At 43.6% G+C, this 72089-nt stretch overlaps 2 protein-coding genes across 2 annotated transcripts; both read right to left on the bottom strand.

Moving 5' to 3' along the window:
• Positions 1 to 37654: 37654 nt before the first annotated feature.
• Positions 37655 to 41239, bottom strand: LOC125508130 (probable prefoldin subunit 3). Its single transcript, XM_048672730.1, has 6 exons — positions 41012 to 41239; positions 39275 to 39332; positions 38879 to 38950; positions 38247 to 38366; positions 38071 to 38172; positions 37655 to 37995 (listed from the first exon to the last, which is right to left on the bottom strand). Exons 1-6 carry the CDS (start codon positions 41170 to 41172, stop codon positions 37921 to 37923), a joined length of 588 nt encoding a protein of 195 aa, XP_048528687.1. The 5' UTR covers positions 41173 to 41239; the 3' UTR covers positions 37655 to 37920.
• A 19837-nt stretch (positions 41240 to 61076) lies between these two features.
• On the bottom strand, positions 61077 to 64618 carry LOC125508129. Its single transcript, XM_048672729.1, has 3 exons — positions 64411 to 64618; positions 62729 to 63160; positions 61077 to 61715 (listed from the first exon to the last, which is right to left on the bottom strand). The coding sequence occupies exons 1-3, from the start codon at positions 64527 to 64529 to the stop codon at positions 61343 to 61345; spliced, it is 924 nt and encodes a 307-aa protein (XP_048528686.1). The 5' UTR covers positions 64530 to 64618; the 3' UTR covers positions 61077 to 61342.
• Positions 64619 to 72089: the final 7471 nt, after the last annotated feature.

Below are 72089 nucleotides of genomic sequence, written 5' to 3'. Positions count from 1 at the left end.
TCCCCTTGAGCTAAGGACACCCAGTCCTCGCCCAATCACTCTGGTAAGTATTCAAGGTAGACTTCCAAACCTTCACAGACTTCATTCACTGGCAATCCACAATGACTCTTGGATGCTCAGAACGCGACGCCTAACCGGCTGGAGGATTCACAGTCCTCAAGTGTAATAAGTCTTCAGATCACACAGACAGGAAGACTTAAGTGATGCCTAACACTCTTTGGCTCTGGGTGTTTAGGGCTTTGTCCTTGCAAGGAATTCACTCTCAAAGGCTTCGAGGTGGGTTGCTCTCAAACGACAAAAGCCGTACACTAACTCTGAGCAGCCAACCGTTTATGGTTGTAGGGGGTGGGCTATTTATAGCCACTAGGCAACCCGACCTAATTTGTCCAAAATGACCCTGGGTCACTAAGGAACTGACATGTGTTCCAACGGTCAGATTTCAAACACACACGGCAACTTTACTTGGGCTACAAGCAAATCTGACTTATCCAACTCTGGATAAGATTTGCTCTCATTGTCTTCGCTCGAAGACATAGGATTTTGGTTAAGCATCACTTCATCATTTTGACTGGTTCACTTGGACCCCACTTAACAGTACGGTGGTTCCTATGACTCAACAAAGAAGAAAAAGAACGACGAAACAACTAAGTCTTCGTGCTCCATAGTCTTCACGCGATGTCTTCTCTTGTCATAGTCTTCAATGTGAATGTCTTCACATACCACCTTTGACTTCAATGTCTTCATACATTTTTAGGGGTCATCTCTGGTAGGAAAACCGAATCAATGAGGGACTTCTACCTGTGTTATCCTGCAATTCTCACAAACACATTAGTCCCTCAACCAGGTTTGTCGTCAATACTCCAAAACCAACTAGGGGTGGCACTAGATGCACTTACAATCTCCCCCTTTTTGGTGATTCATGACAAACTGGTTGAAGTTTTCAACAGGGAATAAAATATGTGAAATTTTAACAGATAGTGTATTGTCTTCATAAGTGGCAAAGGCTCCCCCTGAAGATGTGCATATAAGTAATTTGCTTTTGGAATGCAAATGCACATGGCGGGTTGTACTTGTGGAGATCCTCTTGAACTTATGATGACAATTCATCATGCATGATTTGATATAACGAAGATAATGACATGCATAATGAAAAATGGATGTCTGCAAAATGACATAAGTGCGGAAGTTATCATCGCACATGTGGAATTTATCATTGCATCACAGAATAGCAAATAAGTAGCAGACGACCATTGAGTTTAAGTGTTACAACTCAAAGAACCAAATGTATCGAAAAGCGAGAGTTGTAAGCACTTGGCAAAAGGTAAAGCAACCACCCATATGGACCCGCTTGAAGACTATCAACTCATATGCTTCTCCCCCTTTTGTTAGTGAGGACCAAAAAGGTTTGAAGACATAGAGCGCCTACTCGTTCCCACGAGGTGCAGGCGAGGCAGCAGGGTCGTCGTTGAGGTCCGGTGGTGCAGAAGAACTTGGTGCAGTGTCGACACGCGCTGAAGCTGGAGGAGGTGAAGTTGCATCATCTTGGTCATCGATGACTCTGGCATTCACTGTCGCAGCTGAGGACGAATAGTCAGAGTCTTCAAGTGAGGGAGTCCGACGCAAGTGAGCATTCCTTGGAGGAGTTGAGTCAAACTTGAATCTTTCGGTGAAGCCATCGTCCTGCAGATCAGCTTCAGCACTAAGCAAAGTCAAACTCTTCCAAGACCTCCGACGGGTTTCATGAGTAACAAAGGCATTCTTGGTGGCAAGATTGCGAATGCGATTGACATCCACCAAGAGGCTTTGCATCTGACGCTTAAGCCAGTTGTGATGCTTGTCATGTTTCTACTGTAGTGCGATGAGAAGCTCTCGGTCATTGAGAACACGAGATCGCCTCCGAGGCCTTTGGGCAATGGTGCTTTCAGTGGCGTCAGTTTGAGCGCGAGGGGCACGTGTGTAGCCAGCCAAGGGATAAACACGAGAGACTGCCTAAACTCCTTCAATGGGCTGGGTGAAGCTTTGACGATCAGCATTGTGGAGATAAATGGGATCCTTAGCAGGCTCTGGGTAAATAGCTTCAACAGACAGATCAACCTCTGGCAAGAATACAAGATGATTGCGCACAGATGGCTGATAGTTGAAGGCAGAGTGAAGCTTGATAAGACGCATGACCCATGGAGCATAGAACTTCAACCCAAAAATGTCAGAGCCAGATGCAGCCAATTGTCTGATGAAAAAGTCTTGAGCATTGAAGTTGATGCCATTGAAGATGTAGAAAACCAAAGTCTTCGTTGCTCCTTCAAGCTTCGTTGCAGATGAATGTCCTTTGACAGGCCATAGAGTTTTTCTGATGATATGATAAATGGTGCGAGGCAGATACTCTAGGTCTTCAACAAAGAATTCAGATGGGTAGTCAGCGTCATGAGGCAAAGGCTTCATCATGCTCAACATTTGACTCATGTTGGGTTCTGGCTTCTGAAAAATGCTCTCCAAAGCATTCTAGTGTTGTTGACAACCTAGTTCATAGTATTCACCAGGAGTGGGCAGGCCTGTGAGCTCAATGATATCAAGAGCTTTGGCTTCATGATGGACATTGCCTGTTATCCACTCAAGGACCCAAGTCTTTGGATCCCTGTTGTAGCCTCGAATGTGAAGAGTTGCATAGAACTGTAGCAGAAGCTCTTCATTCCAGTGTTCCTTGTCTGTGAAAAATTGCAGGAGTCCAGCGTCTCTGAAGCAATCCAACGCTTCTTTAAGACAGGGCAGACCAGCTATAGCTTCAGTGTCAAGACGCATATGGGGAAATATGCACCCTTGATTGTATAAGACGCGGGAATAGTAGCTGCGCTGCTGATAGCTCCAGAACCGATCCGATGAAATGCGAGGTTTGGTGTAAGGGTTCTTGGCGCTGTTGAAGAAGGTGTTATGTGCCACGAAGCCATTCACATTGAAGACCCCAGGTGAAGTTGAAGTGCCTGGGAATCTTGGAAGTCTTGGCTTGGGCTTCTGGACTTGAGGTCTGTGCTTGACATGACAGTCAAATTGTGGACCCGCAGCAGGTGGAGGAACTAGAATGGGCCATCGGACCATAATGGGCTGACCACGATCAAATGCCAGCTCAATTGTATGAGGTCTTGGAGGGGGTACAGGAGCATTGGCATTGTCGGTGACATGGGCTTCAGGAGCCACATTGGCTTCAGGTGCTTCAGTATTGGCTTCGGGCGCTGCAGTGGCTTCAGGTGCATGCACTTCTGGCACTGCAGTAGCTTCAGGCGCCACATTAGCTTCAGTCGCCATATTAGCTTCAGCCATGACAATGTCATTGGCTTCAGTGTTGATGTTGGCGGCCGCCTCCGGATTGTTAACCTCCACTTCAGGAGCTGGAGAGTCGGACACGTTTTCCTTGAGAACAACATCTTGGTGGGACGGGGGTGTAGCAACTCTTTCTACTTCAACTCTTGGTTCTTCTTCTTCATCGGCTGATGCAGCCGGAATATTTTCAGCCGTTTTGGCTTCAGACTCAGAAACGTGCATAGTGGAAGTGACTTGGGGCCTTGGTCCTTTGCGAAGCCTGCGTAATGCTGGCGACGCTTGTGGAGATGGAGTTGGCTGGGCCTCAAAGTCATTGTCATCTTGCACTGGTGAGGTGACTTGTGGTTGGGGAGAACTTGGGGTGTCTTGTTGTTGTGGGTGATCAGCCCACGATGCATCCTGAGCAGTTGGCGTCAGAGGACGACCAATGCTGATGAGTTCGTTGTGCGTGAGCACGGGCGATGATACCAAATTGTGCTCGATCTGAGGAAGGACTTCATCATCTTCAACATTGTCGTGAGGACCAATGTCTTCAGCTGCGGTGGGGTCAACAGCTGGATTGTCTTCAGCTTCAGGAGCCTCTGTGGAAGCAGGCTCATGAACTATCACTTGGCGCTCTCTATGTTCAGACGCAGGATGAGCCACTGAGATTGGCTCAACATCAAGGGGCTTTGTGGGAGCAGCCCGGTCTCTCTTCTTGGTTTTCCGTTTCTTGGTTGGGGGAGCATCATCAGTGGTGGCTTTGGTCTTGCGTTTTCTGGATTTTGGCTTCAGCTGCCCTTGTTTTCTTGAGTTCGGAAGCCACTGTGGGGACCTTAGGCTTCGAGCCTGTCATACTGGCTGGGAAGACAATGCGAGGTTCTTCCTGCCTTGATGCTTCGGGTTCTGCCACAGCTGGCTTCTTCTTCTTGGCCGCCATTCGGGGGTCAATGCCTGGTCGCCCCAAAGCCTTGCGCTTTTCAGCTTCATTGTATCCCTGAACACATTTAGCAGCAAGATCCTTCATGCGCTCACGAGAACCTTTAGCTTCTTCGCGTTTTGTGCGGAATGCTTCCTTGAGCTCATGCATCATGACCTGGAAGTTCTGAATGTCTTCAACATTGAGCTTGGCCATATACTTCTTGAACTAAGCCTTTTCATAATCTATCTTATGCTTCAGCTCAACAATTTTCTGAGCTAGAGCCAGCTCAGCAGCAATGGCTCCGTGGAAGGTGACGCTGAGGCCAATGGGAAGCTGAAGATCATCAAAGTTGACATTTGGGTTGTCAAACCACTCATCAATGAACTTGTTTAAGATTTCCACATCAAAGAGAGGAAGGTCATTGAAGATTTCCGCCTCTTGCTTGCTCTTGATCAACTGCTCAAGAGCATCATCGCCAAGATCGTCGTCGCTGGACAGATCAATGGCATCATTCTCGTTGCGTAGAACAGCAGCAGGGGTCAGTACTTGACTAGTGGGTTGCATGGGCTTCTTCACTTTGGCGGGCTTGGAGATGCGTGAGAGATCTTCAGACTGCACACTGGCTTCAGGAGGTGCAGTGGCCAGAGGCTTCGCCCGTGAAACCTTTGGTGTAGGGGAAGGCTTCAAAGCTTTAGGTTTCTTCAGCTTCGGTGGTGCAGGTGCTTCGTCAGAATCAGCGTCGTCTGCAGGTTCATCCACGGCTGTCCCTTGAACCATAATATGAGTGATGAGACCTTCTAGGTTGTAGAAGGGCCCAACAAGATTGGGTTCAGCTTCGCATGTGCCATCGGCATGAGGAGCAGAGGGACCTGGATTGCAGTCTAATCCCCGTGACTTCTTGTTTTCTTTGGCCGAGTTCTTGGCAAACTAGAAGTTGCGCTTGAACAGATTGTCGTCACGACACCATAGCAATTAAGATGGGTCTGCATCTGCAGGCTGTGGTCCATGGACCATGCAAGGATAGAAGCCTTGTTCAATGGATTCAGCTCTGGGCCTGGGTTGAAGGTTTTTGTACAAGATGTCTCCCAGGGTCGCTTGATGGCATTCTTCTCAGCATATTCCTGGGTCACGAACCTGTACTTGAACCATTGCTCGGCCCAGTATGTTCGAATCCATTGGATCCGTGTCTTGCGCTGACCATAGCTTTCTTCGGGGTCAGTTTTGTACAGTTCATAAAGATCTTCGGGCAGGTCCGTTGATGTACCCCCACGGCGCTGTCTGCCGCCCTTCCTTGCAGATTTCTCTTTTGCCATGAAGTTCAGACTGAAAGGCTTCAACACTGTCAAAGTCTTCCGTCTACTGGTCAGACAAGAACTGGCTTCAGGAGAATTTATATGATGCTATAAGAACTCTGCAAATGAATGCATACTATGAGAACCAAGGGATTCTCCCACGGACATGTACCTGTGACAGCATTAAAGGTGCGAGGGAAGGGGAAGAGGTCATATGCATTCTCAGAAGATTTTGAAGATAAATCAGTTTAGAAGACATTGACCTCATAGTGCGAAGACATTCACTCATAGGTAGAGAGTTGGTTCCAGATTTGTACGAATCCACGAATAAGTACAAGTGAGGAATCTAACTACTTTGTGAAGCATAAGTGAACATACTAGGCATGTTATGAGATGCAGTATGAGATAGATCCAACTTGTGTGAACAGAAACCACTTGTGGTTGAAAAGGATGAATCTAACGGATCAAAAAGACTGTAAAAAGGAGGTTTTATTTACCACACGAGGAACTGCTAGACGGAGTGGGAGAGGAGGCCGAGCAGTTCAATCTTCCGTGCCCTGACTTGGCGACGGAGGACACCTGCGGTGACAGCGGAGAAGACGATGTTCGCGGCCGGCATGAGGACGGTGTCGGTGAGGTCGCGGCAGCTAAGCGCTTCGTCGCCGGCGTCGTCGAGGGCTAGCAGTGGCGCTAGGGTTTGTGCGAGAGTGGAAGAAGAGATAATGACTAAGGTAAGGCATGTGTTTATAGGGACAGGGATAGCATAGTGTTATTACACAGGTGCCCCTAGCGATTCACATCTGAAGGACACGTGGCGATCATGCAACACATGAGAGGTTGTTCCACGTTCCCACGCACGCCTGGATTGTCGGGTGGTCGTTCCCACTTCTCCGGGTTTCAGGTAAAAGGATTGAGCATTGAAAGCGGATTACTGTTTGTCTCTGTGTCTTCTGCTGACAAGGACGCAGAGAAGACATTTTGACAGTTTCAATAGAATGCATATGATTTGGATAGATAGACTTAAGATAGAAGCATAGAAGGGTTAGGGTCCGATCACATTCACTTAGTTCAAAAGATTCAACAAGAAGACATAGCTATAAGTGAATGTTCTAGAGGACAGAAACCAAATCAGTACATTGAAGATAAACATGAAGCCATGTTAACAGACAAACGAAATGCGAAGACTTTGCAATGTAACATCAACAGAAAGTATTCCAAACAGGAGTTTGGTGGTGGCGTTACCCACCGTATAGGAAATATTAGACCCAGACACGGCGCACAATTATCTTGGCGCTCCGAAGTCAAATTCCACGTTAATGTATTCACACTCAGAATGTATGTCTTCATTGATTGAAGACATACTTTACTTCGTGTGTTGCACATCTAAGTCATCAATATGCATAAGTGTTAGGATGTGTGCCTGATCACAGGACATTTGAGGATTCCAAGATATTTAGCTCACACCATAACTTGCAAAACCTTTTCTCATCCAAGGGCTTTGTGAAGATATCTGCCAGTTGCTCTTCAGTGTTGACGTGTATGATATCAATATCTTCCTTCGTGACATGATATCTGAGAAAGTGATGACGAATTTCAATGTGCTTTGTCTTCGAGTGCTGAACTGGGTTGTTAGCAATCTTGATGGCACTTTCGTTGTCGCAGTAGAGTGGAACGTGCTTCAGATGAATGCCATAGTATTTGAGTGTTTGCTTCATCCATAGAAGCTGAGCGCAGCAAGATCCAGCAGCAATGTATTCAGATTCAGCAGTGGAGAGAGATACACAGTTCTGCTTCTTTGAAGACCAACATACAAGTGATCATCCCAGAAAGTGACATGTGCCTGATTAGACTTGCGATCCACCTTGTCACCAGCATAATCAGCATCCGAGAATCCAACTAGATCAAACTCTGAGCCCTTTGGATACCATAATCCTAGTGTTGGGGTGTGAGCCAAATATCGAAGAATTCGCTTCACAGCTAAGTGATGTGATTCCTTTGGTGCCACTTGGAATCGGGCACACATGCAAATACTAAGCATGATATCTGGCCTAGATGCACATAAATAAAGCAAAGAACCAATCATGGAGCGGTATACCTTTTGATCGAACTCTTTACCATTGTCGTCGGGACCCAAATGGTGTTTAGCTGGCATTGGCGTCGTGTAACCTTTGCAGTCTTGCATTCCAAACTTCTTCAGGCAATCTTTGAGGTATTTCTCTTGAGATATGAAGATGTTGTTGCATTGTTGTTGTATTTGAAGACCAAGGAAGAACTTCAACTCTCCCATCATGGACATCTGATATTGCTCTTGCATCGTGTATCCAAACTCATCACTGTATTTCTGATTAGTGCAGCCGAAGATAATGTCATCCACATATATTTGGCACACAAACAGTTCACCATCATATGTCTTCGTGAAGAGTGTGGGATCCAGGGAACCAGGTTTGAAGCCTTTGCTCTTCAGGAAGTCTTTGAGTGTGTCATACAAAGCACGAGGGGCTTATTTAAGGCCATACAGTGCCTTGTTGAGCTTGTAAACCATGTCAGGATGTTTTGGATCTTCAAAGCCAGACAGTTGTGCAACATACACTTCTTCTTCAATCTTGCCATTGAGAAAAGCGCTCTTCACATCCATTTGATATAGAAGAATGTTATGATGATTTGCATAGGCCAGCAGTATGCGTATAGCTTCAAGCCTAGCCACAGGAGCAAATGTTTCATCGAAGTCAATTCCTTCAACTTGAGTGTATCCTTGAGCAACGAGACGAGCTTTGTTTCTGATAACTTGACCATGCTCATCTTGCTTGTTGCGATATATCCATTTAGTGCCTGTGATATTGTGCTTACGAGGATCAGGATGCTTGACCAGTTCCCATACATTATTCAGCTCAAATTGTTGAAGCTCTTCTTGCATAGCTTGAATCCATGCAGGTTCCATGAAGGCTTCATCAACTTTCTTGGGTTAAGATATTGAGACGAATGCGAAGTGCCCACAGAAATTTGCTAGTTGTGTTGCCCTTGAACGAGTGAGTGGACCAGGTGCATTGATGCTATCAATTATTTTCTCAATTTGTACTTCATTTGCAACACGTGGATGAGCAGGACGAAGATTTTGCTCTTGCTGATCATTGTCATCGTTGAAAGGATTGTCTTTAGGCTGAGAATTGTCTTCAGGTTGATCAGGTGCAAAGATGATGAGTTCCTCTTCAAGCTGAGCTTCAGACGGTATGATTTCTCCAGTTCCCATAAGCTTGATGGATTCACTAGATCGAACTTCATCTAGCACATTTGGCAGGTGCTCTCTTTGCGAGCCGTTAGTCTCATCGAACCGCACATCCATAGTCTCAACCACTTTATAGTGAAAGAGGTTGAAGACTCTGTAGGAGTGCGAGTCCTTTCCGTATCCAAGCATAAAACCTTCATGTGCTTTCGGTGCAAATTTTGAGGTGTGATGTGGATCCTTGATCCAGCACCTGGCACCAAATACTCTGAAGTAACTGACATTTGGCTTCTTACCAGTGAGGACCTCATAGGATGTTTTCTTCAGAAGCTTGTGAAGATAAACACGGTTGATGATATGGCATGCAGTATCAATGGCTTCGGGACAGAACTTTCTTGGAGTCTTGTAGTCATCAAGCATCGTCCGGGCCATCTCAATAAGTGTTCTGTTCTTGCGTTCCACGACGCCATTCTGCTGCGGCGTGTACAGAGCTGAGAACTCATGAGTGATGCCCAAAGTATCAAGATAAGTGTCAAGGCCGGTGTTCTTGAATTCTGTGCCATTATCACTTCTGATGTGCTTGATCTTGACGCCATAGTTGTTCATGGCTCGATTGGCAAAGCGTCTGAAGACATCCTGCACTTCAGTCTTGTAGAGGATTATATGCACCCATGTATATCTTGAATAATCATCAACAATGACGAAGCCATAGAGACAAGCAGTAGTAGTAAGAGTTGAGTAGTGAGTGGGACCAAAGAGGTCCATGTGTAGCAGTTCGAAGGGTTGAGTCATTGTCATGATTGTCTTCGAGGGATCCTTGGCCCTCGTCATCTTTCCAGCTTCACAGGCACCGCATAGGTGATCCTTCTTGAACTTGACGCCCTCAATGCCTATGACATGCTTCTTCTTTGCAAGAGTGTGCAAGTTCCTCATGCCAGCATGCCCTAGCCTCCGATGCCAGAGCCAGCATTCTGAAGCTTTTGCTAGAAGACATACGGCAAGTTGTGGTCCTGCTGAGAAATCTACCACGTACAAATCATCTTTCCGATACCCTTCAAAGACTAGAGACTTGTCAGATTCCATTAGAACAAGGCAACGATATCTTCCAGATATCACAATCATGTTTAAATCACAAAGCATTGAGACAGACATTAAGTTGAAACCAAGGGATTCAACAAGCATCACTTTATCCATGTGTTGATCCCTTGAGATTGCAACTCTACCTAGACCCAATACCTTGCTTTTACCAGTATCAGCAAATGTGATGTGACTCTTGTCAGATGGACGTAAAGTTGAGTCCATGAGAAGACTTCGCTTGCCAGTCATGTGATTAGTACACCCACTATCAATAATCCATTCTGAAGCAGCTGGTGTCATACCCTACAGTGCAGTTAGGGGGATAGGCTTCACGAAGAGAATTGTGAAGCATAAACATTTGACGAGCAAGTGGATTATGAAAGCTTAGATCGAGGTTAGGACTGATAGGGCAAGTAGCAATCAACTCAGGAACAAAATACATAATAAGACCATTTAGGCATTTGATCTTGCGCCCTACAAGATGTTTAAGGTCCCCAGCAATAGCTTCAAATGAATTTGATTTTCGGCTGGAGACCCTTCCCTGCAAAAAAGAGAGTTAAGCTTTCTTAGCCACCCACATCTTCAAGGGTGGCTTCGAAGCAATGAGTCTAAGTGCAGCATTTGAGAACTTTGGCTTTGGAGCCCTAGCAAATAGTCTTGCAGGAGGACAATAGTACTCATAAGAATAAGCAGAGTAGTTCTTGGTCGTATGAACATGGCGGTTTGATGAAATGCGCTCATATTCATAGGCCTGAGTATGGTTTCCCTGCAAAACATTTGTGTTAGTGCGACTCAGGTGAGTCCTTTGTCTGTATGAAGCCTTTGGACCATATGAAGCATGTGGTCTGGGGTTTGTCTTCTTCACTTGTGGTGTCATGACGACATTCACAGGAAGATTCTCCAAACACTTTTTCGGCACCCAGACTTTCTTCATAGGTGGCCCATTCCTGCAGTTAGTACCAATATACCTGGCAAACACTTCACCATTCTGATTCTTAAACAGTTTATAGTTTGCATCTTAGCACAAGTGAAGCCAGATAGGGTGGATGGATCCACTGAAGGTTCCTTTGCAGCAACCCATGTGGTTTTGGGGTACTTCTCAGGTTTCCAGTAAGAGCCATTAGCATTCATTTTCCTTTCGAACCCAACACCCTCTTTCCTAGGGTTTCGGTTCAGGATCAACCTTTTGAGGACATCACATAGTGTCTGATGCCCTTTGAGACTTTTGTACATCCTTGTTTCAAGCAATGTCTTCAACCTAGCATTTTCATCAGCAATAGCAGTGGTATCCTCAGCAGAGGGGTTAGTTACCACATCAACAGTTGAAGATATTGCAATAGTAGCAGCAGTAGAACATCCAGCAACAGAAGTAGCGTTGTCACGCTCAATGCATTTAAGACATGGTGGTTCAAATCCTTCCTGAGCGGAACTGATCTGTTTGGCGCGAAGTGACTCGTTTTCCTTTTGAAGATCTTCATGAGCCGCTCTCAATTTCTCAAGATCTTGCTTCCTTTGAAGATAATCATAGGAAAGCTTTTCATGAGTTGTTGAGAGCGTTTCATGATGACTTTCAAGTTCCTCATACTTAACATGAAGATTCTCTATGTCTTCAATTAAGGACTGAGATCAAGTCATTTCAGCGTCTAACAGGTCATCGCTTTTGTCTAACAGTTTTTGAATATGTTCCATAGCTTTCTGTTGTTCAGTTGAAATTTTAGCAAGTGTTTTGTAGCTGGGTTTGGAACCACAGTCAGAGTCATCTTCACTGGATGTTTGATAGTGAGTAGTGCGTGAGTTTACCTTGGCACCGCGTGCCATGAAGTAATAGGTGGGAGCGGAGTTGTCCTTGTCATTTGCATCGGCGTCGGTGATGAAGTCATTATCTTCAGTGTTGAAGATGGACTTGGCAACGTATGTTGTAGCCAGACTTGCAACGCCAGAATCGGACTCCTCCTCAGACTCCACCTCCGCCTCCTCAGAAGCGGACTCCTCCTCTGAATTCATTTCCTTGCCAACAAACGCACGAGCCTTGCCAGATGAGCTCTTCTTGTGTGATGAAGACTTTGAGGAAGACTTGGAAGAAGATTTGAGTATTTCTTCTTCTTCTTGTCGTCAGAATCATATTCCTTTCTCTTCTTCTTCTTGTTGTTCTCATTGTCCCACTGCGGACACTCAGAGATGTAGTGACCAGGTTTCTTGCACTTGTGACATGTTCTCTTCTTGTAGTCATGAGCAGAAGCTTCATCATTCCTTGAGCTAGATCGTGAGGACTTTCTGAAGCCTTTCTTCTTGGTGAATTTCTGAAACTTCTTCACAAGCATAGCAAGCTCCTTTCCAATGTCTTCAGGATTATCCGAACTGCAATCAGATTCTTCTTCAAATGAGGAAATAGCTTTTGCCTTCAAAGCAAGAGTTCGCCCATAGTTGGGACCGTAGATGTCTCTTTTCTCAGAAAGCTGAAACTCATGTGTGTTGAGCCTTTCAAGTATGTCAGACGGATTGAGTGTCTTGAAGTCAGGGCGTTCTTGAATCATCAGGGCTAGGGTGTCAAACAAGCTGTCAAGTGATCTCAGGAGTGTTTTGACGACTTCATGCTTGGTGTTCTCAATAGCACCGAGGGCTTGAAGCTCATTTGTGATGTCAGTGAGTTGATCAAACATGAGCTGAACATTCTCATTGTCGTTTCTCTTGAAGCGGTTGAAGAGGTTGTGAAGGACACTGATTCTTTGATCTCTCTGGGTTGAGACACCTTCGTTGACCTTGGAGAGCCAATCCCAGACTAGCTTAGATGTTTCCAGAGCACTCACATGGCCATACTGCCCTTTGGTCAGATGACCACAAATGATGTTCTTGGCAGTGGAGTCTAGTTGAACGAACTTCTTGACATCAGCAGCGGTGACACCTTCACCAGCCTTGGGGACGCCATTCTTGACGACATACCAGAGGTCGACATCAATGGCTTCAAGATGCATGCGCATCTTATTCTTCCAGTAGGGATATTCAGTTCCATCGAAGATTGGGCATGCGGCGGAGACTTTGCTTATCCCTGCAGTCGACATAGCTAAAACTCGAGGTCGTTAAACCAAATCACACAGAACAAGGGAGTACCTTGCTCTGATACCAATTAAAAGTGCTAGTGATTGACTAGAGGGGGGTGAATAGGCGATTTTTACGAAAGTCTTCAAAACATGGAAGTTTCAAAGACAAACGATAGAGATAAAACTATTACCATGCAGCGGAAGGTAGACTACACTAAGCAAGCCATAGTCAAGTATTCAGAGAAATGAAAGCACAAAGACTGATAGCAGCTAGGCAGTATAGATCAGGATGGAAGATAGTATGAAGCTAATCAGAACAGCAGTCACATAGTGAAGACAAATAAATAATGCAAACAGGCAATGACTTCACAAGGACCAATCTGAAAGTAAAGAGATGGGAAGGATGGAACCAGTGGCTTGTTGAAGACAATGATTTGTTGGACCAGTTCCAGTTGCTGTGACAACTGTATGTCTGGTTAGGGAGGCTGAGATTCAACTCAGAAGACCACGTCTTCACCTTATTCCCCTTGAGCTAAGGACACCCAGTCCTCGCCCAATCACTCTGGTAAGTCTTCAAGGTAGACTTCCAAACCTTCACAGACTTCATTCACTGGCAATCCACAATGATTCTTGTATGCTCACAACACGACGCCTAACCGGCTGGAGGATTCACAGTCCTCAAGTGTAATAAGTCTTCATATCACACAGACAGGAAGACTTACGTGATGCCTAACACTCTTTGGCTCTGGGTGTTTAGGGCTTTGTCCTCGCAAGGAATTCTCTCTCAAAGGCTTCGAGGTGGGTTGCTCCCAAACGACAAAAGCCGTACACTAACTCTGAGCAGCCAACCGTTTATGGTTGTAGGGGGTGGGCTATTTATAGCCACTAGGCAACCCGACCTGATTTATCCGAAATGACCCTGGGTCACTAAGGAACTGACACGTGTTCCAACGGTCAGATTTCAAACACACACGGCAACTTTACTTGGGCTACAAGCAAAGCTGACTTATCCAGCTCTAGATAAGATTTGCTCTCATTGTCTTCGCGCGAAGACATAGGATTTTGGTTAAGCATCACTTCAGTCATTCTGACTGGTTCACTTGGACCCCACTTAACAGTACGGTGGTTCCTATGACTCAACAAAGAAGAAAAAGAACGACGAAACAACTAAGTCTTCGCGCTCCATAGTCTCCATGCGATGTCTTCTCTTGTCATAGTCTTCAATGTGAATGTCTTCATATACCACCTTTGACTTCAATGTCTTCATACATTTTTAGGGGTAAAACCGAATCAATGAGGGACTTCTACCTGTGTTATCCTGCAATTCTCACAAACACATTAGTCCCTCAACCAGGTTTGTCGTCAATACTCCAAAACCAACTAGGGGCGGCACTAGATGCACTTACAGGATCTCTGCAGCTCTGATGGCTCTGCTAAAACACTCGGGATCAGAAATGTGAACCCTGTTTACAGTCGGGCGATCTCTGTCTTGCCCTTCCATCTGTGCTCAATTCCTATCTACTAGACCTTGCACCAAAATTGACCTTGCGTCAAACCCTAGCTCTCTTGGGTTGATCGGCCTTCTCCGCTCTTTGTTGTACTAGCACATATCATCATAATGCCGGGGCACATATGATTCGCCCCTCGAGAGGGTGTAGGCACTCGACGGCGGTCATCGCGGTCGAGCCGACGATCTTGTTGCTCATGATTCCGACCCAAATACATCCCTTGACGATGCCCGCGTCCCTCACGCCGCGGAGGCGATCTTGGGTTGTGGGCCGACTAGACGGTATCAGCCACCACAGATCTTCTATGGATCCTATTGCGCGACTGGGAAACTGCTATGTTCTGCTCTCCTGCTGCTCGGAGCAGCGCTCTGATCTACATTAAACCTCTTCCAGCTTCCAACTGGGACCGCTAAATGGATTCTGCTATACGGGCCGCAACAGTAAGATTCTGAATCGGAGTGCGGTATACATGTGGTTCTGGTGGAAATAATTGCCGTTGTCATCGACTAGACTCGGGGATTTGCCGCTGAGCACGCTCGTTGAGTGAACGCTGAAGATTCTCCAGTCGAGTGCGCTCAGCCAAAGTGGCTAAACGCACTGCCTCCAAGGCCCGAGCCTCAGAGGTCTCTCCAACAACAGGCGTGTGTAGGGCCTCCATATTGCGGTGGTGAAGTTCCTCTCTCTGCTGAGAAGAGAGAGTTTCGGGATGATACTCTTCATGAATACATGACGGCTCGCCGCCGCCCTCATTGCCGCCGTTGTGACGCATGCCAGGCGGGCTACGGGGCGTGTCGACCATCAAGACTTCTGCCGCGGGGTCGCTGTTGTCGCACTCGGACAAGGTCTCGACAGAGCTAGTCGAACAGGCTGTAGAGAGATTCGTTGGGCTCAATTGTCACGACTTGAGAGGTGGTCGACTGACATGCCACCGCCTGCTTCACCCACCGCTGAATCCGCGACCGACCGGATCGCTTGCAATGGCGTACAGTGGGCAGCAAAGGTACCGCGGGAGCCGACCGATACTGAGTCAACGGCTGCCGCAGTAGGACTCCGCGAATGCACGCACGAAAGTGCGTCACTCCACGGATGGGGAGCGCCTCGAGGTCGAGAGGAGCTTCCTGGAGCCAAGCGGAGTCGTCGGCGATGAAGACGAGCGCGCCGAGATGGATCTCACGGCCCTCAGCCAAACCTCCGCCGGAAACCATGATGAAAAGAGTTAGAGAAAATTGCAACCTCACCGGAAAGTCGCTAAGACACCTGCCCCACGGTGGGCGCCAACTGTCATGGTTCTAAGTCTGACAGTAAAGTAGGGGGTAAGAATGTAGAGGCAAGATCCTAGCTACGGTGAGATTGTGCACGCAAGATGTACGACTTCAGGCCCTTCGCGGAGGAAGTAACAGCCCTACGTCTCGGTGCCCGGAGGCTCGGTCGATTGGAATATGCGTGAAGTTACAGGGGGTGCGAACCCTTGTGCCAGAGGAGGGGGTGGCTTATATAGAGTGCGCCAGACCCCTTGTCGGTGTCAAAACCGGCGGATCTCGGGTAGGGGGTCTCGAACTGTGCGTCTAAGGCGGATGGTAACAGGAGGCAGGGGACACGATGTTTACCCAGGTTCGGGCCCTCTTGATGGAGGTAATACCCTACGTCATGCTTGATTGATATCGATGATATGAGTATTACAAGAGTTGATCTACCACGAGATCATAGAGGCTAAACCCTAGAAGCTAGCCTATGGTATGATTGTAGTTGTCCTATGGACTAAGCCCTCCGGTTTATATAGACACCGGAGGGGGCTAGGGTTACATAGAGTCGGTTACAAGGGAGGAGATCTACATATCCGTATTGCCAAACTTGCCTTCCACGCCAAGGAGAGTCCCATCCAGACACTGGACGAAGTCTTCAATCTTGTATCTTCATAGTCCAACAGTCCGGCCAAAAGATATAGTCTGGCTATCCAGAAACCCCCTAATCCAGGATTCCCTCACCCCTCCAGCCCTCAATTACACAGGGTTTAAGGTACATAAAGATGGGTGTTACCGATAACGCCAACAATAAAGATACATGAATGACTATTAAGTCTATAAGGTAACGCTGGGCCGTTGCCATACAGAGTGACCTTAGATCTTCTATCTGTCGAGTGATTCTTGTTACGGTTGAGTGAGTACTCCTTGGTCAAGTGAACTTGAATCTTCCGAGTGGAATGTTTATGGTCGAGTGAATGATGGTATCCCTTGAATGCTTCTGACTTTAGGTCAATGTCCTTGGGGAGGGTGTCTAGGTCAGGCCTATGACCCTATCCTAGGTACATGTCGTTGTCACTCGGTGATCAATATCAATGACAAGGTCGACTCTTCGTTAGGAATGCTAGGGGACTACGATAAGGTGCATGTTGTCTCCTCTCCTATTTGATCTTTTGCGGGGCCTCTCCTATTTGATATCGTGTCCGATGAATTGGTTAAAATGTTTGATTGTACCAAAGGGGTCACTAAAGATTGACAAAGTCGCTGCAGGCGCCTTGATAACCCACAAGTATAGGGGATCACAACAGTTTTTGAGGGTAGAGTATTCAACCCAAATTTATTGATTCGACACAAGGGGAGCCAAAGAATATTCTTGAGTATTAGCAGCTGAGTTTTCAATTCAACCACACCTGAAAGACTTAATATCTGCAGCAAAATATTTAGTAGCAAAGTAGTATGGAAGTAATAAAAATGATGGGCAAAGTAATAGTAGCAGTTTTGTAGCAATCGTAAGAGTGGCAACGGAAAAGTAACTTAGCAAAGATCAATATGTGAAAAGCTCGTAGGCAATGGATCAATGATGGATAATTATGTCAGATGGCATTCATCATGCAACGGTTATAACATACAGTGACACAGAACTAGCTCCAGTTCATCAATATAATGTAGGCATGTATTCCGAATATAGTCATATGTGCTTATGGAAAAGAACTTGCATGACATTTTTTGTCCTACCCTTCCGTGGCAGTGGGGTCCTATTGGAAACTAAGGGATATTAAGGCCTCCTTTTAATAGAGTATTGGACCAAAGCATTAGCACTTAGTGAATACATGAACTCCTGAAACTACGGTCATCATCGGAAGTGGTCCCGACTATTGTCACTCCGGGGTTGCCGGATCATAACACGTAGTAGGTGACTATAACTTGCAATATCGGATCAAGAACACAAATATATTCATGAAAACATAATAGGTTCAGATCTGAAATCATGGCACTCGGGCCCTAGTGACAAGCATTAAGCATAGCAAAGTCATAGCAACATCAATCTTAGAACATAGTGGATACTAGGGATCAAACCCTAACAAAACTAAATCGATTACATGGTAAATCTCATCCAACCCATCACGGTCCAGCAAGCCTACGATGGGATTACTCACACACTATAGTGAGCATCATGAAATTGGTGATGGAGGATGGTTGATGATGACGATGGTGATGAATTCCCCTCTCCGGAGCCCAAAACGGACTCCGGATCTGTCCTCCCGAGGAAGAACAGGGCTTGGCAGCGGCTCCGTATCATAAAACGCGATGAATCCTTCTCTTCGATTTTTTCTTCCCGAAAGAGAATATATGGAGTTGGAGTTGAGGTCGATGGAGGTCCAGGGGGCCCAAAAGATAGGACACCTTTGCCTCTATCAAGTGGTATCAGATTTCCAGGTTGCTCGGTGAGATTTTATAGTTTTTCGTAGTTTAGATCGAGTTTGTTTTTCATACCTCCAATCCACGAAAAAGCCACAAAAAATTAGGGTTAGTTCATCATATCCGAACCAATCTAAGCCTTTTGCATATATTTTTTAGGGTTTTGGCTTTGTTGAATTTGCGGTTGCATCATCATGTCTAGTTGCTGGTCTTAGCATCTAGTCTTTTAGAGTTTCGAGTTATAGTCATAAGTTGTCACGCCGCCGCCACACCATCATCATCTCCCCTGCCATCTAACACCACCACTTATCCGCCACCGATCCGTATCCATATACCATCACCAATCCGTAACCATATACCACCACCAATCTGTATCCATATACCACCACAGCTACCATATACCACCACCGCTGCCATATCTTACCATCATATATCCACCACCAATCCGAGTTCTTTTCATATTAGGTTTGTTTTCGAGATACATCTATTTTCCGATTCGTGTTTCCTTGCCTGAGTAGGTTTCAAAAAAAAGTCTAGAGACCCTCGGGCAGTTTTTAGGCCAAAATTTTGGCAATCAAAAATATTTTTCCCTATCATGTTTTTAGGCTTTTCTGAGTCTTTTGAGACACTTGCCATCATAGTGATTTTTTGTCGCACTTTTTCGTCGTCGCTGCCCTGATTTTCGAAAAAAAATTGTCAAAAAAAATCCGTGCCTATCCTGTTAGTTTGACTTGGGAAGAGTTTGGAGACACTCACCATTATAGTGATTTTTCGCAAAAAAAAGAGGAGCGCAGAAAAAGAGCAAAAAAATTCAGAGTGTGCTTTTCCCATGTTTATGTGTCGTGCCGTGATTTTGTTCGTGTTAGGACCAGCACAGCACCTTCGTTGAGCGTTTATTCAACTTTGCATCTCTCAATTGATTATTGCTGACCCTTTTTGCTACCATATTATAAGTCTTCCTAGCTCCACATACATCTACGTCATGCGTTTGACTCTCCCTGGTAATCGCTCTATCCAAGCTTTGAGAATTTTGACTATAACGGTTGCTGATCACCGCCTGCTGTTGGGTAAGAACTGGTAAGAATTTGAGATTTGCTTGACGGATTTGTGACACCCACCACCACCACTTGTTAGTAGTCTGTAGGATCATACTCTTGTGTGTTTCTATTGCTGCTAACCATGGCAGGATCACAAGCCGATGAGATTGACTGGGAGAACTTGACGAACAAGGAGCTTCATGATAAGTTTCAGGAAATGATGAGTGGACAGATGGAAGATGTGCTAAACAGATTTGAAGAGGCCATGGAGAAGATAGATGGCATTGAGCAGGCATTCGAAACAAAGCTCGATAACAAGTTTAATGAATTACTCGCGCGTCTTCCACAACCACCGCCCGCTGCACATATCGCACCTCTACAACAACAACAACAACAATAACAACAACAACAACAACAACAACAATACAACAACAACAACATCGCCTTCCAAATCAAGTGGGATGAGCACTACGCGTTCCCCTTGAGCCTGGTTAAAATTCTGGTGCCACTGTACCTACTATTGATGCTTCTGTAGCTCCTGGTGCTACTGTAGAGGTGGAGGTCCATTATGAGGATAAGGTTGATCAAAATCAGAACTATGTGCAACCACCAACACCACCACCATCACCAGGTCGCCCTCATGCATATCATCGCAAGGGTAGGGCTGCACCACCACCTGAGGTCCAAGATCATGACCATCTTCCTAAACTAAAATTCAATATTCCACCATTTAAGGGTAGATATGTTCCTGATATATATCTTACTTGGGAGTTAGAAATTGAAAAACGTTTTACATGTTTACAATATCCTGAGGAGAGACGTGTTCCTGCTGCTATTTGTGCTTTCACTAGTTTTGCGTGTGTTTGGTGGTCTGAACATTGTAGATTATATCCTATTCCAGCTACTTGGGCTGCTTTGGAAACTGCTATGCGTACTCGTTGGGTTCCACCATATTATTAATGTGAATTAATTCAAAAATTGCAGCGTTTAAGACAAGAAATTTTTTTGTAGAAGAATATTATCAGGAATTACAAACTGTCATGATTAGATGTGGTATTGTTGAGGATAATGAACCTATGCTTGCATGTTTTATGGGTGGATTAAATAAAGAGATTCAGACCATTCTAGAGTATAAGGAATACAATAATATCACTCGTTTATTCTATCTTGCTTGCAAAGCTGAACGTGAAGTGCAGGATCGACATGCATTGACACAAACTAACTTTTCTGCAAGTCGACCTTCATCATGGACACCACGTGCATCCTCTATTTCCACACGTTCTGCTGCACCGGCACCACCGTCAGCTGCCACCTCCAACCGTGATACAAGAAAGTAGGCACAACCACCACTATCTGCCAAGAGCACACCTACACGGCCTACACAGAGCTCTTCTTCATCCATGGCATCAACAGGGCAAACACATGATATTATTTGTCATCATTACAAGGATGGAGGTCATTATGCGAGAGAATGCCCATCTAAGCATGTGATGATTGTTACTGAGGATGGTGGGTATGAGTCCGCTAATGACTATGATGAGGAGACTTTGGCTCTTATTACAAGTGAAGAACACGGTGGAGATAATTCTGATCATGAGACGCAATACATGGCTGCTGAAGATGCTGACATGTATGAATGTTTAGTTTCTCAGCGTGTTTTGAGTGTGCAGGTTACACAAGCTAAGAGAAATCAGAGGCATAATTTGTTCCATACAAAGGGAGTTGTGAAGGAACGTTCTGTTCGCGTCATCATAGATGGAGGGAGCTGTAACAACTTGGCTAGCAGGGAGATGGTGGAGAAGATATCTCTCACCACAAGACCACATCCACATCCTTACTACATCCAATGGTTCAACAACAGCGGCAAGGTTAAGGTAACACGTACTGTTCGTGTGCATTTTAGTATCTCTACATATGTTGATTATGTTGATTGTGATGTGGTACCCATGCAAGTGTGTTCCTTATTACTTGGTAGACCATGGCAATTTGATAAAAAATTGTACACCATGGTATAAACAATCAGTATACTCTTGTTCATAAGGATAAACGTATTACTTTGCTTCCTATGTCTCCTGAGTCCATTTTGAAAGATCATATTAATAGAGCTAATAGAGCAAAACCGGAGAAAAGTAAGAGTGAAAATCATATTGTGGCAAAAGAATTTGAGCAACAAATGAGGCCTAATAATAAACCATCTAATGTTGCTTCTGAAATTAAATTGAAAAGTGCATGTTTACTTGCCACCAAATCTGATATTGATGAGTTAGATTTTAGCAAATCTGTTTGCTATGCTTTTCTGTGCAAAGAGGCATTATTTTCATTCGAGCACGTGCCTTCCTCTTTGCCACCTGCTATTACTAACATTTTGTAGGAGTTCGCTGACGTCTTTCCACAAGACGTGCCACCAAGATTACCACCTATTCGAGAGATTGAGCATCAGATTGACTTAATTCCCAGTGCATCGCTACCCAATCGTGCACCATACCGTACCAATCCAGAGGAGACGCAGGAGATTACGCGTCAAGTCCAGGAGCTACTCGACAAAGGTTATATATGCTAATCCCTTAGTCCTTGTGTTGTTCCTATTATTCTAGAGCCGAAAAAGGACGATACATCACATATGTCTGTTGATTGTAGAGGCATTAATAATATTACTATTCGTTATCGTCATCCTATTCCTAGACTAGATGATATGCATGATGAATTAAGTGGCTCTACAATATTCTCCAAAGTTGATTTGTGTAGTGGATACCATCAAATTCGTATGAAATTGGGGGATGAATGGAAAACAACATTTAAAACTAAGTTTGGTTTATATGAGTGGTTAGTCATGCCTTTTGGGTTAACTAATGCACCTAGTACTTTCATGAGATTAATGAACGAAGTTTTACGTGCTTTCATTGGACGATTTGTGGTAGTCTATTTTGATGATATACTGATTTATAGCAGATCTTTGGAGGAACATTTGGAACATTTACGTGTTGTTTTTATTGCTTTATGTGATGCACGTTTGTTTGGTGACCTTGGTGAAAGAACATGCGGTGCCCCCATGTTTGGTTTTGGTAATTGATGACAATCTCTATGGACTAATGGTTGCCTTGAGTTATATTTGAAGGTTTTGTCCATAGGCTTTTCTTGGAGTACATGTGTTGGTTTCAAGGAGAGTTTGTGTCGACCAAGGTGCTATTCAAGGAATTACCTAAAGATTGGTCTTGTGAGAGGTTGATCAAGATTAAGTCAAAGAGTGAATCAAGTTGATCAACCCACAAAGCGTAGAAGATGTACCGAGAGGGATCAAGTGATCCCATGTTATGGTAAGCATTGTCAATTACGCTTTGTGTACTAACCCATGGTCTTCGTGAGGGTTCTTTGTGGGGTTAGGTTGCAGTGTGCAAGTTCAAGTGGAGCATCACGAAGAGATCAAATGCTTGAAGCTTGCCGTCCTTTGTGGTGACAATGGACTTGTGAAGATGTGCGGAAGAGTGGCTCACCCATAGTGGAGTATGGGGGAGCAATCAACTAGTCTTCATCGAGTCAACACAATCAAGAAAGGTTGCAGTGTGCAAGTTCAAGTGGAGCATCACGAAGAGATCAAATGCTTGAAGCTTGTCGTCCTTTGTGGTGACAATGGACTTGTGAAGATCTGCGGAAGAGTGGCTCACCCATAGTGGAGTATGGGGGAGCAATCAACTAGTCTTCATCGAGTCAACACAATCAAGAAAGGTGGTCCAACTTGAGGGAGTCAAGATCGTCATCATCTAGCTCAAGTGGACCATGTGCAAGGCAAAGGTTTGCCCTTGATAGGTTTTCTATTTTACCGGTCTCATGATGGTAGTTTGGAGACCGGGTTATAGGATCGATTGCCATACTATCAAGGGGGGCTCTCGATGAGTAGCTTGATCGTATCGTTCGTTGAGAGCTCAAACCATTGCATCCTTGCATCATCTTTCTTGGTTCTTGTTTGGTTCTCTTTGTGAGTCTTAGAGCTTATGGTCATCTTGATGACAAGCTCGAGTTCATCAAAAACGGAGTTCACATGCATCTTCTATGATGTTTTCGATGTTGGAGGTTATGCTCGTTCTTCTCTGTTGGAGGTCTCACTCCTCCATTTGTTAGGCATACCTCCCTTGCCTCTTCTTACTATAACCAGCCGCTGTTTTGATGCTACTCATCGTCTTGTTTCCAACAAGCTTGAGTTTGCTCAATTCGGAGCTCATATGCAGAAGTTATGGCAGTTCTTGTTTTCTTGAGTGTGGTTTTTGTCTGGTCCCAGCGGTAGTACCGCGAGCCCAAGCGGTAGTACCACTTGGAGCTCTCAGCCGTAGTACCACTGCAGTGCCGCTCTTCTACTGCCTCGATTTTGGGTCCTGCTCTTTTCGTGTCGGTTTTAGTAGTAGTTGCACAGCAGTAAGGCACGGTAGTACCGCCTAAGCGGTAGTACTGCTCCGGTCGGGCAGTAGTACCATTTCTGCTTCACTGCCGCCATACTCTGCTCTGCCTGCCTCTCTTGGTCCCATGTTCTACTCCTCCAGCGGTAGTACCACTAGGGTGAGCGGTAGTACCGCTTATATGCGGTACTACCGCCCCAAGGTTCATGTTTTGTTGCTCCTTTTCCCTGTTTCTTCCACCTGAGCGGTAGTACCGCTCGTGGAGTGATAGTACCGCTCGTGTGCGGGCTGAGCACATAACAGTTGGATTTTCCCCCTCCTATAAAAGGGGGTCTTCTTCCCCAATGAACCTTATCCTTCAAGCTCGTGTTCCTCCCCCATTGTTGACCTTCTTCGAGCTTGCTAACTCTCAATCCCTCCATGGTTTCTTGCTAGTTTTTGAGGGAAAAGAGAGAGGAGATCTAGATCCACATTTCCTCCAATCACTTTCTCCTCTATGTGAGGGAAACCCCTTGGATCTAGATCTTGGAGTTCTTGGTGTTCTCCTTCTTGTTCTTCCTCTCATTTTCCTCCCTAGCATTAGTTGCTTTGGTGGGATTTGAGGACTTGGGCACTACGTGTGCCCTTGCCATTGCATTTGGTGCATCGGTTTGAGTTCTCCACGGTGATACGTGGAAGTGAAGTTTGAGAAGCTTATTACTCTTGGGTGTTTGGGCACCCTAGAGCTTGTTCCTCTTGGGTGCCTTGGCGCCCTAGACGGTTGGTGGTGTTCGGAGCTCAATCATTGTGGTGTAAAGCTCCGGGCAAGCGTCGGGGTCTCCAATTAGGTTGTGGAGATCGCCCCGAGCAATTTGACGGGTACCGGTGACCGCCCCCAAGGGTTGTCAAAGTGTACGGGGTCGGTGACCGCCCCCAAGGGTTGCCATTTGTACGGGTTCGGTGACCGCCCTCAAGGGTCCCTTAGTGGAATCACGGCATCTTGCACTGTGCGAGGGCGTGAGGAGATTATGGTGGCCCTAGTGGCTTCTTGGGGAGCATTGTGCCTCCACACCGCTCCAAACGAAGATTAGCATCCGCAAGGGTGTGAACTTCGGGATACATCGTCGTCTCCACGTGCATCGGTTATCTCTTACCCGAGCCCTTTACTTATACACTTTACTTTGTGATAGCCATATTGTTTCTTGTCATATATCTTGCTATCACTTAGTTGTTTATCTTGCTTAGCATAAGTTGTTGGTGCACATAGGTGAGCCTAGTTGTTGTAGGTTTTGTGCTTGTCAAATTAACCGCTAGGTTTATTCCGCATTTGTTCAAGCCTAAACCGTAATTATTTTAAAGCGTCTATTCACCCCCCCCCCCCTCTAGGCGACATCCACGATCTTTCACTTGGGAAGCGCACCTTTTGCACCGACCGAGTATCTTTTCTTGGCTATGTTGTTACTCCACAGGGAATTGAAGTTTATAAAGCCAAGATTGAAGCTATTGAGAGTTGGCCGCAACCCAAAACGGTCACACAAGTGAGGAGTTTTCTTGGAATCGCTGGTTTCCATAGGCTTTTTGTGAGAGATTTCAGCACCATTACTGCACCTCTCAATGAGCTTCCAAAGAAGGATGTGCCTTTTGTTTGGGGTACCGCACAGGAAGAAGCCTTCACGGTATTGGAAGATAAGTTGACACATGCTCCTTTACTCCAACTTCCTGATTTTAATAAGACTTTTGAGCTTGAATGAGATGCTAGTGGAATTGGATTAGGAGGTGTGTTATTACAAGATGGAAAATTTGTTGCATAATTTTCTGAAAAATTGAGTGGGCCTAGTTTGAACTATTCTACTTATGATAAAGAATTATATGCTCTTGTTCGGACCTTAGAAACATGGCAACATTGTTTATGGCCCAAAGAATTTGTTATACATTCGGATCATGAATCTTTGAAACACATTAAAAGTCAAGCAAAATTGAACCGTAGACATGCTAAATGGGTTCAATTCATTAAGACTTTCCCTTATGTCATTATAAACACAAGAATGGTAAAGAAAATGTTATTGTTGATGCATTGTCTCGTTGTTATACTATGCTTTCACAACTTGACTTTAAATTTTTGGTTTGGAGACCATCAAAGATCAATATGTGCATGATGCTGAATTTAAAGATGTATTGCGGAATTGTAAGAAAGGGAGAACATGGAACAAGTTTGTCATTAACGATGGATTTGTGTTTCGTGCTAACAAGCTATGCATTCCAGCTAGCTCTGTTCGTCTTTTGTTGTTGCAGGAGGCGCATGGAGGAGGATTAATGGGACACTTTGGCATGAAGAAGACGGAGGATATACTTGCTACACATTTCTTTTGGCCAAAGATGAGACGGGATGTTGAGCGTTTTGTTGCTCGCTGCACTACATGTCAAAAAGCTAAGTCATGACTCAATTCTCATGGTTTATATATGCCTTTGCCTGTACCTAGTGTTCCTTGGGTGGATATATCTATGGACTTTGTTTTAGGTTTACCTCAAACAAAGGAGGGGAGGGATAGCATATTTGTTGCCATGGATAGGTTCTCGAAAATGGCACACTTTATACCATGTCATAAAAGCGATGATGTTGTTAATGTTGCTGATTTGTTCTTTCGTGAAATTATTCACTTGCATGGTGCGCCAAATACTATTGTTTTAGATTGTGATACTAAATTCCTTAGCCACTTTTGGAGATGTTTATGGGCTAAGTTGGGGACTAAACTGCTTTTTAGTACTATCTGTCACCCCCAAACTGATGGACAAACTGAAGTAGTCAATAGAACATTGTCTACTATGCTTAGGGCTGTTTTGAAGAATAATAAGAAAATGTGGGAAGAATGCTTGCCTCATATTGAATTTTCTTATAATCGTTCATTGCATTCTACTACTAAGATGTGCCCTTTTGAAATTGTGTATGGCTTCCTACCTCGTGCACCTATTGATTTGTTGCCTCTACCATCTTCGGAGAATGTTAATTTTGATGCTAAACAATGTGCTGAATTGATTTAAAAATGCATGAGTTAACTAAGGAAAACATTGAGCGTATGAATGCTAAATATAAACTTGCTGGAGATAAGGGTAGAAAACATGTTGTGTTTGCACCTGGAGATCTTGTTTGGTTACATTTGCGTAAGGATAGATTTCCTGATTTGCGCAAATCAAAGCTAATGCCACGTGTTGATGGTCCTTTTAAGGTGTTATAGAAAATAAATGATAATGCATATAAACTTGAGCTGCCTGCAAATTTTGGGGTTAGTCCCACTTTTAACATTGCAGATTTGAAGCCTTATTTGGTTGAGGAAGATGAGCTTCCGTCGAGGATGACTTCATTTCAAGAAGGGGAGGGTGATGAGGACAACAATACCATTGTTACACCCACAACCCCTGCTACTATACATACTAGACCAATTACTAGAGCTCCTACACACCAATTAAATTACCAGGTACTTTTGTTTCTTGGTAATGATTCTAATGTTCATGAGAATATGATGCTGCCTAAATTGGATATATTTGTTTTGCTTACAAATGAAGGGCCTAGCTTGGAGAAGGATGAACATTGAGAAAGAACAAGCATGGAGATGATGGTGTGTGCAAGGGAAACAAGAACGAAGTTTCAAATGATGATTTCAGGACTTTGAAGCCACCATAATGAGTGCATGAAGTCTTGGACGAAATATACAAGATGCCACTTCACAAATTTAGTCCAGAGGCTATTATAGGTGTTGTGTCACCTTATTATGGGCTAGACCCATGTAATTTCGAAATACATAAGTATAGGCTGTTTTTAGAGTCCGTATGTGTGGGGAAACAAGAGATAGGGTTTGTTTCGGACCCCTCCTCCAAGGGCCACGAAATTCCCCCTCTTCCTCCATATATACAGCCCTTAGGGCGTCGTTTAGACTTTGGCTTTTGTTTAGATTAAAAGTTTGCCACAGCTGCAACTTCGCGTACTTCGTTTGTGTTCAACGACCAGACCAAGGCGTCACAGAACCCCACCTTGATCGATAAAGCTTCCATCTTATATTCGCAATATCCTAATTGCAATCTTAGTTTCTTGCTTGTTCTTCGTTTGCTTGCAGGAAATAGACCTTCGTGGTCAGTTTGATCGTGCTCCAGCGTGGTCAATAACCTCTCGGAGTTGGTTTAGCGATTGCTAAGGCGCGACGTCCTCACACGTTCGTAGTCGGTCGTGAAAGTCTACTCCTCCAAAACGATAATCCCCATCTCATCGAAAGACGGAACACCTTTGCCTCTATCATCATGTCACCGTTCTTATTGCATTACTCCGTTTCTCCATGAACTTAATACACTAGATGCATGCTGGATAACGATCGATGTGTGGAGTAATAGTAGTAGATGCAGGCAGGAGTCGGTCTACTAATCTTGGACGTGATGCCTATATATTGATCATTGCCTTGGATATCGTCATAATTATTTGTTCTTCTATCAATTTCCCAACTGTAATTCATTTACCCACCGTGTGCTATTTCTCGAGAGAAGCCACTAGTGAAATCTACGGCCCTTGGGTCTATCTTTATCATATTTGCTTTCCAATCTATCTTTTGCCATATTTATTTTCAGATCTATATTTCCAAAAATCCAAAAATACCTTGCTACACTTTTTCTTTATTTATTTTCTTTTTCTTTTTATCAAGATCTATTTATCCAATCTATCACAAAACAATTTATCTTTTTACCGAGGAGGGATTGACAACCCCTCTTACGCGTCGGGTTGCAAGTATTTGTTCTTTGTGTGTAGGTACCGTTTACGTAGTCCTGCTTGGCCCTCCTACTGGATTGATATCTTGGTTTCATAACTGAGGGAAATACCTACCATAGCTGTGTTGCACCATCCCTTCCTCTTTGGGAAAATACCGACGCAGTTTCAAGCCGCATCAGTGGGTCAGGACCATATTTAGGTGCGGGCTTGGGAGCCATGGGCTGGCTTTTTGAGGAGGATAATAGGGTTATGGTGGCACCCTTCTATCTTAGGGAGATCACTAAGAGCCTAGAGGAAATGCGGACTGATACGGCTCTAGGATCGAATGGATCCAGTTATATTTTACAGGATTTTAGACTTTGGGGGCCCGACAGGTGTTCCATTTGTTTGACAACTTCATTCGGGTATGATTGACATCAAAATATTGAATTATGGAGTGCTTGCATTGCTACTTAACGTGTGTGGGGCAGACACTATCCTACAATTTTGGTCGATCACATTAATCAATACGAATTTGACTCTGATGGCAAAAGGTTTGCCTCTAGAGTTGCACATGTGGCTCAAAAGGTATTTGACTCTAACCAGAGGGAGTTTATTTGTGGGAGGAATATCCTCGAAGGCATTTGTGGTGATCCATGAAGTTCTTCATGAGATCAGATGCTGGAGGGAGGAAGTGTTTATCCTCATAATTGACTTTGAGAAGGTGTATGATAGGGTCAAATGGGACTTCTTAGAGTAAGTGCTTCACAAGAAGGGATTTGACCCTAGATGGACCAGTTGGATGATGCAATTTGTCCGGGGTGGGAACTCGGTGATCAATATCAATGACAAGATCGACTCTTCATTAGGAATGCTAGGGGAGTATGATAAGGTGTCATGTTATCTCCTCTCCTATTTGATTTTTTGCGGGGCCTCTCCTATTTGATATCGTGTCCGATGAATTGGTTGAAATGTTTGATTGCACCAAAGGGATCACTAAAGATTGACAAAGTCGTTGTGGGCGCCTTGATACCCCACAAGTATAGGGGATCGCAATAGTTTTCGAGGGTAGAGTATTTAACCCAAATTTATTGATTTGACACAAGGGGGGCCAAAGAATATTCTTGAGTATTAGCAGCTGAGTTGTCAATTCAACCACACCTGAAAGAATTAATATCTGCAGCAAAATATTTAGTAGCAAAGTAGTATGGAAGTAACAGTAATAATGGCAAAAGTAACAGTAGCAGTTTTGTAGCAATCGTAACAGTGGCAATGGAAAAGTAACTTAGCAAATATCTATATGTGAAAAGCTCATAGGCAATGGATCAATGATGGATAATTATGTTGGATGGCATTCATCATGCAACGGTTATAACATACAATGATACAGAACTAGCTCCAATTCATCAATATAATGTAGGCATGTATTCCGAATATATTCATACATGCTTATGGAAAAGAACTTGCATGACATCTTTTGTCCTACCCTCCCATGGTAGCGAGGTCCTATTGGAAACTAAGGGATATTAAGACCTCCTTTTAATAGAGTACTGGACCAAAGCATTAGCACTTAGTGAATACATGAACTCCTCAAACTACGGTCATCACTGGGTGTGGTCCTGACTATTGTCACTCCGGGGTTTCCGGATCATAACACGTAGTAGGTGACTATAACTTGCAATATCGAATCAAGAACACAAATCTATTCATGAAAACATAATAGGTTCAGATATGAAATCATGGCACTCGGGCCCTAGTGACAAGCATTAAGCATAGCAAAGTCATAGCAACATCAATCTTAGAACATAGTGGATACTAGGGATCAAACCCTAACAAAACTAACTCGATTGCATGGTAAATATCATCCAACCCATCACGGTCCAGCAAGCCTACGATGGGATTACTCACACACGACGGTGAGCATCATGAAATTGGTGATGGAGGATGGTTAATGATGACGTGGCGACGGATTCCCCTCTCCGGAGCCCAAAACGGACTCCAGATCTGCCCTCCCGAGGAAGAACAGGGCTTGGCGGCGGCTCCATATCATAAAACGCGATGAATCCTTCTCTTTGATTTTTTTCTCCCCAAAAGAGAATATATGGAGTTGGGGTTAAGGTCGGTGGAGGTCCAGGGGGCCCACAAGGTCGGGTGGCGCGCCCCCACCCTTGTGGCCAGGGTGTGGGCCCCCTTCACTTGATTCTTTCGTCAATATTTTTATTAATTCCAAAACTTATCTCTGTGAAGTTTCAGGTCATTCTGAGAACTTTTTATTCTGCACAAAAATAACACCATGGAAATTCTGCTGAAAACAGCATCAGTCCGGGTTAATTTCATTCAAATCATGCAAGTTAGAGTCCAAAACAAGGGAAAAAGAGTTTGGAAAAGTAGATAGACGGAGACGTGTCACGCCTCGCCATCGATAGGAACATTACCTCCCACTGAAATAACAATCTGCATTAATGATACACTAAAGCATCAAACTGGGTTTGATATCCAGTGGACGGGGGTACCACTGCCCTATTAACCATCCAACCACTGATTGGTTCTCTGGTAACTTTAGTTTCCTAATAGAGGAAAAACTTGATGCTTAATTCAAACCCTTACACTTGAGGGGGTGCAACATTTGCTATGTGTGATAGAGGTACAAGTATTTTACTGTGTGAAGTACAAATATGTATAACATCAGAAGTATAACTTGGGTAAAAAGGCAACCAAACAAGATAATGAAATACCCTGGCCACTCCTTAGAGATTCCTGCCTGCTTTGCTTTTCAAACGAGAAAAATAAACCCAACTTCCGCCAACACAAGGACTCCAGTCTTAATGATACTATCTACGAATTGGCGCTACTAGAGATCCCTTCCGTCCGCTGTAGATTGACATGCTCAAATAAATGTCTAAATCCAACTTTCGAGAGATTATACAAGGCCTTCTTTTACCTTTTCCTAGAGCAGCACGTTCCCAAACACTACCCTCTTGTCACTCAGTCAGTTTACCTTTAACCACATCCCACTACTTCTTCCCATCAGCATGCCCGTCGAGTTCTCACTAGTTCCGGTGCAAATTAGCTTGAGTCCAATCTCCGGTCTACCTCTAGGTCATTAAGTGTTGCTTGGCCACCAACTGACGATGTGCTAATGTTCTTAGACCAACCATGACACTCACCCTAGCTCTGAAGGCCTCTTGTGCCACAATGATGGGCCACTACATGATCCCCAGCCCAACAATTCAACTCCTTTGCAAAATCGGTCATCAAGTATATTGACATTAAAGGAGAATTAGAACGATGCCAAAGGCTAGACATAAGCTAAAGTCAGGTCACAATCTTGTCCCTCCATAAGGCCACTAGAAAATGGCAATTGTTTTGGAAATAACGAGGCAAGGGCCATGCATCCATTGAGGGTGAAGAAAACACAAAAAAAAATCCATACCTCTGCTTCTCAATGGCTAAAAAATACCATTATTTCTCTAAACCAACTTGAAATAGAATTCCACACCCACTACCAAGAAGCTTCAATTTATCACCCAAATTATTGGACACACTCCTCAGACTCAGTAGAACTTCGAAATTCAACAAATTTATTCCAATATCAGCCACCAGCTTCAAAACCTAAGTTTACCCTTCCTTGAGATTGAGATCAAAATGACCTTCCTTCAAATGAACCCTCTCGCAAGCCCTAGGCCAGACGACTTCGGTCCAGTCTTTCACGCAAATTCTTTTATATTATCAATCCAACCATCATCGTCTTCTTCCAAAACTTCCAGCTACACTGAGCCCAAAAGGAAAGCCTAAATCACGTGCTCATTGGGCATTTGGGCTTCTTCCTAAAAAGGATTATGTCACCATGTTTGATGCTTCCAAAATTATCCAAGCAAAGGCATCGCCAAACTTCTCATTAATGGGCTAAAACCACTTATACCTCTACTTATCCATAGAAATCAAAGAAGATCTGTCTCAGGTTACAGTAGCGCTGAAAACTTTGTCTATGCGACAGACCTTATCAGTTGGTGTCACTCTCGGAAAGAGCCCAACATGGTTATAAAACTAGACTTCCGCAGGGCCTTTGATTCACTCTCCTAGGATTCCCTACTCTCCATATTAAGATGTCATGGATTCCCCGAAATATTGTTCTTCTGGGTTTTTGACCTACTGCTAATGGGAAAACTGTTGTCCTGCTGAATGGGGTTTCAGGTGACTGGATCAACTGCAAAAAAGTCCTCGGGCAAGGTGACCCCCTTTCACCGTACCTCCTTATCATTCTGGCTAATCTACTACAATAAACGATTCAGCAAAATCAGCACCTAAATGAGTTGCACCAACCAATCTTAACCCACTTCCCATCCACCACCCTTCAGTATGTCGATGATACACTCATAGTCGCACGCGCATCCCTGCTTGTGACGTTACACCTAAACTTCATACTCCACGACTTTTCCCTAGATATGGGGATAAAGTTAAATTTCTCCAAATCACATTTTTTCCCCATATATACCCTCGCCCAACCTTGCAAGTGAAATTAATCACATCTTGCAATGCCAGGTGTCGGCTTTACTGCAAATTTACCTTGGGCTACTAGTCTCACAAATTCACCTATTGCCTACTGACTTTCTATGTACCCACCATAGAAAAATTCCACAAATTCCTCTTTGTATGTGTAAACCAAAAAGTATGGGTATTAAAAACCTTGGCCAACAGAATAATTACCTTCTCATGAATTTATAATAAAATCATTACTACCCGATACCCCCTGGCTAGATTGGATCAATGCACAATACCCAAATGCCCTTATTACACCGCAAAATAGAAACTCGTACATTTAGAATCATTAACCAACAAATGGCTACCGTAGAAATTAAGTTTCTCTCCCCTTTTCACCACTAATGGAACTCATACCTAAGTTTAGCTTGATAGTTGGTTACACTAGCAAACAGTCGGCACTGCTTTCGCAAACTTATATTCCCAAGCTACAAACCAGAGTGGCGACCATACCAAATTGCGGTTTGGAATCTTTTCCGTGAATCTGCCTAACTAATGTTGTTGCATACAATTCACTACGCTCATTTCTTTGTTGCAGGACTTCCAGTCATCTTAGGACCACGACGCTCACTTCCTCAACCGGTGCACGTCCTTCTCCACAAGGCGCACATACAACCTCACCATGTTGGAGGCGGAGAAGCCATTAATAGTACGACTATTTAGTCCTCTTGGGTTCCCATCTGAATCAATTTCTTCGCTTGGCTTCTCTTACGAGACCTACTCAACTCCAAGGCCAATATAGATGAGAAGCACATCTCCAGCAACACCACGTGTGCGAGGTGCAACCATGATTATGAGGATGCCTCACACATCCTCATCCACTTCCCTCTCGCCGACGGCTCTGGCAACAAATTGACATCCTTCCTCCATGCACCATCGCCAACCTTAGGGAACGAAGCATGTCGGCTGGTCTACATGACCACATGTGGCCAACGTGCTGCTCACTGTTCTGTGAAAAATATGGGTATCCAAAAACGCAATAACGTGGATCATTGGTTGGTTTTGACTAAACAGAAGGCCCACTTTGCAAATATGTGACTATCCCATCTTCTAGCTCGATCATCTCCTGTTTTTTCCTATCCAACGGCTCAAGTAGCATGGGTGCACCCATATGTTCTCGGTGACAATGTACCTCATACATCATACCTCTAACAGGGAAAAATACGGAAATTGAAGCACCCTAGAAGCCATCAGCTTGGGAGTTCCCGGACCAATGATGGTCATCTCATCTCTTTGTTTCTTCATCTACAGTCTAGTTGGGGAACTTTCATTGTCTTGATTTTCTTGGTCATCAAGTGTTCACACGACTTGTAATGTCACCATTATGTCCTGAGCATGCGTCGGAATACGCTGCCGGCTGCACCATGGAAGTTTTGCATTGGAAGAGGATCATGACGGGGAAGAGCGCTTGTGAGTTGTGAGTGTAACCCCTCGTGTCGTGTGTGTGTGCGCGCGCGCGTCTACCTCATGTCGTGTGTGTGCGCGTTTATATACAGCACAACATTAGCACAAGATCATGTGGTTGCACTGGGGATTTGTCAGCCAGATGCTCTAGTATGGTGTATGAACATCTGAGTTTATAATATGGTAAAAAGGATTATCACGTGGCTGCATTGGGACTTGTCAGTCCGGTGCTGCCTCTCTAATATGTGTATGTATGAGCATGTGTGTTTGTGTTGTGTTAAAAAAAGTGTAGCCTCTCTATCATGTCTTGTGTGGCCGTATGCATGGCTAATCGAACGCATTTAACGTTGATCGGTTGGGCATATCGATCTAGTTAGAGGTGACCACCTAGATTGCCACGTTAAGGATGACAGGCCGGGAGCATGGCCCCGGGCAGTACGAGTTTAGATCAAACACTTTTCAATAAACACAAGTGGTCATCCATCCTGAACACGTTTGATCAACATGCTTCGCATTCAGTTCCAAAAGAAATGGGACCGTCTATTTCGTTTTTTCTTTGCTTAGGTTTTGTTTCCCTGACGACATCGATGGGGTGGTGGCAGCGATGGAGTGTTCAAGTAAAGTCTCTCCCATCTTTTCCTACCTCGACGATGTTGGATCCGGCGTCAACGAAGGGCTTGTGAGACTTCGTGCCGTCAAGTTTGTTGGCTTTCTTCGGATCTTGGCGGTCGGTGTGTCTATCAAGAAGGGCAATTGGTTTGTTGTTGATGTGGCGACTTTGACATATTCTTCTATGTTGTATTGCGACATGGTCTAATTTTTCAACTCTTTGGACTAGTGGCGATGGATTGCAAACGTGTACTGTGTGGGATGATGCTTCAACGAATGTTTCTTCGACGACTTTTAAATCTCATTTCAAACCGCGAGTGGCTATTGCCGTCTTTAAAGCCGGGTATGGCGAGGAGGTTTGCATGTGTCATTTTTTTTTATTATTGGTTCAATGCAGTTTTCAATCTCTGTTGAACGGCGATCGATCGGAGAAAGAAAAAGGCTAGTATAATTTCAATGTAATTTTATATTTTGTTGATCGTTATGTGCCTAGCTCATTTTTTCATCGTACTGTCTGGTTTTTTTATGTCTTCACGTCTACTCCCTCCGTTTCTAAACATAAGTCTTCATAGAGATTTTAATACAAACTGCATGCAGATGTATATAAACATATTTTAGAGTGTAGGTTCACTTATTTTGCTTCGTATATAGTCCCTTATTGGAATCTCTGAAAAAACTTATATTTAGGAACGGAGGGAGTAAATATCATTCTTCACATTTGAATCAAGGCTTGAAAATCATAGATTCAATTTACGGACGAAAAAAAAAGAACATGGACAACGTAATGTAGCGTTGCTTCGAGAGAAAACAAGGACATAAGCCTTCCAGTAGTTTCAGAGGATAGATCTCTACAGGTTAAATGTTGATTTCCAATGGCAAGTTCATTCTGGAATTAAGTAAGTTCATGTGCGCTACTAATAAATGAGTTAGATGAGATTGTTCTAGGCCTCAACCAAGCTGGCTCAGCATTTCTGTAGCTCATCAAAAGAGACGCCGTAATGTAGGACTCCGTCATTCATGACAACAGTGTTTGATTGATGGATTACATGCACAATCAGGCTCAAACACTATTACTAGAGGAATGTCGGTGTTGAATGCCAAGAGGACAAAGCTTGAATGCTAGCTGTAGCCACATACATCAGATTAGGACGGCCGTGGTATTAACAGCACAGCCAGGAAACAAAATGATGATTAACAAATTAACCAGAAAAAAAGAAGTTTTAAAATCACATCTTAGCTAGCAACAGCTAAGAGCATCTCCAAATGCTGCCCCAAAACATTGGTGTCCTAAAAATGATTTTAGGGGAGAGAAATGGTTTTAGGACATCAGAAAAAAAAATGTTGCTTTCCCCTGGTGCCCCAAAAATTGAAACATGAACTAAGAAGTAAGAATGGCTGTGGAGCCTAACACTTCAAAAACTGCAATATCACTTTTCCTTTAGAACGTTGGTGTCGGGTAGATGTCGGCAAAAGATTAGAAAAGTCGGTAACTCGTGATAGTGATAGATACTTTCCTTTTCTGGTTTCTTGTTGATTTGTCGCTCGCGGCAACTTGAGAAATTTTCAACTGGAAAGTGATATGGAACTCCAGTAGGTTTCAGCATTCAGAAGGAAAGTCGTGGCTAGCAATTCGGTTAACGGAGTTTGGATTCACCGACAGAGAACATGGATTTCTTGTTGTTATTTTTCTTTCCATTTGAAAATCAAAGTAAATTTATGAGGAAGCTGATCCACATATTCGTATGGCCACAAATTCATAGTGAGGATATAGATGCCTGGTTTCAATCACATCTGAAAAGCTAACTAACCTGAGAACAACATGTGGCAAGCTACCAATGTCGGCCAAGTAGGATGGGACCTCTAAGGCAAAGCAGCAGCAACAGATTGACCGAGTTTCGGAGCATGTTAGTCAGGGAGGCGGTTACCTGTAGCTGTAGGGTTAGCATAGGTTGCTGTCATACTCTTCATCAGAATGTCAACAGCAGCACGGTGTGTGTTTCTACTGGGTGCCAGGTGCTGCTCAGAGCATGCAATGACGCTTGAGAAAGTTTCAACTTAAGGTTGAGTTCTTAACAGCACCACTAGGGTGGAGCTTTCCCCCTCGCCTAGAAATTGATCAGGGCGGGCTGCCACAGGCGACCGACCGCCGCCCAGTCAGAAAAATGTGGTTTCATGTCATCTTCTTCTTTCGTGTGATAGGGAGTCCTGAAACTCGTCATCAAGTGTGACCGAAAGGAAGGAGCCTGATCAATGGCCTCTTGATGCAAAAGCAGAATAATAGTACCCCACGAAAGAAAAGAAAAAGGATTTCGCTACAAACGAATGTCAGTTTTGTGACCATAGCAAATTGAATGTTTTTAATGACAAGTTAGATTGTCGCGAGGATGGCAATTTTCTCTAGTAACCGTGACAAATCCATGCCATGTTCAGTTTTACTGACAGGATTTTCTACGTTTGCTAAAGAAAATCCTAAATAATAAGTGTCACACATCAGGTGCGTGGCAATCCGGCCCCAACGTTTTTCGATGGCAATTCCAGTCACCAAGGATGGCAAATTCCAACGACACACAGCAAGTTTCTGTCAAAAATAAACTACTAAAGCACGAAAGTTGCTATCCTCGCATCATTAAACTTGCCATTAAAAACGTTTGGAATTGCCATGTGCTCATACCTGACATGTGACACTTATCAGGGTCCAAGAAAATTGCCATCCTCGCAACAACTTGATTTGCCATAAAAACGTACGATTTGCCATGGTTAAAAAACTGATGTCAGATTCTTTTAACATTTCTTAAGAAAAAACAGAGTAATTGTAACCCTATCGATTAACACCTAGCCGTAACCAGCCTGCAGAAATGCAGTAACTGGTAAACATTGCAACAGGATACTCTGTAAATTGGCACTGGAGCAGCTCATCTTTTAGAGGATTTAAAACCAGTGAACATGCCAGAAAAGAAGGTAATGAACAAAAAAAATGCTTCGCAAATTTTGTTTCATCAAGCGCTAAACAAGTACATGTAGCCCAAAATCAGAAGCGAGTGTCATCTACACCACACAGTCTAGAGTTCCAATACCATAAACTGAATGCGATTGATACATTTCTGTCACGCGGCCAAGGCACCATCACCAGCAAAGAGCACACACACTATGACGACAGACTAAATCGCCAGAGGCAGCAAGAAGTACAAAAATAACCCGATTTCATTGGCTGCGCATACCCTATGATGATCATGTTTCTTTCATAACAGACTGCTTGCTTCTCCGCTGGTGCACGTCCCAGTTAAATATCCGAGCAATTGTAACCTGACAAATAATTGAGTTTAGCAATACTGAGCGTGAGATGATGGTGAGTAGTCAAACTAATCATGGCCATTTTACCTGAGTTATCGTTTGCTGGTCCCGTAAGAAATGAAGATCGCCAACAAGGACTTCTAAACTGGCCCTCGCATTTTCCAAGTTACTTTTCAAGAGCTCATTGGCCTGCAAAACTCCCAGAGATGAAGGGGGAAACTAAAAATCGAAGGACAGCAATATGACAATGCTTAAAACTATACCTCGTCACAGGAGTATTCCAGCATCACATTTGCACCCAACCATAGGCACACTGAGTCAGAGTCCTCGATTTTAGCACGCGAATAGATTCCCTCAGATAATTCAAAATCAGCTATGAGTGCCTGCATTAAATATATGAAAGACACAGATAGTTAACTACTTAACTTTCACTTGAATGATTCCATTCAGAACAAGCGTTCAGCATGGTTACAGTTTCAAGACATTATCAAGTTTGAACTGTTTCATTTTCAAAAGATGAGTTTAACAGATGTTAGCAACTAGCAAATGAATAAAGAAAATGGACTAAAAAAGTATAATATGATCTGTATTCCCCATTTTAGAGATAACTGAAACAAGTAAAAATGAATAATAACCTGTCATATTAAACTAAGGTAATGAAGTGTTAGCAGCAAACTGTTAAGAAACATGCAAAAGGTCAAACTTGACATTTTACAGGTTAAGTGATAAAGTAATGTAACTACAACCTTCAGCAGTAAAATCATGCTTCATGGTATTCAAAGTAAGAAATATACATTAATTTAAATCATTAGGCTGAGCAAAAGGGGAAAATTCAATGCACAGAAATAGAAAAAGTAAACTGAAAAAGGAGCGGAGTTAAGGAAATTATACAAACCTCACCCAAAGCTTTTTTAGCTTTCAATGTCGCAACAATATCCAAGCATTTTTGTATATCAGGAATTTTCGCCTGTAATAAGAAGAGCTGGCTAAGTTTATAAAGTATATGCTAAAACTAGCATGTATCAATGATAACTGCTAATAGAAGTTAGCATGGTGCTAAGTTAGGTAAATGATCAAGAGTTGACTCCATGTAAGCTTTGACATTTTTACAGTACTAATTCTCAATCTTTTATCAGTATTAACTAGAGAACAATTGTGCTGTGGAACACACAAATTATAATTCAAAAGCACAAAAAACATCGTCAAAGAAGTAAATATAAGCAATTAAGCAAACTTCCACTCAAAAGTCATATTTGATCTTAATAAATCTAAGAAGAAAAAGTATGAGCACCTGAAGTTCTCTTTGTTGTGCTAAAAGTTTCATCTCCACCATTTTGTACTGCTGCAGCCTAAAAAAATTAAGAGACGGGTTACATTTCTCTAAAGCAGAACCAAGTATCAAAAAATAACCAGGTAAAAAGTGTAATGTACACATGTAGGGACAAACAACATTTTTGCTGAAACTTGCTGGAGAAATAATATTAAACTGCTCTTATTCAGATAAATATCGAACTGTGATGCACAAAATCAGTTGCAGCTGCCTACCAACTAGAAGTGAACGCTGAAGGCAAGAATGTACATACTTTTCATAGTTTTCAAAAGAAATACTAGAGACCATATAATATAAACCACAAAGGAACAACAAAATCAGTCATTATGGAATGGCAGGTTCAAATATAATGGAGGGAACATCGACTTTATTTGCAGGAACTGTCAACCCAGATGAATGTTGGAATATTCAGTATATGTGTGTGTGGCTTACAACATTTATTTTACTGCTATTTTATCTCCTGGAAAGTGTAGATGTGGAATTGAAAGTATCATATACATGTACGGTGTACATGGAAACTTGGACAGAAATTAGTCCAAGGAAGCCGGTACATCATGCTGGAAGTATAGTACATGTGTACTGGAAATTAAACTTTGTTTATATAGCCCGGGCACCGCATGATAGGAATGACCAGGTTGTCCATAATTTGGCTATATGGATTGTTTAAAAGCCTGCAGATTTGAATTGGAATTTATTCAAATCCGGCGCATGACTCACACATGCGTGATGAGACCTTATTACAGATTAAGTTGAGACTCCTATTTGATTACTAATGATCGTGGTTGGTTGTGCTAATCTGGAGTCTTTGTTTAAACAGATTGATTATCTGGAAACTTATCTGTATATGGTTTAAACTAAACCGGAATAACGTTATATATATATTGGTCTCTAAACTCTGGCCTCAGTACCATTGTGAGCGGCACCATGGATTAGGGTGAGGAACAGAGGGTAGGCCGTAAATTCAACAACGAATTTGGTCGAATATGCAAGATATCATAATAAGCAGTTCATTCGACATGTGAATGAACCGTATCCCATGATTGAGTTGACAATAAGCCTCTCTCGCGTGGCCTGCACAGCTTATGGCAGAGTTTGCCTCTTCCGGGCACAATGAATTAGGAGTTCGACACGGTGTATAGTTTGGACTAATAATCTACGATGCTCATCCACAAGTAGGCAATAGAGACTGAAAACTTGCAGAGATCCAATCCAAGCAGGGGCCACATAAGCACAGCACCAGTCGCAAAACCCTACTCCAACGACCACTGCAATCTGTGAGCTAGTCTGGCAACCAAACAAGTGGTGGAAGCAGCACCGACCCCTACAAGGATCTAACATGTAGAGGAGCTTTGCTGAGATAGATCAAAAGTACTCATACTGGATGTAATAAGATCTTATATTATGGGACGGATGGAGTACATGGTGATGGTAAGGACGCGAATCGTCCCACGTTTGAGACGATTTCCTGATCAAGAGCGAGCCGATGGCCACCCACCCAGCTCCCGAATTTACCAAACAGATGGAGGGCACATCGCGAGAAGCAGCCAAAAGGATCTAGCTTCCCTCCCAGTTGCAGCGGCAGCCGGACCAGGGACCCGGAACACCGCGAGAACGCCAAAGCCGACGTATCCTTCGAGATGAACACGGGGAGAGAAAGGTAGGGTGTAGGGGAGGGGAGCGGGGCGGAGCAGCGATTACCTTTCTTGGAGGAAGGCGAGGGCGGAGTTGACCTCGAGCCCGGCCTGCCGGAGGTAGGTCTCGACATCCTCGACGAAGGACGCCGCCGGGATTCCCCGCCGCTCCGCCACTCCCTGCGGCGTAGATACCGCCACCGCCGACGAGGAGGTGGCCGCCGCCATGAGAGAGAGAGAGAGAGAGAGGAGGAGGAGGAGAAGAATGTGCCCAAGCCAGGCCCAAGTGAGGAGAAGCTGGGCAACTGTTAGGTGGGGTCCACCTCGCTCTCGGCAAAGAAATTTTGGGTTTACGGACCGGCCTGGTTGGTTGCCCCCGGCCCAATTAGGACGACATGAGAATAATTCATTTTTTGCAGGGGCATGAGAATAATTATAATTAGCGGTTCTAAAAAATGAGAATGATTAGAGATCTTCCGTTGTCAGAACACCTAATGGCATCAAAAGACCCGAGCTCTAAGCAATGGATATTCGGCATGATGGATATTCTACCTCATGCGAGCTTCATCAAGCTTGTTGTTACCTATGGCCTATGGGCTATCTCGAAGGCGAGGAAAAAAGTTATTCATAAAGGAATTTTTCAAAGTCCACTCTCGGCGAACCTGTTCGGGGTAGGTACATTTCTGAGCTTGAATGCATCACAAAGGCTATTACTGTTGTCGTCCAACCAACGGTTGAACGTGCTCGTCGCTCTCGAGAGTGGAAGCCTCCATTGGTAGGCCACGTGAAGATCAATATCGATGGTGGAGTGTCCCGCAATGGGAATTCTAGGGAAGCGGGTGTAGCATGTCGTGACCAGGATATGCAATATCCAGGGTCATGTTCGATTGTATTTCCAGAGGTTACAGGCCCAACTTCTCTTGCCTTAGCTTGCCGATAAGCACAAGCTCTTGCAGAAGATCTTTCACTTTCCAAGGTTGTTATAGCATTTTACTGCAAAACTATCATGTATAACATCAGAACTTTGTAGGTCTCTTTGTCTCCATCATTAAGGAGGTAATAGATAAAAAAAGAAAACACTAGTAGCTGGTTCTTTTGTTTTGTGGGCGAAAGTCAAACACAGAGGCTTGTAACCTAGAGTTTTCTCATTCGCTTGATCTGAGTCACCACATGTAGCTTGGCACTCTCATGATCCATTATGTATCCGTACAAACATCTGTTATGATCAATGTAATCTTAGCAACCCCCTAAAAAAGGTAATCATCCAGCACTCCAGTGAAGAACTCTCTCAAAAAATAATTGGGCCAATTAAGAACAAGGTACGTACAAGCAAATGCCATAGCTCTTCATGGAAACCACCTCCAGCCGATCTTGCTAAATTCAACGTTAATGGAGACGTCTCACGTGTTGAGCAGTCAGCTAAATCCAACGTTGAGGGAGGCGTCTCATATGTTGAGTTGTTGTTGGTGTTTGTCATAATCGGGATTGACATATTTTTGGAAGCTTCTTCCATTGTTATTTCGAGAAACTGATCTTGCCACCTTAGAGGTGTTTGGTGATAAACCACAAGTATAGGGGATCGCAACAGTTTTCGAGGGTAGAGTATTCAACCCAAATTTATTGATTCGACACAAGGGGAGCCAAAGAATATTCTCAAGTATTAGCAGCTGAGTTGTCAATTCAACCACACCTGGAACCTTAATATCTGCAGCAAAGCGTTTAGTAGCAAAGTAATATGATAGTGGTGATAACAGTAGCAAAAGGTAACAATAGTAAAAGTAATGTTTTTGGTATTTTGTAGTGATGATAACAATAGCAACGGAAAAGTAAATAAGCGGAGAACAATATATGAAAAGCTCGTAGGCAATGGATCGGTGATAGAGAATTATGTCGGATGCGGTTCATCATGTAACAGTCATAACCTAGGGTGACACAGAACTAGCTCCAGTTCATTAATACAATGTAGGCATGTATTTCGAATATAGTCATACGTGCTTATGGAAAAGAACTTGCATGATATCTTTTGTCCTACCCTCCCATGGCAGCGGGGTCCTTACGAAAACTAAGGGATATTAAGGCCTCCTTTTACTAGAGAACCGGAACAAAGCATTAACACATAGTGAATACATGAACTCCTCAAACTACGGTCATCACCGATAAGTATCCCGATTATTGTCACTTCAGGGTTAACGGATCATAACACATAATAGGTGACTATAGACTTCCAAGATAGGATCAAGAACACTCATATATTGATGAAAACATAATAGGTTCAGATCTGAAATCATGGCACTCGGGCCCTAGTGACAAGCATTAAGCATAGCAAAGTCATAGCAATATCAATCTCAGAACATAGTGGACACCAGGGATCAAACCCTAACAAAACTAACTCGATTACATGATATATCTCATCCAACCCATCACCGTCCAGCAAGCCTACGATGGAATTACTCACGCACGGCGGTGAGCATCATGAAATTGGTGATGGAGGATGGTTGATGATGACGATGGCGACAAATTCCCCTCTCCGGAGCCCCGAACGGACTTCAGGTCAGCCCTCCCGAGAGGTTTTAGGGCTTGGCGGCGGCTCCGTATCGTAAAACGCATTGATTTCTTCTCTCTGATTTTTTTTCTCCCCAAAACTCAATATATGGAGGTGGAGTTGGAGTCGGAGAGACAACAGGGGGCCCACGAGGTAGGGGGCGCGCCCCCCACCCTCGTGGCAAGGTGGTGGGCCCCCTGGCCTTCATCTTTTGCAGGTATTTTTCTTATTTTCTGAACAGTGGCTCTGTGAAGTTTCAGGTCATTCCGAGAACGTTTGCTCCTGCACATAAATAACATCATGGTAATTCTGCTGAAAACAGCGTCAGTCCGGGTTAGTTCCATTCAAATCATGCAAGTTAGAGTCCAAAACAAGGGCAAAAGTATTTGAAAAAGTAGATACGTTGAAGACGTATCAACTCCCCCAAGCTTAAACCTTTGCTTGTCCTCAAGCAATTCAGTTGATAAACTGAAAGTGATAAAGAAAAACTTTTACAAACTCAATCATTATATGATATAATAAGATGGTATCTCGCTAGCCCTTTCTGAGACCGCAAAACATAAATGCAGAGCACCTTTAAATACCAAGGACTGACTAGACATTGTAATTCATGGTAAAAGAGATCCAGTCAAGTCATACTCAATGTAAAAAAACAGTAATGAATGCAAATGACAGCGGTGCTCTCCAACTGGTGCTTTTTAATAAGAGGAGGATGACTCAACATAAAAGTAAATAGATAGGCCCTTCGTAGAGGGAAGCAGGGATTTGTAGAGGTGCCAGAGCTCGGTTTTGAAACAGAGGTGAATAATATTTTGAGCGGTATACTTTCATTGTCAACATAACAACCAAGAGATGGCGATATCTTCCATGCTACACACATTATAGGCGGTTCCCAAACAGAATGGTAAAGTTTATACTCCCTCTTCCACCAATAAGTATCAATCCATGGCTTGCTCGAAACAACGAGTGCCTCCAACTAACAAGAGTCCCAGGGGGAGTTTTGTTTGCAATTATTTTGATTTAGTTTGCATAAAGCATGGGACTGGGAATCCCGGTGACCAGCCATTTATCTAGTGAGTGAGGAGCGGAGTCCACTCCTCTTGAGAATAACCCGCCTAACATGGAAGATACAGACAGCCCTAGTTGATACATGAGCTATTCGAGTATACAAAACATGATATTTATTTGAAGGTTTAGAGTTTGGCACATACAAATTTACTTGGAACGGCAGGTAGATACCGTATATAGGTAGGTATAGTGGACTCATGTGGAATAACTTTGGGGTTTAAGGGATTGGATGCACAAGCAGTATTCCCTCTTAGTACAGGTGAAGGCTAGCAAAAGACTGGGAAGCGGCCAGCTAGAGAGCGGCAACAGTCATGAACATGCGTTAAAATTAATCAACACCAAATGCAAGCATGACTAGGATATAATCCACCATGAACATAAATATCGTGAAGGCTATGTTGATTTTGTTTCAACTACATGCGTGAACATGTGCCAAGTCAAGTCACTTAAATCATTCAAAGGAGGATACCACCCTATCATACCACATCATAACCATTTCAATAGCATGTTGGCACGCAAGGTAAACCATTATAACTCATAGCTAATCAAGCATGGCACAAGAAACTATGATCTCTAATTGTCATTGCAAACATGTTTATTCATAATAGGCTGAATCAGGAACGATGAACTAATCATATTTACAAAAACAAAAGAGGTCGAGTTCATACCAGTTTTTCTCATCTCAGCCAGTCCATCATATAACATCATAACCGCCTTTCACTTGCACGACCGAACGATGTGAATAATAATAATAGTGCACGTGCATTGGACTAAGCTGGAATCTGCAGGCATTCAATAAACGGGAGAAGACAAGGCAATATGGGCTCTTTTTGTCAGATCAACAATAATGCATATAAGAGCCACTTCAACAGTTTAATTGTGGTCTTCTCCTATCGACCCCCAAAGAAAAGAAAAGAAATAAAACTATTTACACGGGAAAGCTCCCAACAAGCAAAAGAAGAACATGAAATATTTTGGGGTTTTCTTTTTAATTACTACTACAAGCATAGAAAGTAAATTAATTAAAAGCTACAACTAATTTTTTTGGTTTTTCTTAAGGTTTGTTAAACACACAAGAAGAAAACATAAAAAGGAAAGTAAACGAGCATGGACGATACAATGAAAAAGTATGAGCACCGACATCTAGCAATGAGTATGTGAACATAAATGTAATGTCGGTGGGAAATACGTACTCCCCCAAGATTAGGCTTTTGGCCTAAGTTGGTCTATGGCCACGGCTGGCCTGGCGGATACCCATAATAATAGTTGGGGTCGTACTGAGATGAAGAAGAGGAAGACTCAGCTTGCCACTGGCTGACAATCATCTCCGGATCCCACTGGTAATTAGACTGTCGTGAAGGATCAATTTGTGGTTCCGGCTCTGGCTCCTCAGCTGGTGCAGGGTTCCGGTAGGCATGAATAGCCTTCAACGGAACAAGGTACGTGCCTACAGGTAAATCAAACAAAGAAGGAGCAGGCAGGGTAATAGTCTCAGGATGATGTTTATTAAAGAACAATTGATATTTAAGCTCTCCTTCCTTATTCTTAACAATAAAATCATGTGTCATCATACTTTTATAATCTAGATAAACACGAGGCAACACTTTTTCTTCCTTCTCAGCATGCCTAATAGGTATGTTAAAGTGTGCAGCTAGGCGTGAGGCATAGATGCCTCCAAAGATGGGGCCCTTGGTACGGTTTAGGCTTAACTGTTTAGCAATAATGCCGCCCATACTAAAAGTGTTATCACTGTATAAACCTTGGAGCAAAATAATAATATCAGGGATACTAAGGTTTCCACAGTTTCCGCGACCAATTAAGCAACGACTAGAAAATAATGCAAAGTAGCGTAAAACAGGAAAATGTATGCTAGTGATTCGTGCATCGGAAACCTTCCTTGTTTCCCCTACAGTGATAGTATCAATAAACCCCTCCACATCATCACGATGTGGTTTTTCTGTCTTTCCCTCAAAAGGGACTAAACAAATCCGACAAAAATCATAAAGTGACATCTCCTTATGCTCATCATATAAATGAAACTCCACCATAGGTGGTGAGTTCCTAGAATAAAAATGAAAGTTTTGCATAAAGGTATTTGTGAGTAAGAGATACTGATCGCATTGGTCGTGGAGGAAAGCGGTGAGGCCTGCATTATGAGCCAATTCATGAAAATCTTCATAAATCCCGGCTGCTCTCAAGAAATCTTCGAAAGGCCATTCACACGCCCGAACCTCCGCGGTGCGAGGCAGATTATACTTAGGCTTTGGTGCCTTTTCCTTCGAGCTTTGGCTCGATGAGCCCCTCAAAAGTCTCCTCATCATTTTCTGAAAAATCCTGAAATTTTTAGTAACTTCAAAATAAAAGTAAATCAAACTCAATAATATTGATAGCAACTACTCCTACAAGTGCCTAGGGCCTATATCATGCATCAAAACTACTTTTGACCATATAAATTTGACATGCAAGCTCAAGAACAGGGTCACCTAAGAAACACAAATTTGCAATGAATAAAGCACTAAAACAAAAACTAATTGGACCAATGGAGGAGTCACATACTAAGGAACAATCTCCCCAAGCAGTTTTGTGAGAGGTGCTTTGAGCAAGGAGATCGAAAATGGCAGCAAAACGAGCTTGGACTCGGGTTTGAGCTGGATATTCGTGTTTTTGGGAGGAAGATGAAGTGTGTGGGTGCAGGAATAAATGGAGGAGGGCCACCGTGGGCCCATGAGGCAGGGGGCGCGTCCTAGAGGGGTGGGCGCGCCCTCCACCCTCGTGGGCAGGTGGTTGACCCCCCTGGTGTGTTCTCTGTTCCATAAATCCTCAAATATTATAGAAAAAATCATATTTAAATTTCAGGGCATTTTGGAGAACTTTTATTTTCGAGGTATTTTTATATTGCACGGATAATCAGATAACAGACAGAAAAAAAATTATTTTTATTTTATTTAATATAAATAACAGAAAGTAAAAGTGGGGTGCAGAAGGTTGTGCCTTCTAGTTTCATCCATCTCATGATCATCAAAAGGAATCCACTAACAAGGTTGATCAAGTCTTGTTAACGAACTCATTCCGAATAACATGGAACCAGAGAAATTTCGAATAACACTATGTTACCTCAACGGGGATATGCACATCCCCAATAGTAAGAATATCATATTTCTTCTTGACAGTAGGAAGAGGAAATTCAAAACCTCCAAATATAATCGATGGAATTTTTCCAATAGAGTTGATACTATGAACCTGAGGTTGTTTCCTCGAAAAGTGTACCGTATGCTCATTGCCATTAATATGAAAAGTGACATTGCCTTTAGTGCAATCAATAACAGCCCCTGCAGTATTCAAAAAGGGTCTTCCAAGAATAATAGACATACTATCGTCCTCGGGAATATCAAGAATAACAAAATCCGTTAAAATAGTAACGTTTGCAACTACAACAGGCACATCCTCACAAATACCGACAGGTATAGCAGTTGATTTATCAGCCATTTGCAAAGATATTTCAGTAGGTGTCAACTTATTCAAATCAAGTCTACGATATAAAGAGAGAGAGGCATAACACTAACACCGGCTCCAAGATCACATAAAGCAGTTTTAACATAGTTTCTTTTAATGTAGCATGGTATAGTGGGTACTCCTGGATCTCCAAGTTTCTTTGGTATTCCACCCTTAAACGTATAATTAGCAAGCATGGTGTAAATTTCAGCTTCCAGCATCTTTCTTTTATTTGTAATAATATCTTTCATGTACTTAGCATAAGGATTGGTTTTAAGCATATCAGTTAATCGCATACGCAAAAAGATGGGTCTAATCATTTCAGCAAAGCGCTCAAAATCCTCATCATCCTTTTTCTTGGATGGTTTGGGGGGAAAAGGCATGGGTTTCTGAATCCAAGGCTCTCTTTCTTTACCATGTTTCCTAGCAACAAAATCTTTCTTATCATAACGTTGATTCTTTGATTGTGGGTTATCAAGATCAACAGCAGGTTCAATTTCTATGTCATTATCATTACTAGGTTGAGCATCATTATGAACATTATCATTAACATTATCACTAGTTTCACGTTCATTACCACATTGAGTTTCAGCATCAGAAATAGAAATATCATTTGGATTCTCAGGTGTTTCAACAATAGGATCACTAGAAGCATGCAAAGTCTTATCATTTTTCTTTTTCTTCTTTTTAGAAGAACTAGGTGCATCTATATTATTTCTCTGAGAATCTTGCTCAATTCTCTTAGGGTGGCCTTCAGGATACAAAGGTTCCTGAGTCATTCTACCAGTTCTAGTAGCCACTCTAACAACATAATCATTATCTTTACTACTCAATTCATTGAGCAAATCATTTTGAGCTTTAAGTACTTGTTCTACTTGAGTGGTAACCATGGAAGCATGTTTACTAATAAGTTTAAGTTCACCTTTAACATTAGCCATATAATCACCCAAGTGTTCAAGCATATTTGAATTGTATTTCAATTGTCTACCAAAATAAGCATTAAAGTCTTCTTGCTTAGCCATAAATTTATCAAACTCGTCTAAGCATGGGCTAGCAAACTTAGTAAATGGGATTACAACTTTATCATATCTATAGAGAGAATTTACCTTTACTACCTGTGTCGGGTCATCAAGACCATGAGTTTCTTCAATAGGTAAAGGATTAAGATTATATGTTTCTTCAACAGGCGGTAAATAGACCATGTACTTCTTCAATAGGAGGTAAATTCTTAACATCTTCAGCTTTAATACCTTTTTCTTTCATAGATTTCTTTGCCTCTTGCATATCTTCAGGATTGAGAAATAGAATACCCCTCTTCTTCGGAGTTGGTTTAGGAATAGGATCAGGAATTGGCTCCGGAGGTGTCCAATTATTTTCATTTGTCAACATATTATTCAATGGAATTTCAGCTTCATCCGGTGTTCTTTCCCTGAAAAGAGAACCAACACAACTATCCAGGTAATCTCTGGAGGTATCGGTTAGTCCATTATAAAAGATATCAAGTATTTCATTTTTATTAAGAGGATGATCAGGCAAAGCATTAAGTAATTGGAGAAGCCTCCCCCAATCTTGTGGGAGACTCTCTTCTTCAATTTGCACAAAATTATATATATCCCTTAAAGCAGCTTGTTTCTTATGAGCAGGGAAATATTTAGCAGAGAAGTAATAAATCATATCCTGGGGACTACGCACACAACCAGGATCAAGAGAATTAAACCATATCTTAGCATCACCCTTTAATGAGAATGGAAATATTTTAAGGATGTAAAAGTAACGAGTTCTCTCATCTTTAGTGAACAGGGTGGCTATGTCATTTAATTTAGTAAGATGTGCCACAACAGTTTCAGATTCATAACCATGAAAAGGATCAGATTCAACCAAAGTAATTATATCAGGATCAACAGAGAATTCATAATCCTTATCAGTAACAAAGATAGGTGAAGTAGCAAAAGCAGGGTCAGGTTTCATTCTAGCATTTAAAGATTGCTTACTCCATCTGGCAAATAATCTTTTGAGTTCAATTCTATTTTGGCACGCTAAAATAGCTAAGGAAGCTTCTTGATCAAAGACATAACCCTTAGGAATAACAAGTGATTCTTCATCATCACTTTCATCAGTATCATCAGATTCAATATTTTCAATCTCTCTAGCCCTAGCAAGTTGTTTATCGAGAAAATCACTAAGTGGCATAGTAGTATCAGGCATAGAGGTAGTTTCATCATAAGTATCATGCATAGCAGAAGTGGCATCATCAATAACATGCGACATATCAAAACGAATAGCAGAAGCAGGTGTAGGTGTAGGTGTCGCAAGCTTACTCAAAACAGAAGGTGAATCAAGTGCAGAGCTAGATGGCAGTTCCTTACCTCCCCTCGTAGTTGAGGGATAGATCTTGGTTTTTGGATCTCTCAAGTTCTTCATAATGATAAGCAGATATATATCCCAAGTGACTCAAAGAATATAGCTATGCTCCCCGGCAACGGCGCCAGAAAATAGTCTTGATAACCCACAATTATAGGGGATCGCAACAGTTTTCGAGGGTAGAGTATTCAACCCAAATTTATTGATTCGACACAAGGGGAGCCAAAGAATATTCTCAAGTATTAGCAGCTAAGTTGTCAATTCAACCACACCTGGAACCTTAATATCTGCAGCAAAGTGTTTAGTAGCAAAGTAATATGATAGTGGTGATAACGGTAGCAAAAGGTAACAATAGTAAAAGTAATGTTTTTGGTAATTTGTAGTGATGATAGCAATAGCAACGGAAAAGTAAATAAGCGAAGAACAATATATGGAAAGCTCGTAGGCAATGGATCAGTGATAGAGAATTATGCCCGATGCGGTTCATCATGTAACAGTCATAACCTAGGGTGACACAGAACTAGCTCCAGTTCATTGATATAATGTAGGCATGTATTCCGAATATAGTCATACGTGCTTATGGAAAAGAACTTGCATGACATCTTTTGTCCTACCCTCTTGTGGCAGCGGGGTCCTTACGGAAACTAAGGGATATTAAGGCCTCCTTTTAATAGAGAACCGGAACAAAGCATTAACACATAGTGAATACATGAACTCCTCAAACTATGGTCATCACCGGTAAGTATCCCGATTATTGTCACTTAACACATAATAGGTGACTATAGACTTGCAAGATAGGATCAAGAACACTCATATATTGATGAAAACATAATAGGTTCAGATCTGAAATCATGGCACTCAGGCCCTAGTGACAAGCATTAAGCATAGCAAAGTCATAGCAACATCAATCTCAGAACATAATGGACACTAGGGATCAAACCCCAACAAAACTAACTCGATTACATGATATATCTCATCCTGCCCATCACCGTCCAGCAAGCCTACGATAGAATTACTCACGCACGGCGGTGAGCATCATGAAATTGGTGATGGAGGATGGTTGATGATGACGATGGCGACAGATTCCCCTCTCCGGAGCCCCGAACGGACTCCAGATCAGCCCTCCGGAGAGGTTTTAGAGCTTGGCGGCGGCTCCGTATCGTAAAACACGATGATTTCTTCTCTCTAATTTTTTTCTCCCCGAAACTCAATATATGGAGGTGGAGTTGGAGTTGGAGAGGCAACAGGGAGCCCACGAGGTAGGGCGCGCGCCCCCCACCCTCGTGGCAAGGTGGTGGGCCCCCTGGCCTTCATCTTTTGCAGGTATTTTTCTTATTTTCTGAAAAGTGGCTCCGTGAAGTTTCAGGTCATTCCGAGAACGTTTGCTCCTGCACATAAATAACACCATGGTAATTCCGCTGAAAACAGCGTCAGTCCGGGTTAGTTCCATTCAAATCATGCAAGTTAGAGTCCAAAACAAGGGCAAAAGTGTTTGGAAAAGTAGATACGTTGGAGACGTATCATTTGGCGTGCCATGAGGCCCTGACACTTGTTGAAGATCTCTCGTCGGAAAGGCTTCATGTTGCATTTGACCGCAAGCATATCGTGGACAACATCCGATCCGGGCATGGAGGCTGATATAGCTAGATCATTGAGAAAATTACAAAAAAAGAAGTCATATTTTGGCAGCTACAACTTTGTGTGTCTGCAGACACGTCTGTTGTCAGCTCCCATCCACCCTTGTATGGTATTCTAATTCTTATCGTGTCAACCACAACTTGATGATGAGTTGTGTCTCTGACTGGAAGAAGGAAATAATGGATGTATCACGATACTTCCTCTCATTTCCTACCCTAACCCTAGGCGGCTAGGGCAAACTTTCCCCTCCTGACTTTATGGGCGAGCCCGTGGATTCGCATCCCCTCTGCCTGCCGCTTCAGCGGCCAGTGGTGTGGATGAGAATCCCGGTGCCTTCGCTCCAGTTAGTCGTTTAGGTTAGGGTTTTTTAGTCCTCGCGGGTGCGGCACTTGGACATATGGCGGCGCTTCTTCTTCGAGTTTGTCTTCCGGTCTTTGATCCTCCTCGAGTTCGTTTGTTAGGACATAGTTGACGGAGCTCCGACGTAGGGTTCCTGTCGTCTCCTTGGGAAGGTGAGATTAGAGTTTCTCGTCACGTGGCGAGATTTGGTGTCAGATGCTTCAGATCTATGCAAAGGTTCAACATCGATGACTATGGCTCCCGGGCGCCGGTCCTTAGGGGCATCGTGCACGAAGACTTCTCGGATGTCATCGAGAAGGCCAAGCCGGCTCTGGTAGGGGAGCAGTGACAGCGGTGTGTTGTGGCACGTTTTGGCAACAGTAGTGGCCGTTCTGCGGTACGGAATCCCGATGTAATTTTTAATTATGTTTGAGATGCTTTGTACTTTCGATGAATTTTATAATAGATTTGATCCTTTCTGTGAAAAAACCGTGACTTGATGAAATGCTCAGGTGGACGATCACCCCCCTAGACTTTTCAAAAAGAAACTTTATGGACTTTTTCTAAAATAAGAGAGGATTTTCATCCGGATGACAATTTCATTCACAAAAGGAACTCGTTTAGTTCTCACAATTGAACCCACGGCTAGATAATTTTTGTGCAATCCTAAATTTTGATGTTTGGAACTTGAGACATTTGTAGTCAAAATTGTGTGAGAACTAGCACAATATCCATGCGTTACTGGAAAGTCATAAAAGAGACAAGGAGCTACCACTAACTTTGAGACTGTCAAAATATGATGGTGTCTCAAGACTATTGAATGGTCTACAATTAAAAAGAGAGCAAAAATATAACGAGAGATCATGTTGCAGTCTCTGAAGAGTCTCGAGCGACCATGGTATGTCCTTTGCAAGATTTCTATTGAGAAATAACATTTTGGATTTTGAAACGTAGGAGAATGGGAATAAGTAAGTTGAATGCACAAGATCATGGGTTAGGTAGTAGGACAACATCTATCGCTGTGTTGAAATTGCAATTTGCTTGCCCTCTTGTGCTATGTATAACTCATGTTTTTACAAGAGTATTATTCGCACATTAGGGGAGCAGTATATTTGTTTATTTGAAATGGGTCTCACATCTTATAAAAGTAACATTTTTTTATTTATGTCTTCACATGTGGGTAGAAATGCATTTACTTATTTGTATGGCCCCAAATGTGAACTCACCAGCCACGCCAACTCAAATCTTTTAAGTAGGAAAGATTATAAGCTCAAAAAATAAACTAAACACATCATGCAACCAACCATACATATTAACCACATCCATGGTAAATGCAGAAAATTCACTTATGTTTAATACTATCATTGAAAGCTTGGATCTTAGAGAGATCGAGCTTTCTGGTAGAAAATTCACTTGGGTCAATACATTACCAAACCCGACGTTTGAGAAGCTGGACCGTGTCCTCGCTAGAGTCGAATGGGAGCAGAAGTTTCCCCTGGTGACGGTCCAAGCGTTATCACGCGCGATCTCCGACCATACCCCTTTTTGCTGGTTGACTCTGGAGAGGCAACGCATGTGGGGAACAAGAACATTTTTTCTTTCAAATTAGCGTGGTTTGAAAGAGAATGGTTCCTGGATCTGATAGCAAGAGAATGGGCTAAAGATTCAGGAGGGAGGTCAAATGTTGAAAGATGGCAGAATAAGATAAGGCACCTAAGAAGGTTCTTACATGGATGGGTCAAACATTTGAGTGGGATATATAAGGTTGAAGAGGAAAGGCTCCTTCTACTTATTCAAACCCTAGATTTTAAAGCCGAGTCCTCCATTCTAGATGCCAGGGAGCTGGAAACTAAAGTGGAGGCGGAAATGAGACTGAAAGAACTGCTTCGAGAGGAGGAATTGAAGTGGGCACTGCGAGCTAAAGTTCGCAAAATCGTCCAAGGGGATGATAACACTCAATTCTTCCACATGATTGCGAATGGCAAGCATCGAAATAAGAGAATATTTCAGCTTGAGCAAGATGAGGGGACGATTTTAGGACAGGAAAACCTAAAAATCTAAAGTTATACATCACCAATTATTATAAGCAGTTGTTTGGGCCTCCTAGGATAATTTCGTATCCTTGGATGAGTCGAGGGTTGAGGATGTCCCTCAACTTGCAGCGGTTGAGAATGATACTTTGACCGCCCCATTTTTGGAGAAAGAGGTGTTTGAGGCAATTTCACAAATGAAGAATAATAAAGCTCCAGGGCCGGATGGTTTTCCGGTGGAGTTTTATAAAAAGTGCCGGCACATCATTAAGGGTGACTTGCTTCCGATGTTCCATGATCTATTCTCTGGACAGCTGCAGCTGTTTCACTTGAATTTCGAAACGATTACTTTGCTTCCTAAGAAAACAGAGGCCATGCGGATTGAGCAGTTCAGGCCGATCTGTCTTCTCAATGTCGGCTTTAAAATTTTCACCAAGGTTGGGACTAATAGACTTACGCAGATTGCGCATTCTATGGTGCAGCCATCTCAAACTGCTTTCATGTCGGACAGAAACATCTTAGAAGGGGTTGTGGTCCTACATGAAACGCTCCATGAAATCCACACGAAAAAACTAGATGGGGTAGTTTTCAAAGTGGATTTTGAGAAAGCGTACAATAAGGTAAAATGGTCATTTCTTCAGCAGTTCTTGTGTATGAAAGGTTTCAATCAGTCCCGGAGAAACCAGGTAGATTCTTCACACAAAAAGGGAGTGTTGGAATCAAAGTGAATGATGGCATAGGTCATTACTTTCAGACACACAAGGGTCTGAGGCAAGGAGATCCGATGTCACCTATTCTGTTCAACATTGTGGTCGACATGTTGACAATCCTAATAGGAAGGGCTAAGGATGCTGGCCAGGTAGGTGGCCTCGTTCCGCATTTAGTTGACAGAGGAGTGTCTATCCTATAGTACGATGGTGATACTACCATCTTCATGGAGTATGATTTGGCAAAAGCAAGAAACATGAAGCTTGTGTTATGCTTGTTCCAACAAATGTCGGGGTTAAAGATTAACTTCCATAAGAGCGAATTGTTCTGCTTTGGAAGAGCTAAAGACGAACAAGAATCTTACAAATAATTGCTCGGGTGCGAATTGGGATCTTTATCCTTTACGTATTTGGGTATACCAATCCACCATCGCAAGCTTTCCAACAAAGAATGGAAGTGCATTAAGGATCGACTTAAAAAAACTAAGCTGCTGGAAGGGAAAGCTTATGTCACACGGAGGCCGACTAATTCTCATTAATTCGGTTCTCACGAGTATGCCTATGTTTCTCTTGTCCTTTTTAAGGTACCAGTTGGAGTCCAAAAAAGGCTCGATTTCTATCGATCACGCTTCTTCTGGCAGAGCGATGAATTAAAACGAAAGTACAGACTCGCTAAATGGGATATCATTTGTAGGCCGAAAGACCAAGGGGGTCTCGGCATTGAAAATTTGGAGGTGAAGAACAAATGTCTTCTCAGCAAGTGGCTGTATAAGCTATCTGTAGAGACGGATGCCACATGGGCCCAGATTCTGTGTAATAAGTATCTTCAATCCAAAACATTATCCCGGGTGACGGTGAGGCCGACTGACTCGCCTTTTTGGAAAGGACTGATGAGAGTGAAATCAGTCTTTTTCAACAGGACAGAGTTTGTAGTTGGAAATGGTACTACCACGAGATTCTGGGAGGATACATGTGACGTCCGGATAATTAAGCTACAGTAAACCTCTGTTAATGATGCCACGTCACTACGGTTACTGTTGCTAATCTACCGTTAGGTCAAAACCGATTCAAATTTAAATTTAAAATAAAGTTAAATAATAAAAGTTTTCAAAAGTTAAAACGAAAATGTTCGGGCGGTGCCCTAATTTGTATATGTAATTATGATGTAATAAACACATTTTTATAAAATACCTAAGTATTTTAAAATGAATTAAATCAGAAAAAAAAGGAGAAAAACTAAAACTAAAAGAAAAAAAGAAAAGGGGAGAAAGCCCCCCCCCCTCAACTGGGCCAACTGGCCCAGCTGGCCACCGCGCCCTCCTTGGGCCTCAACCCACCTGGCCGCCAGGCTGGCCCAACCGGCCACCCAATCCTCCATAACCCCCACTACCCAAACCCTAACCCCCCACTGACACCCACTTTCCCCCTCTTCCTTCCCCCTGATCTAGATCGGACCGGGGCTCACGCACTCCCCCCCACTCTTCCTCTGCCTCCAATCCAGTCGGGATCGGGGCGCACCACACCGATCCTGCCCTTCCCCCACACCGATGTCGCCCCGTCCACACCTCGCTCCCTCGTCCCTCTTGGCGCCGTCCCGACCGCATTGCCCCTGGTGCCGCCACCCGTCGTCCGAAGCCGTCCCCGGCGCCACCGAACCTCATCACCACGCCGGAGCGTCGTCCCCGTCCTCCTTCCCGAGCCCCGCCGCCATTACCCCACGTCCGCCGGTGAGACGCCGCGCCTCCCCTCTTCCCCTGTCGGGCGCCATCCGTTGCGCCCGATCGCGCCGTTGCACGGGCCAAGCCCTGCTCGCTGCTGCCCTCCCGGCCTGCGCCCACCCGCTGGCCTCGCCGGCCTCGCCTTGCCCCGTGCATCACCGCGGCTGCTGCCCCGGGGCCGCGGCCTGGCCGAGCGCACGCGCCCTGCGCGTGGCCGCACCCCCAGCTCTCCTCGTCTCGCTCTGACGTGGCCTTCCGCCGCCGCGCGCCGCCCGGTTCTCTCTGTCGCGCCTGCTCCTTCAGCCCGCGCTAGGTCGCACCCCGCTCGTTGTCGCGCTCCTCCCCCCCGCGCGCGCAGAAGCCGCTCCGGCGCCAACTGCACCGCTACCTCCCCTCCTCTTTCCCCGCAGGTCACCGCGCACGTCGTCCTCCCCGTAGCTGTGCTCGCCGCCCCTCGTGCGCGCCCACGGCCGCGCACGCGCTCGCGCATGCCTTGCCATGGCCACCCGCGCCGCAGCCTTGCTCGGCCGCCCCCTGTGCCCGCGACGACGCCTCTCCTCACCCCACTCCGGCTGCGCCACATCCACGCCGTCCCCCTGCAGCTGGTCCACCGTCACCGCCCCGCCTCTAGCCCGCGGCCACGCCCTCCTCGGCGGGCTCCCACGACGGCTGGCGGGTTCGCCCACGTCCTGGCGACCCGGCGCCCGCGCCCGTTTGCCCTCTGCACCCGACGCCCGTAAACCCCTTTGGCCCAATGACAAGTGGGGACGTCCCCTAAAACGTTTTATTAAAAAAAATTAATTAATTAATGAATTAATTAAGTTAATTAATCATGTTTAATTAATCTAATTAATTAGTTAAGTTAATTAAACCCTAATTAGGCTAAACAGTCAATGACGAACGGGACCCACCTGTCAGGTTGACTAGGTCAACTGCTGATGTCATGCTGACGTCAGCAAACACTATTCTGGATAATGTTGAATTAAAATAATTAAATAAATCCTAAAAATGATTTAATTCTTTTAAAATTAATATCAAATAAACCGTAGCTCAGATGGAAAAAAACTTTATACATGAAAGTTGCTCAGAATGATGAGACGAATCCGGATACGCAGCCCGTTCTTCCGCCACGCATCCCTAGCATAGCGAACACGCAACTTTCCCCCTCCGGTTCGTCTGTCCGAAAACGCGAAACGCCGGGGATATTTTCCCGGATGTTTCCCCGCTTCACCGGTACCACCTCTTTCCGCGTTAGGGCACCCCTAGCACCGCTACTTGTCATGTCATGCATCGCTATGCATCTGTTTGCTTAATATTTATTGTTTCTTCCCCCTCTTCTCTCTGATAGACTACGAGACCGACGGCGCTGCTACCCAGTATGACTACGGTGATGACGACCCCTCTCTCTTGCCAGAACAACCAGGCAAGCCCCCCTTGATCACCAGACATTGCCTACTCTTCTCTCCACTGCTTGCATTAGAGTAGTGTAGCATGTTACTGCTTTTTGTTAATCCTACTCTGATGCATAGCCTATCGTTGTTGCTACAACTGTTGATACCTTACTTGCAATCCTAAATGCTTAGTATAGGATGCTAGTTTATCATCAGTGGCCCTACATTCTTGTCAGTCTGCCATGCTATACTATCGGGCCGTGATCACTCGGGAGGTGATCACGGGTATATACTTATATACTTTACATGATACATGTGGTGACTAAAGTCGGGTCGGCTCGTAGGAGTACCCGCGAGTGATTCCGATGTTGGGGGCTGAAAGGGCAGGTGGCTCCATCCCGGTAGAGGTGGGCCTGAGTTCCCGAAGGCCCCCGACTGTTACACTGTGGTGGAGCGACAGGGCAGGTTGAGACCACCTAGGAGAGAGGTGGGCCTGGCCCTGGTCGGCGTCCGTGGTTATTTCAAAATAACACGCTTAACGAGATCTTGGTATTTGATCTGAGTCTGACTACTAGCCTATACGCACTAACCAACTACGTGGGAACAGTTATGGGCACTCGACGTCGTGGTATCAGCCGAAGCCTTTATGACGTCAGCGACTGAGCGGCGTGCGTCGGGTTGGACCGCGTAACGCGACTTCCTTTGTAATGGAGGTTTCTAGGTCTGCTCTCCGGCCGCCCACGCAACATGCAGGTGTGCAATGGGCGATGGGCCCAGACCCCTGCGCCATAGGATTTAGACCGGCGTGCCGACCTCTCTGTTGTGCCCAGGTAGGGCTGCGACGTGTTGATCTTCCGAGGCCGGGCATGACCCAGGAAAGTGTGTCCGGACAAAGAGGATCGAGCGTGTTGGGAAATGTGGTGCACCCCTGCAGGGAAGTTAATCTATTCGAATAGCCGTGATCTTCAGTAACAGGACGAATTGGAGTTGTACCTTGACCTTATGACAACTAGAACCGGATACTTAATAAAACACACCCTTCCAAGTGCCAGATACAACCGGTGATCGCTCTCTCACAGGGCGATGAGGGAAGGATCGCCTGGTAGGATTATGCTACACGATGCTACTTGGTGGACTTACCTTCTGCTCTCTTCTACATGCTGCAAGATGAAGGTGGCCAGAAGCGTAGTCTTCGATAGGACTAGCTATCCCCCTCTTATTATGGCATTCTGCAGTTCAGTCCACATATGTTACCCTCTTTTCCATTTGATACCAATGCATACATATGTAGTGTAGCTCCTTGCTTGCGAGTACTTTGAATGAGTACTCACAGTTGCTTTGCTCCCCATTTTTCCCTTTCCTATACCCGATTGCTGCGACCAGACGTTGGAGTCCAGGAGCCAGACGCCACTGTCGATGACGACTACTACTACTCGGGAGATGCCTACTACTACGTGCAGCCCGCTGACGACGACCATGAGTAGTTTAGGAGGAACCCAGGCAGGAGGCATGCGCCTCTTTCGATCTGTATCCCAGTTTGTGTTAGCCTTCTTAAGGCAAACTTGTTTAACCTATGTCTATACTCAGATATTTGTTGTTTCCGCTGACTCGTCTATGATCGAGCTCTTGTATTCGAGTCTTCGAGGCCCCTGGCTTGTAATATGATGCTTGTATGACTTATTTTATTTGTAGAGTTGTGTTGTGATATTTTACCGTGAGTCCCTGATCTTGACCGTACACGTTTGTGTGTATGATTAGTGTACGATTGAATCGGGGGCGTCACAATACATGACTAGGGGAGACGCCCCTTGCACTCCAATATCCTTCTCTCTATAATATTGTTCAGCGAAGAGACGCTTACCTTGCAACAATATTACAATCCAATCCTCTTAATATTCAATCCAGGAGGACGCTAACGGGAAACCGTTGGGAAGCCTGGCTTCATCTTGTGAGAAGATTGATGGATATTCAGCTATCTCAACAACCCGATCAGTTGCGCTGGAAACTAACTAAGAATTGAGAGTTTTCGGTTAAATCTATGTATTTGGATGTTATCAACTCTAGCTCTATTCCTCGTTCGAAACATGTTTGGAAAGTCAAAGTGCCTTTAAAAGTTAAAGTGTTTACGTGGTTTGTCCGTAAACAATTCATTCTAACTAAGGACAATTTGGCAAAACACAACTGGACAGGATCTACAGAATGTAGCTTCTGTGATCGTGATGAATCCATCAAACACCTCTTTCTTGACTGCCATTGGCAAAAAAATTATGGCGGTCGATCCACATAGCATTTAATATTACTCCTTCGAATACTATCAACACGTTTTTTAGACGTGGCTAGACGGGATAGATTCAGAAACAGCAAGACATATCCGTGTAGGAGTATGTGCTTTATTATGGGCAGTTTGGAACTGCAGAAACAATTTGGTTTTTAACATAACAACAAATATTCATTTCTTACAGGTTATTTTCCGGGCCACTGCACTGATCCATATGTGGTCGCTACTCACTTCGACGGAGGCCAGGTAGCGTATGATTATTGGATCTATTCGATAAAAGACGGTTGCACAGGCTATCTTCAACCGGTTTGGATGACGGTCATGTAATATAATAGGCGTTTAATATTTCCTGTCTTATTTTTTGCCGGCCGGGTATGGCTATCCTGTTATTTTATTTGCTCTTTGTGAGCCTATTTCCTTTTTTTGAGACCTGAAGACTTATGTCAAACTTTTTGCATATTAATAATATGGCCGTATGCATCGTTCTGATGCAGAGGCCGGGGGATAACCCCCTTTCGAAAAAAAAGAAAAAAAATGGTAAATGCAGAAACCCTACCATGCTAACTGGTTAGCGGTAATATCCCATTGCCCATACAGACATAGTAGCAAGTATCAGGATCGTATTGCCCATACAGACATAGTAGCAAGTATCAGGATCGTAACTGAACATTAACCGAAGCACCCAGGAGGTTTTCATACAGGAAACCAGCTAACAACTCGTTTGCAGCCAAAAAAAGCTCTTCGCAACTAAATTTCTCTCTTCATCTTCGCAACTCATAGGGCTGATTACCTCACTGCTTTGGGTTCACTATGTCTGTCAGCAACTCATACAGGCTACTTGTTGTCAGCAACCCTGAGGTAGTCGAGTCGGTAGAGCTGGCCACCGGCATGGTACGCAGAGCCGACCGTCTTCCCATCGCGGTTCCTTGTGATGGTGCAGCCATGGGGACTGAACGCGACACTGAAGCCGCTGTGGGTGAGCTGGGTCACTGAGATGATGTTCTCCGTGAGCCCTGGGACGTAGCTGACGCTGGGAATGGAGAGCTGGGTGGAGCTCAGAGACCCCTTCCCGCGCACCTGCAGCATCCCACCGGTGTGCGTCCGGACTGGGCGGCCTGGCTGGGTGGGGGTGAAGTTGCTCAGGAGGTGCAGGTCGCCGGTCATGTGTTCAGCAGCATTCGAGACGATGTACCAGGGAGCTGTTGTACTGATCAGACACAGGAGAAAACATTAGCCCTATTTCCCGCATTTGGAACTAAAACCATGACATTTATTTTGAAACGGAGGAAGTAGATGATTAAGGAGTCGATGAATACCAACCGAACGCTGTAGGTAACCATCAGAGTAGCAAGACTATTTTTAAAATAACAAGTCAGTAGAGTAACTAAATCATACTGTGAACAATTTGGACATAAGCTCTAAACAAGCACAGCTACAAATAATCAACTTTGTAAAAAAACTAGAAATTTTATGGTATTGGTATGACCACTTTAATTGTAATATGGACCTCTAATTTTGCTTTATCCAACCATATTACCCTTACCTCCTATAGAGAGGCAAAAGGATACCAATACCCAAACCAAACAGCTACTACAAAGGTATACATGAAAGTAATAAAAAAAACAACTGATTTTAGGTTTATGTTTGAAATATTAGTTCTAAAACATGATGTCCACCACACGCGCTGGTCATCTCGACATACATGCTGCGGAAAGCATACAAAGAACACACACATCTAATTGTCTGTTATACTGACCATTGCAAAAATATGAGTCAAATATGCAGTTTCTTAAACTTCCATTTTTCCTTGCAAAGTTGCGAGTGCATATATTTGTAAAATCATATGCAGCATCACTTGTAAAAAATTATGTAGCTACCATGGCGAGTCTCTTAACTTCTAGTATGTCACACATGAATTGGTAGATGAGCATGAAGAATTACTTCTTAAGTGATATATGTAGATGCCATTCTTTTTGTGCATGCATGGCAGCACTACCTCCAATTGGCATAGCTCATAAGGAATGAAGCACTTGACATGTAGTATCATTTAACTGGAAATTCAGTGCTCCCATAATGGGCAACTGCGCTTTAGAGCACCCCCTATGAGGTAAGAGGGGGTCGGAGTGCAATGAATAGAGCTCAATAAACTAACAGTGTACCAGGATAACTTAATAACCAAGAAAACATAGTAAAGTAAAGCATTCGGTCAAGTAACTGTACCTACTGATGTCGAGAAAGTCTACTTCATACAGATTGCCTTTAACACATCCTTTGCCGACTACTGTGCCATCAGGGCGCTTAAGAGAAAAGGCACTGCGATCCAGAGTGAGTGAAATTTCCTGATTGCTAAAAGGGGCACCCGCCACCATGTTCACCGTGACCCCGGGAACATACCATACGTCATCGAGCTTGATCCCATTGCAGTTCACAGATCCCCGTGCGCAGACTTGCATGGGCGGCCCTGTCCCAATGAGAGAACGGACCCAACGGTCACACACAGGCGTGAGGTCCGTCAGCAGGTTCAGATTGCCAGTTATGTGGTGGCCATTCATGACGAAATACCAAACAGCAGCAGCTGCATTTGAACTGTCTTTGGCGGAGAGGTCGCCACGGGGATCAAGAATGGAGGTCAGGGCAGCACTGTTCTTCTTCCTGAAAAATCGCAAGTCAAAGCAGCAGCATAAATACAAAAAGGCAAACACGGAAAGTGAATCAAAGCATCAGGATCAGCTAGAGAGACCTAAGAATGGAAAGGGCACACAACAAACTTTTTTAATAGGCCATAATGAAATAACTAGCAGACAAATAGTGTGCATGTGCAAACGCCTACGATCATCTGACTCTTTCCTAGGAGAAACACTAAGCATGCAACAAGCAACCAAGCTACTCCCTCTGTCCCAGAATATAGGAACGTTTTTGACACTATGCTACTGTTAAAAACGTTCTTATATTTTGGGACGAAGGGATATAATATTAATGGCAAATAGCCAAAATCTGCGCTCCATGACTACAAAGGGTGAATACGTACACTCCAAAATGAAAAAGAACCCGAGTGGATTCCTATTGCCTAGTTCCATGATCCATCGAGGTGCAATTGCATAAAACCCAAAATATCAGCAGTTACGAGGTCCTAGGACGAGCACAGAATGCCAATGCAATGCACGGGGAGGTCAAAATACTAAGTAGCAAAGTAACTGCACCAGGAACATTTCGATAGCAAATAAGTGAGTACACTAGTTCAACATGAAATGGCTATGCCCCAAGGCCCCCAATCAACAAAATGCTTAAATGCTTCATCAATAGATAAAGGTGTGGAATTCTCCTATTGTACACAAACACAGTAAATTTGTTTTTGAATCAACGGTTGAATACATGATAGACCATCTACAAAATTTTCATTAACTCCTATTTGGCGCAGCATTTGGTGATAGTATAAGAAGTCACCTCTTTCTGTGGTCATTTCTATATAAAAAAAGGGAAATCTTTCACTAGTAGATTCAACGTAAAACAGACATTCGACTAAGTCTGTCGACCCAACAAGACACTAAATTCCAAGGGCAGTCCATCAATTGTACACAAATCCATAACATTTTTAACATTGGTTGGGTACACAGCAAATCATCTGCAAATTTCTCATTTCACAGCAGTCAGTAGATTGAATCTATTAGACACATTTGGACCAACTCCATCCAACCCCAACAAAAGCCGCGAACCATAGCCATGGAATATTTCCTCTCCAATAAGCCATCAAACCCTAGACAGCCCCAAAACCCCACCTTTATCTCATCAAAACGCGAGCAAACCAAAGACAAGCCGCCGCGCTCGCCATCCCCGTCGACCTAGCAGAAGCGTGCGTGTGGGTTACCACTTGGGGGAGCGTCGATTGGTATCTGCGTGCGTACCTGATGGCGTCGAGGAGGTCAGGGTCCTCGGTGGCGGGATCCACCTCGAGCATCGTCAGCACCATCACCTTCTCCCCTTCCCCCTTCGTCGCCGTCGGCGTAGCCTCGCTCTTCCCCATTGGCGCGGTGGAGGCGAGGCGCTGGAGACTTCTAGAAGCAGGTGGAATGGTGGAGTGCGGACGGGTTGTGGGGAGTGAGGATGTTTCTCCTTGGAAACCGTGCCTTTAACATGGCCCGCGGAAGTGGGCCGGGCTGGACTTGCTCGTAGCCATCGACGGTAAAGCTCGCGAGGTTTTTTAGAGAAAGCTAGCAAGGTTTCAAATTGGGTGGTTTTTTTTATTTTAAAAAAGTGTGATTTCCTCATCTTTAATCATGGCACTACAATCGGCTCAAAAAAAAATGGCACTACAATGAAAATATATATAAAATAATAAAAATTACAACCAAATCCGTAAACCACCTAACAACGACTACAAGCACTGAAGTGAGCCGAAGACGCACCATCGTCATCGCCCCTTCTTCACTGGAGTCAGACAAAACTTGTTGTAGTAGACAGTCTGAAAGTCGTCGTGTTGAGGCCTCATAGGGCCAGCGCACCAGAACAACAATCACCATCGATGAAGAAAGGTGTAGATCAGAAGGATCCCATCTGAGGACACATGAATGAAGATGGACAAAGACCGGATCTAAGCAGATCCACCAAAGACATCACCGATCGAATCCTATGAGACCAGCTAGAGACACACCTCCACACGCCCTCTGACTATGCGAGGTTTTAAATTGAGTAGTTTCTCTAAGCTTGCGAGGTTTTAAATTGGGTAGTTTTTCTAAGCTCTGATGAACCTCTCTTTCGTTTAGCAAACTTAAACACCCCCCCCCCACACACACACCCAAAGAAGACATCCCATATATTAATAACGCTCAAAGTACTTCAAGGCATTGTTTCGACCTCATGGGTAGCAGCGTTTAGGGCGACAATAGGGTTAGGGGATTCAAACCACAACTTCAACATTTTTTGCACCAAATCCAGGGGAAGCAAGTTGTGTGCAATACACGAGATCCTCAATCCCCATGCCATCTGACAACTCAGAGTTAAGGTCATCCGGCAACTCACTGAGCTCAATCATTTTCCCCTTTACATCAGAAAAACAAGTTAAACAATAACTTGTGGAGGCTGACAGGAATATATGGTGAATGTTGGTGGGAGAATAAATATAAAACATGGGATCATATGCGTCAACTCCATCATAATCATACTCTCCCATGGTTGCTGATTGGGGGTCTCAATGAGATATAATTTCTGTATGAAAAATAGGGAGGAAATCCTAGACCCCAACAATACATGCATGCCTTTCAACAGGGCATTGATGACTGTGAGATCGGAGACTTGGGATACAAAGGTGATTGCTTCACTTGGTAGAGAGAAAGAATTTACGAGAGGCTTGACAGAGGCCTCATTAACAAAACCTGGGCAACAATGCATCCTCATGCGTCGTTGGAGAATTTGGGGTATAACCACTCCGACCACAGGCTGTTATTGTTTGATACCAATTTTTACGTACAGGAACCAAGTGGCGGGGTTCATGTTAAAAGACTTGAAGCTTCTTGGTTTACGAGAAAATGCTTTTAATGAGAAAGTCCAAGAAGCTTGGGATGAGGCTAGAAGCGATCCCGCAGCAATAAATTACATGAGAAGCTCGACCTCATGCATAGAGCGTTCCATGATTGGGATCAAAGAGTGTTGAAAAAATAATGACTTGTTGAATATGTACTGGAACTAGTAGAGATTCATTATATGCAGAGATGCAGCGCGAATTGGTTAAAATTTGGTGGCTGAAACACTATTTTTTCAGGCTTTTACATCGGCAAGAAGAAAAAAGAACTATATCTGAAAACTCCATGATCAGAATGGTAATGCAGTAGAAGGTATGGCCACTGAGTTCTCATATTCAGAATTATTTTAGTAACCTTTTTACTTCAGAGGTGCATCATGTTGATCCTTATATTCTTGAGAGGGTTCAAACAAAGGTTATTGATCATATGAATAATATGTTAATGGCTCCGTATACGCATGATGATGTTCGTAAGGCTGTTTTTTGTATTGGTGATCTCAAGCTCTAGGCCCAGATGGGCTTCATGCGATCTTTAAAAAAAATGGCATATCCTGGTGACGAGATTACACATGAAGTTTTGTTTGCTATTAATTCTCCTCATATCCCGGCTAAATGGAATGATACATCTATCGTTCTCATGCCCAAGACAGGTTCACCTGACCTGGTAACTCAATATAGACCTATTAGTCTATGTAACGTTTTATATAATATCATCTCAAAGATGTTAGCTTCAAGGTTGAAATGTATCCTGCCTGAAATAATATCTCCTACTCAGAGTGCTTTTCTCCCAGGAAAGGTTGATCACAGATAATGTACCCATTGCTTATGAATGTGTGCACAAAAAAATCAAGACAAGAAAGTTTATGTGTTGTGAAGTTGGATATGCACAAGGCATATGTCAGGGTGGAGTGGATATTCCTCGAAGGTATGATGCAAAAACTTGGGTTTCATGAACAGTGGATCAAAATGATAATGGCATGTGTAAGCTCAGTAAGGTATACGGTGAGATTCAATTCTCAAGAAACAGATATGTTTACTCCTTCAAGAGGTATTAGGCAGGGAGATCCCCTTTCCCCTTATCTTTTATTAACAGAAGGGTTATCTAGTATGTTGCAGTATGAAGAAGAAGTTGGTGGCATGGATGGGGTTAGATTGTGTAGAAATGCACCATCAGTATCACATCTCCTATTTGTTAACAGTTCTCTAATTCTCATGAGAGCAAATGTTCTAAGTGCAACTTCCTTACAACATGTTCTAGATACCTATTGTCAGAGTTATGGATAGATGGTGAGTCTAGCAAAATCAAGCATTTTCTTTATTCCTAATACTAGTGCGATATCGAGAGCAGGGATATGTGAAATCCTACATATAGACACTGAGGCCTTATTAGATAAATATCTTGGTTTGCCAACAATAGTAGGTGCAAATAGAAGCGAATGTTTCGGGCATTTCTATGAGAGAATCATAACATGACCAATTGGTTGGATGGAGAAGCAGCTCTCAATTGGAGGTAAAGAATTTTTTTAAAAGCATTATCCCAAGCAACACCAATTTTTGCTATGTCTGTATTCAGTTTACCTAAGGGTATATGCAAGGAAATAACATATATTATTGCACAATTCTGGTGGGGCGATGATGAAGAACCAAAAGAATGCATTGGATGGCGTGGTGGAAAGCTTTGCATTCCTAAATGTGAAGAAGGCATGGGCTTTAGGGACTTATATTCTTTCAATTTGGCTATGCTCGCAAAGCAGTGTTGGAGGCTGATTATTGATCGAACATCATTATGTGCAAGGGTATTAAAGGCGAAGTATTACCCCCAACGGGAGCTTTCTTGATGCCACCTCGAAGAGCGGGGCATCCTTTACATGGAAAAGTATACTGAAGGGATTGGAAACTTTCAAAAAAGGCTATAACTGAAGGGTCGGAATGGGTGAAGATATTAACATATGGAGTGACACTTGGGTCCCTTCGAGCACTGACATGAAGATAATCACCCCTAGAGGACACACGATTTTGACTAAAGTCCGTGAGTTGATTGATCTGGTGCAAGGAGCATGGGATGAGGAATTGATCCAAACTATTTAAACTATAATGCTTTTGAGGACTTTATTGCAAGGCAGCCAAATAGATCTAGAATCTTCTTAGTTCACACCGCGTACCATTTATAGTGGGTACATACCTACAGGGCACATGCATGTCGGGGAACGTTGCATGGAAAAACAAAAACAAAATCTACGCACACGCAAGATCTATCTATGGAGATGCATAGCTAAGAGAGGGGAGAGTGTGTCTACCTACCCTCGTAGACCATAAGCGGAAGCATTTTATTAACGCGGTTGATGTAGTCGAACTTTTTCGCGATTCAACCGATCAAGTACCGAACGCACTGCATGTTGGGGAACGCAGTAATTTCAAAATTTTCCTACGCACACGCAAGATCATGGTGATGCATAGCAATGAGAAGGGAAGAGTGTTGTCCACGTACCCTCGTAGACCGTAAGCGGAAGCATTATGACAATGCGGTTGATGTAGTCGTACGTCTTCACGATCGACCGATCCTAGTACCGAAAGTATGACACCTCCGCGATCTGCACACGTTCGGCTCGGTGAAGTCCCACGAACTCACGATCCAGCAGAGTGTCGAGGGAGAGCTTCGTTAGCACGACGGCGTGATGACGATGATGATGATGCTACCGGAACAAGGCTTCGCCTAAGCACCGCTATGATATGACCGAGGTGGATTATGGTGGAGGGGGGCACCGCACACGGCTAAGAGATCAATGATCAACTTGTGTGTCTATGGGGTGCCCCCTGCCCACATATATAAAGGATGGAGGGAGGAAGAGGGCGGCCCTCATAGGGAGCGCCCAAAGTGTGGAGTCCTACTAGGACTCCCTAGTCCTAGTAGGATTCCACCTCCCACATGGAATAGGAAAAAGGGAAGGGAGAAGGAGAAGGAAGGAAGGGGGCGCCCCCTTTCCCTAGTCCAATTTGGATCAGTCCATGGGGAAGGGGGTGCGGCCATCCTTGAGGCCTTTCTCTCGTTTCCCGTATGGCCCATTAAGGCCTAATACGAATTCTCCAGTACTTTGAAAAATACCCAAATCACTCGGAACCTTTCCGATGTCCGAATATAGCCTTCTAATATATCGATCTTTACGTCTCGACCATTTCGAGACTCCTCGTCATGTCTCCGATCTCATCTAGGACTCCAAACAAACTTCGGTCATCAAATCACATAACTCATAATACAAATCGTCACAAAACGTTAAGCGTGCGGACCCTACGGGTTCAAGAACTATGTAGACATGACCGAGACTCATCTCCGGTCAATAACCAATAGCAGAACCTGGATGCTCATATTGGCTCCTACATATTCTACGAAGATCTTTATCGGTCAAACCGCATAACAACATACGTTGTTCTCTTTGTCATCGGTATGTTACTTGCCCGAGATTCGATCGTCGGTATCATCATACCTAGTTCAATATCGTTACCGGCAAGTCTCTTTACTCGTTCCGTAATGCATCATCCTGCAACTAACTCATTAGTCACATTGCTTGCAAGGCTTATAGTGATGTGCATTACCGAGAGGGCCCAGAGATACCTATCCGACACACGGAGTGACAAATCCTAATCTCGATCTATGCCAACTCAACAAACACCATCAAAGACACCTGTAGAGCATATTTATAATCACCCAGTTATGCTATGACGTTTGATAGCACACAAGGTGTTCCTCCGGTATTCGGGAGTTGCATAATCTCATAGTCTGAGGAACATGTATAAGTCATGAAGAAAGCAATAGCAATGAAACTGTAACGATCATAATGCTAAGCTAACGAATGGGTCTTGTCCATCAAATCATTCTCCTAATGATGTGATCCCGTTCATTAAATTACAACACATGTCTATGGTTAGGAAACATAACCATCTTTGATAAACGAACTAGTCAAGTAGAGGCATACTAGGGACACTTTGTTTTGTCTATGTATTCACACATGTACTAAGTTTCCAATTAATACAATTCTAGCATGAATAATAAACATTTATCATGAAATAAGGAAATAAACAATAACTTTATTATTGCCTCTAGGGCATATTTCCTTCAGTCTCCCACTTGCACTAGAGTCAATAATCTAGTTCACATCGCCATGTGATTTAACACCAATAGTTCACATCACCATGTGATTAACACCCATAGTTCACATCGTCATGTGACCAACACCCAAAGGGTTTACTAGAGTCAATAATCTACTTCACATTGTTATGCGATTAACACCCAAAGAGTACTAAGGTGTGATCATGTTTTTCTTGTGAGAGAAGTTTAGTCAACGGGTCTGCCATATTCAAAGCTGCATGTATTTTGCAAATATTCTATGCCTACAATACTCTGCACGGAGATACTCTAGCTAATTGCTCCCACTTTCAATATGTATCCGGATTGAGACTCAGAGTCATCCAGATCGGTGTCAAAGCTTGCATCGACGTAACTCTTTACGACGAACTCTTTATCACCTCCATTACCGAGAAATATTTCCTTAGTCCTCTAAGGATAATTTTGACCGCTGTCCAGTGATCTACTCCTAGATCAAAATTTTACTCCCTTGCCAAACTCAGGGCAAGGTATACAATAGGTCTGGTACACAGCATGGCATACTTTATAGAACCTATGGCTGAGGCATAGGGAATGACTTTCATTCTCTCTCTATAATCTGCCGTGGTCGGGTTTTGAGTCTTACAACTTCACACCTTGCAACACAGGAAAGAACTCTTTCTTTGACTGTTCCATTTTGAACTACTTCAAAAACTTGTCAAGGTATGTACTCATTGAAAAAACTTATCAAGCGTCTTGATCTATCTCTATAGATCTTGATGCTCAATATGTAAGCAGCTTCACCGAGGTCTTTCTTTGAAAAAACTCCTTTCAAATACTCCTTTATGCTTTCCAGAAAATTCTACATCATTTCCGATTGACAATATGTCATTGACATATACTTATCAGAAAGGCTGTAGTGCTCCCACTCACTTTCTTGTAAATACATGCTTTACCGCAAGTCTGTATAAAACTACATGCGTTGATCGCACTATCAAAGCGTACATTCCAACTCCGAGACGCTTGCACCAGTCCATAAATGGATCACTGGTGCTCACACACTTTGTTAGCATCTTTTGGATTAACAAAACCTTCTGGTTGCATCATATACAACTCTTCTTTAACAAATCCATTAAGGAATGCAGGTTTGACATCCATTTGCCAAATTTCATAAAATGCGACAATTGCTAATATGATTCGGACAAACTTTTAAGCATCGATACAAGTGAGAAAATCTCATTGTAGCCAACACCTTGAACTTGTCGAAAACATTTTTGCGACAATTCAAGCTTTGTAGATAGTAACACTACTATCAGTGTCCTTCTTCCTCTTGAAGATCCATTTATTCTCTATGGCTTGCCGATCATCAGGCAAGTCAATCAAAGTCCACACTTTGTTCTCATACATGGATCCTATCTCAGATTTCATGGCCTCAAGCCATTTCGCAGAATCTGGGCTCATCATCGCTTCCTCATAGTTCATAGGTTTGTCATGGTCTAGTAACATGATCTCCAGAACAGGATTACCGTACCACTTTGGTGCGGTACGTATTCTGGTTGACCTACGAGGTTTGGTAGTGACTTCATCTGAAGTTTCATGATCATTATCATTAACTTCCTCACTAATCGGTGTAGGCATCACCGGAACTGATTTCTGTGATGAACTACTTTCCAATTCGGGAGAAGGTACAATTACCTTGTCAAGTTCTACTTTCCTCCTACTCACTTCTTTTGAGAGAAACTCCTTCTCTAGAAAGGATCCATTCTTAGCAACGAATATCTTGCCTTTAGATCTGTGATAGAAGGTGTACCCAATAGTTTATTTTGGGTTTCCTATGAAGACACACTACTTCGATTTGGGTTCGAGCTTATCAGTTTGAAACTTTTTCACATAAGCATCGCAACCCCAAACTTTAAGAAATGACTGTTGGGGAACGTTGCAGAAAACAAAAATTTTCCTACGGTTTC

Source organism: Triticum urartu, chromosome 5 (genome assembly GCF_003073215.2).
Source record: "Triticum urartu cultivar G1812 chromosome 5, Tu2.1, whole genome shotgun sequence".
Taxonomy (NCBI): domain Eukaryota; kingdom Viridiplantae; phylum Streptophyta; class Magnoliopsida; order Poales; family Poaceae; genus Triticum; species Triticum urartu.
This window is presented reverse-complemented; position numbering and strand designations above follow the sequence as displayed.

Excerpts from the sequence above, each read along its gene's own strand:
- LOC125508130 (XM_048672730.1), bottom strand. The coding sequence starts at position 41,172 with ATGGCGGCGGCCACCTCCTCGTCGGCGGTGGCGGTATCTACGCCGCAG. Across the intron at positions 38,367-38,878 it reads CTAAAAAAGCTTTGGGTGAG|GCACTCATAGCTGATTTTGA; the intron begins GTTTGTATAATT and ends TATTTAATGCAG. Across the intron at positions 38,173-38,246 it reads TGGAATACTCCTGTGACGAG|GCCAATGAGCTCTTGAAAAG; the intron begins GTATAGTTTTAA and ends GGAGTTTTGCAG.
- LOC125508129 (XM_048672729.1), bottom strand. The coding sequence starts at position 64,529 with ATGGGGAAGAGCGAGGCTACGCCGACGGCGACGAAGGGGGAAGGGGAG. Across the intron at positions 63,161-64,410 it reads GACCTCCTCGACGCCATCAG|GAAGAAGAACAGTGCTGCCC; the intron begins GTACGCACGCAG and ends GCGATTTTTCAG. Across the intron at positions 61,716-62,728 it reads GACTTTCTCGACATCAGTAG|TACAACAGCTCCCTGGTACA; the intron begins GTACAGTTACTT and ends GTGTCTGATCAG.